At 44.1% G+C, this 72,089-nt stretch overlaps 2 protein-coding genes across 2 annotated transcripts; one reads left to right on the forward strand and one right to left on the reverse strand.

Annotated features, from left to right (window-relative positions):
• Positions 1-33,298: 33,298 nt before the first annotated feature.
• LOC109752043 (phenylalanine ammonia-lyase-like) lies at positions 33,299-35,869 on the forward strand. The gene has a single exon (XM_020310911.4). It carries the CDS (start codon positions 33,480-33,482, stop codon positions 35,601-35,603), a length of 2,124 nt encoding a protein of 707 aa, XP_020166500.1. The 5' UTR covers positions 33,299-33,479; the 3' UTR covers positions 35,604-35,869.
• A 140-nt stretch (positions 35,870-36,009) lies between these two features.
• Positions 36,010-39,875, reverse strand: LOC109752049 (uncharacterized). The gene is made up of 9 exons (XM_020310917.4): positions 39,589-39,875; positions 39,427-39,489; positions 38,440-38,517; positions 37,802-37,972; positions 37,595-37,714; positions 36,949-37,022; positions 36,807-36,859; positions 36,611-36,714; positions 36,010-36,504 (listed from the first exon to the last, which is right to left on the reverse strand). Exons 6-9 carry the CDS (start codon positions 37,005-37,007, stop codon positions 36,298-36,300), a joined length of 423 nt encoding a protein of 140 aa, XP_020166506.1. The 5' UTR covers positions 37,008-37,022; positions 37,595-37,714; positions 37,802-37,972; positions 38,440-38,517; positions 39,427-39,489; positions 39,589-39,875; the 3' UTR covers positions 36,010-36,297.
• Between the last annotated feature and the right edge of the window lie 32,214 nt (positions 39,876-72,089).

The raw sequence follows: 72,089 nt of genomic DNA on the forward strand, positions 1-72,089 counted from the left end.
ACTTGTGAGAGAAGTTTAGTCAACGGGTCTGCCACATTCAGAGCCGTATGTATTTTGCAAATTTTCTATGTCTACAATGCTCTGCACGGAGCTACTCTAGCTAATTGCTCCCAGTTTCAATATGTATCTAGATTGTGAATTAGAGTCATCCAGATCGGTATCAAAGCTTGCATCAATGTAACTCTTTACGACGAACTCTTTGTCACCTCCATAACCAAGAAATATTTCCTTATTCCACTAAGGATAATTTTGACCGCTATTCAGTGATCCACTCCTGGATCACTATTCTACCCTCTTGCCAAACTCATTGTGAGGTACACAATAGGACTGGTACACAGCATAGCATCCTTTTCATTCTCTTTCTTTTTTCTGTCGTGGTCGGGTTTTGAGTCTTTACTCAACTTCACACCTTGCAACACAGGCAAGAACTCCTTCTTTGACTGTTCCATTTTGAACTACTTCAAAAACTTGTCAAGGTATGTACTGTAACGCCCCGGACACACCCGCCGGTGGTCGTTACTCCTGGCGGGATCTAGACTGGCCTCACAGATCAATACTAGTCTTTTCTGCGCACTTTGTCCTCACTCGTGCACACCCGGGAGCAACTTCCCGGTCGGTCACCCATCCTGAAACTACTCCAAGCTGAGCACGCTTAACTTTGGAGTTCTTTCCGAATGGGCTCCCGGAAAAGAAGGAATTCCTTATTGATATGAGTAGTCTATCATCCCTAATAAGCCAGGATATCACATACACCCCTACTCAGAGGAACCGACGTCCTCGTCGGGCCACAGGAACGTTCCCTCTTGGCACATGCGTCTGTGCTTCCAGTCCGGCACGTGTGCCATGCCGTGTGCCACGACGGGTCACAAACGTCATGCACGACATGACCGCACACCTGTCCGCAAACATCCGTGTAACTGAGAGGGTCGGCTCTGATACCAACTTGTAACGCCCCGGACACACCCGCCGGTGGTCGTTACTCCTGGCGGGATCTAGACTGGCCTCACAGATCAATACTAGTCTTTTCTGCGCACTTTGTCCTCACTCGTGCACACCCGGGAGCAACTTCCCGGTCGGTCACCCATCCTGAAACTACTCCAAGCTGAGCACGCTTAACTTTGGAGTTCTTTCCGAATGGGCTCCCGGAAAAGAAGGAATTCCTTATTGATATGAGTAGTCTATCATCCCTAATAAGCCAGGATATCACATGTACTCATTGAAAAAACTTATCAAGCATCTTGTTCTATCTATATGGATCTTGATGCTCAATATTCAAGCAACTTCACCGAGGTCTTTCTTTGAAAAACTCCTTTCAAACACTCCTTTATGCTTTCGAGAAAATTCTACATTATTTTCGATCAACAATATGTCATTCACATATACTTATCAGAAATGTTGTAGTGCTCCCACTCACTTTCTTGTAAATACAGGCTTCACCACAAGTCTGTATAAAACCATATGCTTTGATCACACTATCAAAGCGTATATTCTCCGAGAGGCTTGCACCAGTCCATAGATGGATCGCTGGAGCTTGCACACCTTGTTATCACCTTTAGGATTGACAAAACCTTCTTGTTGTATCATATACAACTCTTCCTTAAGAAATCCATTAAGGAATGCAGTTTTGACATCCGTTTGCCAGATTTCATAAAATGTGGCAATTGCTAACATGATTCAGACAGACTTTAAGCATCGATACGAGTGAGAAAATCTCATCGTAGTCAACATCTTGAACTTGTCAAAAACTCTTTTCGACAAGTTGAGCTTTGTAGATAGTAACACTACTATCAGCGTCCGTCTTCCTCTTGAAGATCCATTTATGCAAGTCCACCAAAGTCCACACTTTGTTCTCATACATGGATTCTATCTCAGATTTCATGGCCTCAGGCCATTTTGCGGAATCTGGGCTCATCATCGCTTCCTCATAGTTCGTACTTTCGTCATCGTCAAGTAACATGACCTCCAGAATAGGATTACCGTACCACTCTGGTGTGGATCTTACTCCGGTTGACCTACGAGGTTCGGTAGTAACTTGATCAGAAGTTTTCATGATCATCATCATTAGCTTCCTCACTAATTGGTGTAGGAATCACTGGAACTGATTTATGTGATGAACTACTTTCCAATAAGGGAGCAGGTACAATTACCTCATCAAGTTCTACTTTCCTTCCACTCACTTCTTTCGAGAGAAACTCCTTCTCTAGAAAGGATCTACTCTTAGCAACAAAGATCTTGCCTTCGGATCTGTGATAGAAGATGTACCCAACAGTTTCTTTTTGGGTATCCTATGAAGACGCACTTCTCCGATTTGGGTTTGAGCTTACCAGGTTGAAACTTTTTCACATAAGCATCACAACCCCAAACTTTAAGAAACGACAACTTAGGTTTCTTGCTAAACCACAGTTCATACCGTGTCGTCTCAACGGATTTTTAGACGGTGCCCTATTTAACGTGAATGCAGCTGTCTCTAATGCATAACCCCAAAACGATAGTAGTAATTCGGTAAGAGACATCATAGATTGCACCATATCTAATAAAGTACGGTTATGACGTTCGGACACACCATTACGTTGTGGTGTTCCAGGTAGCGTGAGTTGCGAAACTATTCCACATTGTTTCAAATGAAGACCAAACTCGTAACTCAAATATTCGTCTCCATGATCAGATCGTAGAAACTTTATTTTCTTGTTACGATGATTTTCCACTTCACTCTGAAATTCTTTGAACTTTTCAAAATGTTTCAGACTTATGTTTCATCAAGTAGATATACCCATATCTGCTCAAATCATCTGTGAAGGTCAGAAAATAATGATGCCCGCCGCGAGCCTTAACACTCATCGGATCGCATACATCAGTATGTATTATTTCAAATAAGTCAGTTGCTCGCTCCATTGTTCCGGAGAATGGAGTCTTAGTCATCTTGCCCATGAGGCATGGTTCGCAAGCATCAAGTGATTCCAAAAGCCCATCAGCATGGAGTTTCTTCATGCGCTTTACACCAATATGACCTAAACGGCAGTGCCACAAATATGTTGCACTATCATTATCAACTTTGCATCTTTTGGCATCAATATTATGAATATGTGTATTACTACGATCGAGATTCAATAAACCATTCACCTTGGGTGTATGGCCACAAAAGGTTTTATTCATGTAAACAGAATAACAATTATTCTTTGACTTAAATGAATAACTGTATTGCAATAAACATGATCCAATCATATTATGCTCAACACAAACACCAAATAACATTTATTTTAGGTTCAACACTAATCCCGAAGGTAAAGGGAGTGTGCGACGGTGATCTTATCAACCTTGGAATCACTTCCAACACACATCGTCACCTTGCCCTCAACTAGCCTTCGTTCATTTTGTAACTCCTGTTTTGAGTTACTAATCATAGCAACTAAACTAGTATCAAATACCCAGGGGCTACTATGAACACTAGTAAAGTACACATCAATAACATGTATGTCACATATACTTTTGTTCACTTTGCCATCCTTCTTATCCGCCAAGTATTTAGGGCAGTTCCGCTTCCAGTGACCATTTCCTTCGCAGTAGAAGCACTCAGTTTCAGGCTTGGGTCTAGCTTTGGGCTTCATCATGGGAATGGAAACTTGCTTGCCATTCTTCTTTAAGTTCCCTTTCTTTCCATTGCCATTTTACTTGAAACTACATCGCGAAGAGCTCGGGAATCGTTTTTGTCATCCCTTGCATATTATAGTTCATCACGAAGTTCCAGTAACTTGGTGATAGTGACTAGAGAACTCTATCAACCACTATCTTATCTGGAAGATTAACTCCCACTTGATTCAAGTGATTGTAGTACTCAGACATTCTGAGCACATGCTCACTGGTTGAGCTATTCTCCTCCATCTTGTAGGCAAAGTACTTGTCAGAGGTCTCATACCTCTTTACTCGGGCATGAGTCTGAAATACCAATTTCAGCTCTTGGAACATCTTATATGCTCCGTGGCGTTCAAAACGTTCTTGAAGTCCCGGTTCTAAGCCGTAAAGCATGGCGCACTAAACTATCAAGTAGTTATCATACCAAGCTTTCCAAATGTTCATAACGTCTATATCTGCTCCTGCAAATAGGTCCGTCACCTAGCGGTGCATCAAGGACATAATTCTTCTGTGCAGCAATGAGGATAATCCTCAGATCATGGACCTAGTCCTCATCATTGCTACTATCATCTTTCAACGTAGTTTTTCTCTAGGAACATATCAAAAATAAATGGGGAGCTACATTGCGAGCTATTGATCTACAACATAGTTATGCAAATACTATCAGGACTAAGTTCATGATAAATTAAAGTTCAATTAATCATATTACTTAAGAACTCCCACTTAGATAGACATCCCTCTAGTCATCTAAATGATCACGTGATCCATATCAACTAAACCATGTCCGATCATCACGTGAGATGGAGTAGTTTTGAATGGTGAACATCACTATGTTGATCATATCTACTATATGATTCAGGCTCGACCTTTCGGTCTCAGTGTTCTGAGGCCATATCTGCATATGCTAGGCTCGTCAAGTTTAACCTGAGTATTCTGCATGTGCAAAACTGGCTTGCATCCGTTGTATGTGAACGTAGAGCTTATCACACCCGATCATCACATGGTGTCTCAGCACGAAGAACTGTCGCAACGGTCCATACTCAGGGAGAACACTTATACCTTGAAATTTTAGTAAGGGATCATCTCATAATGCTACCGTCGTACTAAGCAAAATAAGATGCATAAAAGATAAACATCACATGCAATCAAAATATGTGACATGATGTGGCCATCATCATCTTGTGCCTTTGATCTCCATCTCCACAGTACCGTCATGATCTCTATCGTCACCGGCATGACACCATGATCTCCATCATCTTGATCTTTATCAACGTGTCGTCACATGGTCGTCTCGCCAACTATTGCTTTTGCAACTATTGCTATCACGCAGCGATAAAGTAAAGCAATTATATGGCGCTTGCATCTTATGCAATAAAGAGACAACCATAAGGCTCCCGCCAGTTGCCGACAACTTTAAAAAAACATGATCATCTCACACAACAATTTATATCTCATCGCGTCTTGACCATATCACATCACAACATGCCCTGCAAAAACAAGTTAGACGTCCTCTACTTTGTTGTTGCAAGTTTTACGTGGCTGCTGCGGGCTTCGAGCAAGAACCGTTCTTACCTACGCATTGAAACCACAACGATTTTTCATCAAGTGTGTTTTTTAACCTTCAACAAGGACCGGGCGTAGTCACACTCGATTCAACTAAAGTTGGTGAAACAGACACCCACTAGCCACCTATGTGCGAAGCACGTCGGTAGAACCAGTCTCGCGTAAGCGTACGCGTAATGTCGGTCTGAGCCGCTTCATCCAACAATACCGCTGAGTCAAAGTATGACATGCTGGTAAACAATATGACTATTATCGCCCACAACTCTTTGTGTTCTACTCATGCATATAACATCTACGCATAGACCTGGCTCGGATGCCACTGTTGGGGAACGCAGTAATTTCAAAAAAAATCCTACGCACACGCAAGATCCATCTAGGTGATGCATAGCAACGAGCGAGGAGAGTGTGTCCACATACCCTCGTAGACCGAAAGCGGAAGTGAGTAATGCGGGTTGATGTAGTCGAACGTCTTCGCGATCCAACCGATCCAAGTACCGAACGCACGGCACCTCCGCGATCTGCACACGTTCAGCTCGGTGACGTCCCTCGTACTCTTGATCCAGCTGAGGCTGAGGGAGAGTTTCGTCAGCATGACGGCGTGATGATGGTGATGATGAAGTTCCCGACGCAGGGCTTCGCCTAAGCTCTACAACGATATGACCGAGGTGGAAATCTGTGGAGGGGGGCACCGCACACGGCTAAGACAACTGTCAACTTGTGTGTTCTAGGGTGCCCCCTGCCCCCGTATATAAAGGAGCAAGGGGGAGGCCATCCGGCCCTCATGGGGCATGTCCCAAGTAGGATTCCTACTAGGAATCCTATTCCTAGTAGGTTTCCAACAGGGGAAGAGAGGGGAAGGAAGGAGAGGGAGAGAGGGAGGAGGAAAAAGGGGGCGTCGCCCCCCCCTTCCTTGTCCTATTCGGACTCCAAGGGGGGGCCTGCCCTGGCTGCCCTCCTCTCTCTCCACTAAGGCCCATGGTGGCCCATTAATTCCCCCGGGGGGTTCCGGTAACCCCTCTGGCACTCCGATTTTACCCGAAACCACCCGGAACGCTTCCGGTGTCCGAATGACATGGTCCAATATATCAATCTTTATGTCTCGACCATTTCGAGACTCCTCGTCATGTCTGTGATCACATCCGGGACTCCGAACAACCTTCGGTACATGAAAACACATAAACTCATAATACCAATCACCATCAAACGTTAAGTGTGCGGACCCTACGGTTTCGAGAACTATGTAGACATGACCAGACTCACTTCCGGTCAATAACCAATAGCGGAACCTAGATGCCCATATTGGTTACACATATTCTATGAAGATCTTTATCAGTCAAACCGCATAACAACATACGTTGCTCCCTTTGTCATCGGTATGTTACTTGCGCGAGATTTGATCGTCGGTATCTCAATACCTAGTTCAATCTCGTTACCGTCAAGTCTCTTTACTCGTTCCGTAATGCATTATCCTGTAACTAACTCATTAGTCACATTTCTTGCAAGGCTTATAGTGATGTGCATTACCGAGAGGGCCCAGAGATACCTCTCTCAATCGGAGTGACAACTCAACAAACACCATCGGAGACACCTGTAGAGCATCTTTATAATCACCCAGTTACGTTGTGACATTTGATAGCACACTAGCTGTTCCTCCGGTATTCGGGAGTTGCATATTCTCATAGTCATTGGAACATGTATAAGTTATGAAGAAAGCAATAGCAATAAACTAAACGATCATACTGCTAAGCTAACGGATGGGTCAAGTGAATCACATCATTCTCTAATGATGTGATCCCGTTCATCAAATGACAACTCATGTCTATGGCTAGGAAACTGTAGGATCGAAAGTATGTCTAGAGGGGGGTGATTAGACTACTTGACCAAATAAAAATCTAGCCTTTTCCCAATTTTAATTCTTGGCAGATTTTAGCAACTTAGCACAAGTCAAGCAATCAACCTACACATGAAATTCTAAGAGTATAGCAGCGGAATGTAAAACAATTGCATATGAAGGTAAAGGAAGGAGTTTGGAGGGAGCAAAAGAAATGTTGACACGGAGATTTTTTATCCGTGGTTCCGATAGGTGGTGTTATCGTACATCCACGTTGATGGAGACTTCAACCCACGAAGGGTAACGGTTGCACGGGTCCACGGAGGGCTCCACCCACGAAGGGTCCATGAAGAAGCAACCTTGTCTATCCCACCATGGCCGTCGCCCACGAAGGACTTGCCTCACTAGGGTAGATCTTCACGAAGTAGGCGATCTCCTTGCCCTTACAAACTCCTTGGTTCAACTCCACAATCTTGACGGAGGCTCCCAAGTGACAACTAACCAATCTAGGAGACACCACTCTCCAAGAGGTAATAGATGGTGTGTTGATGATGAACTCCTTGCTCTTGTGCTTCAAATGATAGTCTCCCCAACACTCACCTCTCTCTCATAGGATAGGATTTGGTGGAAAGATGATTTGAGTGGAAAGCAACTTGGGAAGGGTAGAGATCAAGATTTATGTGGTTGGAATGGAATATCTTGACCTCAACACAAGTGTAGGTGGTTCTCTCTCAGAAAATGTATGTTGGAAGTGTAGGCATGTTCTGATGGCTCTCTCCACGAATGAAGAGTGGGTGGAGGGGTATATATAGCCTCCACACAAAATCTAACCCTTACACACAATTTACCAAACTCGGTGGGACTGATTCAGAGAACTCGGTCAGACCAATTTGGTTCATAATGTGACCGTTAGGGTTTTCAGTGGGACCGACATGTCAACTCGGTGGGACCGATTCCATTAGGGTTAGGGCATAACGTAATCTCGGTGAGACCGATTTTGGTAATAAGCTAACCAAAGAGTTGGTCAGGCAAACTCGGTGGGACCAATTCGCTCATCTCGGTTGGACCGAAACGTTACGAAAGGGAAACAGAGAGTTTGCATTGCAATCTCAGTGGGACCGATCGCTCATCTCGGTTTGACCGAAACGTTACGAAGGGAAACAGAGAGATTACAATCGCATCTCGGTGAGCCCGAAAAGACTAGGGTTTGTGGCAGTGGCTATGTCAAGAGAACTCGGTGGCGCCGGATAGATCAAATCGGTGGGGCCGAGTTTGACTTTTGGTTTGGGACATGTTTGGATATGAGAAAGTAGTTGAGGGCTTTGGAGCATATCACTAAGCATTTCAAGCAAGAAACTCATTAAGCAACACCTCACCCCCTCTTAATAGTATTGGCTTTTCCTCTGGACTCAATGTGATCTTGGATCACTAAATATAAAATGTAGAGTCTTGTGCTTTGAGCTTGAGCCAATCCTTTTGTCCTTAGCATTTTGAGGGGTCCACTTTCTTAACCCATGCCATGCCAGTCACTGAGCTTTCCTGAAATATTTATCTTGAAATAGCATTAGCTCAATGAGCTATATGTTGTTAGGAATTACCAAAACCACCCAGGGATAGTTGCACTTTCAATCTCCCCCTTTTTGGTAATTGATGACAACATATAGATCAAAGCTTCGACAAATGATCATAAGAATGAAAAACATCGTCGCTTTGAGAAGTATGTGATAAGCAAGAGCTCCCCCTAAATTTGTGCATTATTTAAAATTTTCTTTTGAATGCAAATGCACAATCGATTAGGATCATGGGTTACTCTTCCATGTCACATACATCTTGGTGGAGCACTCAAAATGATATAACTTAAAACCATGCACTCATCACCAAGCAAGTGAATGAGCAAGTGAATGCACTCATCCGTTGATGTAGTTGGAGCTAGTGGAGTGGCTGCTGGAGGTGGCACTGGAGCTGTAGCTACTGGTGCTGATGTTGTAGCTCTAGTATCTGTGACTGGCACTGCAGCAGACCTCTGGCTTTGGGGCACTCTAGCAAAAACATCTATAGTAGACTTGCCCTTCTTCTCCTCTGCTTCCTCCTGAAGCTGCTCAACTGATGTTTGAATCTCGGTTACCTTCAGATCAAGATCATAAAATTTGGTTTCGATGATCCTCTCCAAGATCTCCTGGTTTTGAGTCAGGGTGGCCAAGCCCTTCTCAATCCTCAGTGTCGACTGGATCAGATATGCAAGTTGATCTTGCTTGCTCTTCAAGAAAACTTGAGATGCCTCTTCAACGCTTGGCATCTTGGTAGCTTTCTTATCCTTTGCTTTGGCTCTCTTCTCCTATGCTTGAACAGATGTGGGGTCTTCCTCATTCATCACGACAGTGTTGTCTTCAAAATCAGGATGCAAAGGAAGGTGCTCCTTGTCCAACAGATATGTTCCTGTGCCCATCTTGGAGTTGATGAGCTCCTGAATGTGTGGAGCATACCCACAACTTCTCTTCTAATCAGCAGTTGTCCTCTTGATTGTTTCTACAATCAAACTCATAACCTTGAACTTCTGAGGCACATCAAACAAGTGTAGCAAATTGATAGCATGTCCTCTGATCATCTTGTGATCTCCAGACTTGGGTAGCAATGTGTGCCTAAGGATCCAGTTGATTGTGGGCAAACCAGACAACAAGAAGTGTACAGATCCAAGCTTGTGAGTCTCCAAAGCTTTATCTGGGATCTCTCTATACATGTGTGCCATAGTGTTGTGGTCTTTCTTCTTGGTGGCATACACATCCAAGTCATCTTCATGTTCTTTAGGGGCATTGATCAGCTTGGCCCATTCTTCAACTGTGGATTGGTACCTAGTACCTTCTGACCTCCAAACTATCCTCCCATCTGGGTAAAAGTGAGCAGTGGAGTAAAACTGCATGATCAGCTCATCATTCCATTTTGTGAGCTTCTGAGCCACAAATTTATCAACTTCACATGATTTGAAGCTGTCATAAACTCCTGGAAAGTGATCTTCATTCTCTTTGATGAATTCCCAGTCAACCCATCTCATGTCACATACAATGGGCTTCTTGTCAAGCAAAATAGTTTCATAAAAATCTTGCTGTTCCTTTGTGTGGAACCTGTAATCCACAGCAGTTCTCCTCCTGACAGCATATGGATTAGACTATCTCCATGGTCTCAGTCCTACATCCTTTCTGATGTGCATGTCTTCAGCCACTGGATGAGCATCATTGTGGTCTGGAATCTTGGGCTTCAACTTTCTCAAAACAAGTGAATCATCTTCTTCTTCTTCAGCTTCAGACACTGGGGCCTTGTTCTTTTCCTCAGCAGGTATACTTCTGGTGTTTCTCTTGGGCTTTGGGGCTTCTGAGTTTGAGATTTGGCAGCAGACTTGTGCTTAGATGGAGCAGCCCCTGACCTGATTGCATCTCACATAAGCTTCTGAGCTTTGGGTGCTGGTGCAGCATCCTCTTCCTCTTCCCCTTCAGAATCTCTCATCATTGAGGGCTTGCCAAGAACTCTGGCAGTAGTGGTTCTTGCCCTCTTCTTCTTCTTGTCCTCACGAGCTGCTTCTTCTTCAGATTCAATGGTGAACTTCATAGTTTCACCTGTGGCAACTTTCCTTGGCTTTGACATTGGCACTCTTCTTGCTGGAGCCTTTGTTTTCATTACAGGCTTACTTGCAGCAGTTGTGCCATATTCCTTTTTCAGCACCTTTTTGCTTGAAGTGGCCTCATCCTCAACAGCCACATAATCCTCATCCTCAGAATCTGAGGTTCTCTTCTACCTGGTCCTGGTTGCTGCCTTTGGCAAGTTGCTTGGAGTGCTCCTGCTTCCATCATCATAGTTGCTGGAGGGACTAGTGCCTTCACTCATTTGAACATGTTCCTCTGACCTATTCTGGCTGTTACTTTGATCAGACATCTTGCAGGGAAACTATCAGCAGACCCTGTGAATAGGTTGTAAATGAGGTAGAGTAGATGAGCATCACAAAGTGCAGAGGTTTTTGCAAAACAAATGACTTAAAAACTTAGTTTTAGTTCTTCACAGAAGGCATTTCGGATCTACCGATTTGTAAACTCGGTGATACCGAAGCAGCTTTTGGAACCTAAACTACTGAACCCAGTCAGACCGAGTCACAGTTCGGTGGCACCGATACTGCTAGGGTTTCACAGAGAATCGAACTCGGTCACACCAATTTGCCATTTTTGGTCAGACCGAAAACGCATGTGCAATGGCCTAAGCTAAATCGGTGAGACCGATTTCTACAACTCGGTCGGTCTGAGATGAGTTCGGCGGAGACCTAACCCTAAATTTTCAAATCAAATCTAATCTACGGGATGCTTTCGCTGGACAGGATCATTTCATATGTGGCAAGAATCATGGCAAAGCAATGTGCTACGAATCGGAGTTAAGGAATAGCACAAAGATCAAGTTCATACCCTGCTTCGGCGGTGAACTTGCTACGGCGGCAACGGCGGGGCAGATTGCCGTTGACGGCGGCAGAGACCAGCGGCGGGAGCTCGCTGGCGGCGAGAGGACGATCCGGAGACCCGAGGAGGCAGAGCAGGTCACGCGCGGGTGAAAGGTTTTGGAAAAATTTCCAAAATTTGACCCGTCAGTATATATAACCTGACCCTGTCGGTGTGACCGAGTGGAACAACTCGGTGGCACCTGATACGTCTCCAACATATCTATAATTTATGAAGTATTCATGCTATTATATTATCCATCTTGGATGTTTAATGGGCTTTACTATGCACTTTTATATTATTTTTGGGACTAACTTATTAACCCAGAGCCCAGTGCCAGTTTCTGTTTTTTTCCTTGTTTTAGTGTTTCGCAGAAAAGGAATATCAAACGGAGTCCAAATGGAATGAAACCTTCGGGACAGTTATTTTTGGAACGGAAGCAATCCAGGGGACTTGGAGTGCACGTAAGGGAAGCAACGAGGAAGGCACGAGGCAGGGGGACGCGCCCTCCACCCTCGTGGGCCCCTCGTGGCTCCCCTGACCGACTACTTTCGCCTATATATATGCATATACTTTAAAAACTTTGGGGAACAGAATAGATCAGGAGTTTCGCTGCCGCAAGCCTCTGTAGCCACCAAAACCAATCGGGACCCCGTTCCGGCACCCTGCCGGAGGGGGGATCCATCTCCGGTGGCCATCTTCATCATCCCAGTGCTCTCCATGACGAGGAGGGAGTAGTTCACCCTCGGGGCTGAGGGTATGTACCAGTAGCTATGTGTTTGAACTCTCTCTCTCTCGTGTTCTTGAGGTGATACGATCTTGATGTATCGCGAGCTTTGCTATTATAGTTGGATTTTATGATGTTTCTCCCCCTCTACTCTCTTGTAATGGATTGAGTTTTCCCTTTGAAGTTATCTTATAGGATTGAGTCTTTAAGGATTTGAGAACACTAGATGTATGTCTTGCATGTGCTTATCTGTGGTGACAATGGGATATCACGTGATCTACTTGATGTATGTTTTGGTAATCAACTTGCGGGTTCCGTGACCTCGTGAACTTATGCATAGGGGTTGGCACACGTTTTCGTCTTGACTCTCCGGTAGAAACTTTGGGGCACTCTTTGAAGTACTTTGTGTTGGTTTGAATAGATGAATCTGAGATTGTGTGATGCATAACGTATAATCATACCCACGGATACTTGAGGTGACATTGGAGTATCTAGGTGACATTAGGGTTTTGGTTGATTTGTGTCTTAAGGTGTTATTCTAGTACGAACTCTATGATAGATCGAACGGAAAGAATAGCTTCGTGTTATTCTAGTACGAACTCCTGAATAAGATCGATCTGAAAGAATAACTTTGAGGTGGTTTCATACCCTACCATAATCTCTTCGTTTGTTCTCCGCTATTAGTGACTTTGGAGTGACTCTTTGTTGCATGTTGAGGGATAGTTATATGATCCAACTATGTTATTATTGTTGAGAGAACTTGCACTAGTGAAAGTATGAACCCTAGGCCTTGTTTCCTAGCATTGCAATACCGTTTACGCTCACTTTTATCGCTTGCTACCTTGCTGTTTTTATATTTTCAGATTACAAAAACCTATATCTACCATCCATATTGCACTTGTATCACCATCTCTTCGCCGAACTAGTGCACCTATACAATTTACCATTGTATTGGGTGTGTTGGGGACACAAGAGACTCTTTGTTATTTGGTTGCAGGGTTGTTTGAGAAAGACCATCTTCATCCTACGCCTCCCACGGATTGATAAACCTTAGGTCATCCACTTGAGGGAAATTTGCTACTGTCCTACAAACCTCTGCACTTGGAGGCCCAACAAACGTCTACAAGAAGAAGGTTGTGTAGTAGACATCAAGCTCTTTTCTGGCGCCGTTGCCGGGGAGGTTAGTGCTTGAAGGTATATCTTTAGATCTTGCAATCGAATCTTTTTGTTTCTTGTTTTGTCACTAGTTTAGTTTATAAAAGAAAACTACAAAAAATGGAATTGAGTTTGTCTCATACGCTTCATCTTTTTAATATCTTTTATGAGTATGATGGAAAGGAAAATTGTGCCAAAGTGTTAGAAGAAGAATGCATTAAAATGTTTGGCACTAAATATTTGAATGATGAGCATGATTGCAATGTTGTTAGTATGAACTCCTTGAATATCGATGGTACTAATGATGATTGCACTAGTCATGATGAAAATGTTTCTTATAAGCATGCCGATTTCTATGGAGTGCATAGAGTTTGCAAATACATACCAAAAAGGGAAGATAGATTTTGTAAGAGGCATAAGTACTTAGAAACTAAATGGTTGCAAGAAAGGCTAGATGTTTGTGCTGAAAATTTAAATTTTCTTAGCCGTACTTGTGAACTTTGCAATGAACGTGGTCATTTAACTATCCGATGCAAATTGTTTCATGATCTAATCGTGTCCAAAAATTGTGATGACTTGATTTCCCTTGCACATCATAATGAACTTAGTTTGCTTATGGGTTATGAAGAAATGAAACGTATAACTAACTACCTTCCAGAATTTGCCCGTTATAAACTTCTTGATTTTGATCTAGCGGAAATTTATATGTATTGTGCGGTGAATTGCATTGAAAATCCTTATATTGCCAATTACATAAAGAAAAGAAAACAAATAGAAGATGAAGAGAATACTAATGAAATGGAAGAGACTTCCCAATATCCTCCTATTATTTCTTATGATGAATCAGGTAACGAGGAGGAGCTTTCTATTCAACCAGTCTCATCAATAAGGAGCTCAAAAAAGAGGGATAAACCCGCACATGATGTGAAGAAGAAAAAGAAAAACGGAGAAGCAAAGGTAAAAAGGTATCCCTCCCAAATGATGTTGCTCCTACTACTCATTGTGATGATGATAATTGCTATACTATTGGTGCTATCCATACTATTAATGATGAGAATGATTATGCTTATGATATGAAAAGGCCCAAGCTTGGGGAAGCTATGTTTGATGAGGATGACATATTTGAGAATATATTTGCTGAAATTAATGTTTTTCCCAAGATTGGGGATGCTATGTTTAATGAAGATGATGTTATTAGCCTCCCAAGTTTTGATATGCAAATTTATAATGATGATAGCATGCCTCCTACTTATGATGATTATATTGATGAAAGTGGCTTTGGAAGAGTGTCAACTTTAGGAAGTAATGGTCCCACTATTTTGGAGGATGTTGAATCATATAATATTTATGAAAGTGGATTTGGAGAGGTCATGACTTTATTTAGTGATGAGTCCACTATCTTGGAAGAGGTTTCAATCAATTATGATGAGAACAAAGTTGCTACTTATGATGATTATTGTGATGAAACTTATGCTATAAAAAGTAGTGATGATTATATTTATAAAACTTTTCATGATTATGATTACCATTTTTCTGAACATTACTCTTTTAATGTGGAAACAATTTATAGTATTCAAGTCTTATGATACTCCCACTATTCCGAATGAGAAGAATTTTGCTTATGTGGAGAGTAGTAAAATTTCTATGCAAGTAGATCATGAAAAGAATGCTTTAGGTGCTGGTTATATTGTTGAATTCATTCATGATGCTACTGAAAGTTATTATGAGGGAGGAATGTATGCTTGTAGGAAGTGCAATAATATCAAGTTTCCTCTCTATGTGCTTAAAATCTTGAAGTTATGCTTGTTTTACCTTCCTATGCAAGTTGATTCTTGTTCCCATAAGTTGTTTGCTCACAAAATCCCTATGCATAGGAAGTGGGTTAGACTTAAATTTGCTAGTCATATTCTTCATGATGCTCTCTTTATGTTTCAATTCTTATCTTTTATGTCAGCATCATTGAAATCATCATGCTTAGCTAGGGGCGTTAAACATTAGCGCTTGTTGGGAGGCAACCCAATTTTATTTTAGTTTCTTGCTTTTTGGTTCTGTTTAGGAATAAATAATCCATCTAGCTTCTGTTTAGATGTGGTTTTGTGTTTTAATTAGTGTTTGTGCCAAGTAGAACCTTTGGGAAGACTTGGGTGAAGTCTTTATGATCATGCTGTAAAAAAACAGAAACTTTAGCGCTCACGAGATTAGCTAAAACTTTTTACTGGAGAGTGATATTTAGTTGATTCTTTTTTCAGATGATTACTATACAAATTCCTCAGGTCCACCAATTTATTTTAGAATTTTTGGAGTTCCATAAGTATACGTTTGATACAGATTACTACAGACTGTTCTGTTTTTGACAGATTCTGTTTTTCGTGTGTTGTTTGCTTATTTTGATGAATCTATGGCTAGTAAAATAGTTTATAAACCATAGAGAAGTTGGAATACAGTAGATTTAACACCAATATAAATAAAGAATGAGTTCATTACAGTACCTTGAAGTGGTGTTTTGTTTTCTTTCGCTAACGGAGCTTACGAGTTTTCTGTTGAGTTTTGTGTTGTAAAGTTTTCAAGTTTTGGGTAAAGATTCGATGGACTATGGAATAAGGAGTGGCAAGAGCCTAAGCTTGGGGATGCCCAAGGCACCCCAAGGTAATATTCAAGGATAACCAAGAGCCTAAGCTTGGGGATGCCCCGGATGGCATCCCCTCTTTCGTCTTCGTTCATCGGTAACTTTACTTGGACCTATATTTTTATTCACCACATGATATGTGTTTTGCTTGGAGCGTCATTTTATTTTATTTAGCCTTGCTTGCTGTTTGAATAAAATACCAAGATCTGAAATTCTTAAATGAGAGAGAGTCTTCACATAGCTACATAATTATTCAACTACTCATTGATCTTCACTTATATCTTTTTGGAGTAGTTTGTCATTTACTCGTGTGCTTCACTTTATCCTATGAGTAAATGGTTGAATGAATTGAATATCATAAATCTGAAATTATATATGTTTCATATGCTTATCCCATGGGGAGTAATGACTTTGCATATAAGAAGTAGAGGTGGTAAATTTATTGAAGGTTAGCAAACATTGTATTGGTCACTTGAACAATTCATGAAAGAATATTGAAGGAAGAGAGATTTCACATATAAATATACTATCTTGGACATCTTTTGTAATTGTGAGCACTCATTAAAATATGACATGATAAAAGGTTGATGTTGGACAAGGAAGACAACGTAATGGATTATGTTTTCTTATATCCGAAATAAATTATATTGTCATGGATCGCCCAACACGTTGAGCTTGCCTTTCCCCCTCATGCTAGCCAAATTCCTTGCACCAAGTAGAGATACTACTTGTGCTTCCAAACATCCCTTAAACCAGTATTGCCATGAGAGTCCACCATACCTACCTATGGATTGAGTAAGATCCTTCAAGTAAGTTGTCATCGGTGCATGCAATAAAAATTGCTCTCTAAATATGTATGATCTTTTAGTGTGGATAAAATAAGCTTTATATGATCTTGTGATATGGAAGAAATAAGCGACGGACTGCATAATAAAGGTCCCTATCACAAGTGGAAATATAAAGTGATGTTCCCTCGCATTAAGATTTTGTGCCCTTCCCTCTGCGAAGGGCCTATCTTTTACTTTTATGCAAGAGTCATGGTGGTATTCACCTTTCCTTTTTTTCATTTTATCCTTTGGCAAGCACCTCGTGTTGGAAAGATTCTGATATATATCTCCAATTGGATGTAAGGCATCATGAACTATTATTGTTGACATTACCCTTGAGGTAAAAGGTTGGGAGGCGAATCTATAAGCCCCTATCTTTCTCTATGTCTGATTAAAACTTTGAACCCATAAATATCGCGTGAGTGTTAGCAATTGTGAAAGACTAAATGATAGTTGAGTATGTGGAGTTTGCTAAATCAAAGCTCTGACATAGACTCTTCCTGAAAATAAGATGAATTGTAATTGTTTGATGACTAATAACACGGTTTGTTAGTTTTCAAGAAAGTTTAGGATCTATACTTTAACATGTGAATAGTTTATTACTTGATCATGCAAAGTTCTATGAGTTGAGCTACTGTTATGACATATAATGATGCTAGAAAAGGTGATTGAAATTATCATTGATCAAACTTATGCACCTTCTAGCATTCACACTTCATAAATTCTTTCTTTTATCATTTACCTACTCGAGGACGAGCAGGAATTAAGCTTGGGGATGCTGGTACGTCTCCAACGTATCTATAATTTATGAAGTATTCATGCTATTATATTATCCATCTTGGATGTTTAATGGGCTTTACTATGCACTTTTATATTATTTTTGGGACTAACTTATTAACCCAGAGCCCAGTGTCAGTTTCTGTTTTTTCCCTTGTTTCAGTGTTTCGCAGAAAAGGAATATCAAATGGAGTCCAAACGGAATGAAACCTTCGGGAGAGTTATTTTTGGAACGGAAGCAATCCAGGGGACTTGGAGTGCACGTAAGGGAAGCAACGAGGAAGGCACGAGGCAGGGGGGCGCGCCCACCCCCTCGGGCGCGCCCTACACCCTCGTGGGCCCCTCGTGGCTCCCCTGACCGACTTCTTTCGCCTATATATATCCATATACCCTAAAAACTTCGGGGAATAGAATAGATCGGGAGTTCCACCGCCGCAAGCCTCTGTAACCACCAAAAACCAATCGGGACCCGTTCCGGCACCCTGCCGGAGGGGGGATCCATCTCCGGTGGCCATCTTCATCATCCCGGCGCTCTCCATGACGAGGAGGGATTAGTTCACCCTCGGGGCTGAGGGTATGTACCAGTAGCTATGTGTTTGATCTCTCTCTCTCTCTCTCGTGTTCTTGAGGTGATACGATCTTGATGTATCGCGAGCTTTGCTATTATAGTTGGATCTTATGATGTTTCTCCCCCTCTACTCTCTTGTAATGGATTGAGTTTTCCCTTTGAAGTTATCTTATCGCATTGAGTCTTTAAGGATTTGAGAACACTTTATGTATGTCTTGCATGTGCTTATCTGTGGTGACAATGGGATATCACGTGATCTACTTGATGTATGTTTTGGTGATCAACTTGCGGGTTCCGTGACCTTGTGAACTTATGCATAGGGGTTGGCACACGTTTTCGTCTTGACTCTCCGGTAGAAACTTTGGGGCACTCTTTGAAGTACTTTGTGTTGGTTTGAATAGATGAATCTGAGATTGTGTGATGCATAACGTATAATCATACCCACGGATACTTGAGGTGACATTGGAGTATCTAGGTGACATTAGGGTTTTGGTTGATTTGTGTATTAAGGTGTTATTCTAGTACGAACTCTATGATAGATCGAACGGAAAGAATAGCTTCGTGTTATTCTAGTACGAACTCCTGAATAAGATCGATCTGAAAGAATAACTTTGAGGTGGTTTCGTACCCTACCATAATCTCTTCGTTTGTTCTCCGCTATTAGTGACTTTGGAGTGACTCTTTGTTGCATGTTGAGGGATAGTTATATGATCCAACTATGTTATTATTGTTGAGAGAACTTGCACTAGTGAAAGTATGAACCCTAGGCCTTGTTTCCTAGCATTGCAATACCGTTTACGCTCACTTTTATCGCTTGCTACCTTGCTGTTTTTATATTTTCAGATTACAAAAACCTATATCTACCATCCATATTGCACTTGTATCACCATCTCTTCACCGAACTAGTGCACCTATACAATTTACCATTGTATTGGGTGTGTTGGGGACACAAGAGACTCTTTGTTATTTGGTTGCAGGGTTGTTTGAGAGAGGCCATCTTCATCCTACGCCTCCCACAGATTGATAAACCTTAGGTCATCCACTTGAGGGAAATTTGCTACTGTCTTACAAACCTCTGCACTTGGAGGCCCAACAACGTCTACAAGAAGAAGGTTGTGTAGTAGACATCAACACCGATATGCAAAACTGTGGGCAGTTACTGCAACTCGGTGTGACCGAAAAGTTCTAATCGGTTGCACCGAGATTGAAAACCTAGATCAACTTAGTGATCTCGGTATGACCGAAAGGGAGAATCGGTCAGACCGAAATGCACAAAGAGGTTTTGGAAGTTTAAGTATATGACGAATCGGGGACTCCGAGTGCTCCTCACATAGAGTGGTTCGAATCTGACTTGATCAAACTTTGTGATGTAGCATGAATAGAGTTTGAGACGAGGAAAGCATAGATAGCTAGAGGGAGTTCCTAGGCATTCTTGTCCATCCATTTGGCAAAAGAGAAAAAGCCAAACAATCAAAGCAACAAATGGATGTCCTCGAATGAGCAAAATATGCATCCAACATGCTCACACAATAAAATGACAAATGAAATATGTGACAAAGCATGCACAAACACTCTAGCATCTATCAAGCCATTTGGCGATGACTAGGTCATCTATATATGAGTATATTGACTTAGGAGTCAAATGAGAACATTTGATCATAGGTCATACTCATCGTTTAAGCACGAGTGGGGTTACCACTTTTACATAAAGCATTGTTGTGCTCACACCATTAGAGTTGCTTTAGCTCAATTGATTAGAGTAAAGCTCCCCCTAGATGTGATATCCCCCCTAAGAGGGATGAACTAACCTTGGGTTTTGTCGATGATGACTTCATGTAGGTGTTGAAGATGTGGACGCTCAATTTTAACGTAGATTATTCGGAGCAATCCTTTGGAGTGAGTTGCACTTTCAATACCTACACGGGTTAGTCCCACAAGGAACAAGCAAGGATATCCATAGACATAGAGTGATGTTCACACAAGATGATGTCCATGAAAGCATTAGGTTACCTTGTCCCTTGTCTTACCAAAAAGAGGGTTTGTGACTCCTTGAACTAGTGCAAGATATGGAAGTTGTTTGCACTTGTCATTGCCAAAATGATAAGAGTGAAGTATGTTGGCGGAGTCACCCTCAAGAACTCTCTAGTTCTTCTTCTTCGGGATCCACACCATCTTGATGGTAATCCTTGGAGTTGTAGTCGTACTTGATGAATTAGAACTTGATGTAGTCTTGGGAACCCACTTGACTAAGGCCTTAGGAGCTTCTTCAAATGCATCAATCTCCTCTTGAAGCTTGTCCTTGCCTTTTTGCTTGTGGTCTTGTGGTGGAAGATCATCTTGAGCTTGTGTTCCTTGGAAAGAAGTAGGATCATACTTCTCTTGTTGAGGAACAAACTTCATCTTGGGGTATTGATCTTCTTCCCACTCAACTCCATTGGCATTGAACTTTCGTTCAAAACCAACACCTTGATTCTTCCGGTGTCTTCCTTGCTTGCGTACAATTTCCTCAAATTTCTTACTTCCGGCAAGGCTCTTGTAAACACCTTTCTCTATAATTCCCTTCAATAAGCTATTTTATTGCTCAAGTGTAACTTGGCTAAGAGAATCATTAGTGGAATCAAGAGAACTACTAGAAGCAACAATATTGGATTTGGCATGATTGTTGTTACTACTAGAAGAACCTTTCTTGTTCTTGTTGCTAGATTTAACTTGTGGCATGTAAGTAGACAAGAGTAAACGCTTGGCAATGTAAGAAGAACTTTTCTTGCGAAGATCATCATTGATTGCTTTTAAGAACTCTTGCTCTTGCTCAAGGTTGAGCTTTTCAAAGCGTAGCTTCTCATGAGTCTTTAAAAGTTCTCGATGATCTTCCAAGGTAGTTTCATGAGCTAACTTAAGAGTGTTTAGTTCTTTAGTTAGACGCTCAATCTCCTTATTATCATCATCATTTGTTTTATCTTGATTAGCATGATCATTAGCAAGTTCACCATAGTTTTCATAACTAGAGTTGTCAACAAGTAAATCATCATCTCCTAGCAAATCATCTTCATCACTATTGAAATCAACATACTCGGGGTGTGTTACCTTTGGACCTTTGGCCATGAAGCATCTCCCAATTCCTTCATTTGGTGAGTCAAATATGTCGTAGGAGTTGGTTGACACAAGTGCTAGACCGGTAACACCTTCATCTTGAGTATATTCGGAGTCGGAGCGATAACTTCTTTCGGAGTGATGGTCGGAGTCGGAGCCGGATACCCATTCACCAACATGAGCTTGATGTCTTCGTTTTGTGTAGCTCCTTGATGACTTGTCCTTCCTCTCCAAATCCTTGCTTCTCTGAGAGGGTCTTCGTTCATAACGATCATCTCTACTCCTTCTCTCTCTTGGCGGTGATTCTTCTCTCCTACTCCTTCTTTTGGGAGAATCTTCTCTTCTTTTGTAGGGAGCCATACACTCATTGGAATAGTGTCCGGGTCTTCCACAATTGTAGCAATTACGCTCACGACTAGAAGATATTTTGTCATTGTAGGACCTTGACTTGGAGCTTCTTTCCTTGCTTCTACTCTTGTAGAACTTGTTGAAGTTCTTCACCATTAGGCTCAATTCTTCATTGAAGGTTTGTTTCTCACTTGATGATGTGGGAGCATCACATGAGGCTTTGTAAGCACCACTTGACTTGTTGTGAAGCTCTTCCTTATCCTTGAGTGACATCTCATGAGCAACAATTCTTCCAATGACTTCCGTTGGCTTGAGATCTTTGTAGTTGGGCATTATTTGGATCAATGTGCACACGGTATCATATTTTCCATCCAAGGCTCTTAGGATCTTCTTGATGATGAATCTATCGGTCATCTCTTCACTTCCTAAGCCGGCAATCTCATTTGTGATGAGAGCAAGCATAGAGTACATTTCAGCGACACCTTCACCATCCTTCATTTTGAACTTGTCAAGTTGACTTTGAAGCACATCCAATTTGGATTCCTTGACAGAGTCGGTACCTTCGTGCATATCAATCAAAGTATCCCAAATTTCCTTTGCATTCTCAAGACGGCTGATTTTGTTGAATTCTTCGGGGCACAATCCGTTGAAGAGAATATCACAAGCTTGAGCATTGTATTGCAGCATCTTCAACTCTTTCGCGGTAGCTTCACGGTTCGGTTCTCTCCCATCAAAGAATTCACCTTGCAAGCCAATACACACAATAACCCAAACGGCGGGGTTATGTCCAAGAATATGCATTTTCATCTTATGCTTCCAACTAACAAAATTAGTACCATCAAAGTAAGGACCTCTATGGTGGTAATTTCCCTCGCTAGAAGCCATACTCTCCTAGGTTGTGAAACCAAGGCTATGACCACCAAAAGCTATGGAAATCAAAGCAAATGGAGACCAAAGCTCTGATACCACTTGTAGGATCGAAAGTATGTCTAGAGGGGGGGTGATTAGACTACTTGACCAAATAAAAATCTAGACTTTTCCCAATTTTAATTCTTGGCAGATTTTAGCAACTTAGCACAAGTCAAGCAATCAACCTACACATGCAATTCTAAGACTATAGAAGCGGAATGTAAAACAATTGCATATGAAGGTAAAGGGAGGAGTTTGGAGGGATCAAACGCAATGTTGACATGGAGATTTTTTATCCGTGGTTCCGATAGGTGGTGCTATCGTACATCCACATTGATGGAGACTTCAACCCACGAAGGGTAACGGTTGCGCGAGTCCACAAAGGGCTCCACCCACGAGGGGTCCACGAAGAAGCAACCTTGTCTATCCCACCATGGCCGTCGCCCACGAAGGACTTGCCTCACTAGGGTAGATCTTCACGAAGTAGGCGATCTCCTTGCCCTTACAAACTCCTTGGTTCAACTCCACAATCTTGACGGGGGCTCCCAAGTGACACCTAACCAATCTAGGAGACACCACTCTCCAAGAGGTAATAGATGGTGTGTTGATGATGAACTCCTTGCTCTTGTGCTTCAAATGATAGTCTCCCCAACACTCAACTCTCTCTCGTAGGATAGGATTTGGTGGAAAGATGATTTGAGTGGAAAGCAACTTGGGAAGGCTAGAGATCAAGATTTATGTGGTTGGAATGGAATATCTTGACCTCAACACAAGTGTAGGTGGTTCTCTCTCAGAAAATGTATGTTGGAAGTGTAGGCATGTTCTGATGGCTCTCTCCACGAATGAAGAGTGGGTGGAGGGGTATATATAGCCTCCACACAAAATCTAACCGTTACACACAATTTACCAAACTCGGTGGGACCGATTCAGAGAACTCGGTCAGACCGATTTGGTTCATAATGTGACCGTTAGGGTTTTCAGTGGGACCGACATGTCAACTCGGTGGGACCGATTCCATTAGGGTTAGGGCATAACGTAATCTTGGTGAGACCGATTACACAAACTCGGTGAGACCGATTTTGGTAATAAGCTAACCAAAGAGTTGGTCAGGCAAACTCGGTGGGACCGATTCGCTCATCTCGGTTGGACCGAAACATTACGAAAGGGAACAGAGAGTTTGCATTGCAATCTCGGTGGGACCGATCGCTCATCTCGGTTTGACCGAAACGTTACGAAGGGAAACAGAGAGATTACAATCGCATCTCGGTGAGACCGAGATCCCTATCGGTGAGACCGAAAAGACTAGGGTTTGTGGCAGTGGCTATGTCAAGAGAACTCGGTGGCGCCGGATAGATCAAATCGGTGGGGTCAAGTTTGACTTTTGGTTTGGGACATGTTTGGATATGAGAAAGTAGTTGAGGGCTTTGGAGCATATCACTAAGCATTTCAAGCAAGAAACTCATTAAGCAACACCTCACCCCCTCTTAATAGTATTGGCTTTTCCTATGGACTCAATGTGATCTTGGATCACTAAAAATAAAATGTAGAGTCTTGTGCTTTGAGCTTGAGCCAATCCTTTTGTCCTTAGCATTTTGAGGGGTCCACTTTCTTAACCCATGCCATGCCAGTCCTTGAGCTTTCCTGGAATATTTATCTCGAAATAGCATTAGCTCAACGAGCTATATGTTGTTAGGAATTACCAAAACCACCCAGGGATAGTTGACTTTCAGAAACTTAACCATCTTTGATTAACGAGCTAGTTAAGTAGAGGCATACTAGTGACACTCTCTTTGTCTATGTATTCACACATGTACTAAGTTTCCGGTTAATACAATTCTAGCATGAATAACAGACATTTATCATGATATAAGGAAATATAAATAACAACTTTATTATTGCCTCTAGGGCATATTTCCTTCAATCGTGTCGAACGTGTGCTGAACACGGAGGTGCCGTACGTTCGGTACTTGGATCGGTTGGATCGTGAAGACGTTCGACTACATCAACCGTGTTACTAAACGCTTCCGCTTTCGGTCTACGAGGGTACATGGACACACTCTCCCCGCTCGTTGCTATGCATCCCCTAGATAGATCTTGCGTGATCGTAGGTAAATTTTTTGAAATACTGCGTTCCCCAACACACAAAGCACCTCTTCCCATGGCAAGATAAATCAATCTAGTTGACCAAACCAAACCAATAAATCGGAGAAGAAATACAAAGCAATAACAATCATGCATAAAAGAGTTCAGGAAAGACTCAAATAATATTCGTGGATAGAACTGATCATAAACTCACAATTCATTGGATCCCAACAAACATAGTGCAAAAAAGTGTTACATCAAATAGATCTCCAAGAACATTGAGGAGAACATTGTATTGAGGATCGATCAGAGAGAAGAAGCCATCTAGCTACTAACTACGGACCCGTAGATCTGTGGTAAACTACTCGCGCATCATCAGAGGGGCAACAAGGATGATGAAGAACCCCTCCGTGAACGTTGCCCCCTCCGATAGAGTGCCGGAAAAGGCCTCTAGATTAGATCTCGTGGTTCTGGAACTTGCGGCGGCGGAAAAAGTATTTCCTCGACTCCCTAGGGTTTTTTGATTTTAGAGTATTTATAGAGGTGGAGGTAGGTCAAGGAGGTTCCTATGGGCCCCACTACCCACCAAGGCGCGCCAGAGGCCCCTGGCGCGCCCTGGTGCCTAATGGGCCCCATGGGTATCCTCTTGTGGCCTCCAGAAGCTTCCAGGGTCTCTTTCTGCCAGAAAAAAATCTCCAACAAGTTTCATGGCATTTGGACTTTGTTTGGTATTGATATTCTGCAAAGTAGAAAAACAAGCAAAAAAACAGCAACTGGCACTGGGCACTATGTAAAAAGGTTAGTCCAAAAAAATGATATGAAGTTGCTAGTAAATGTATATAAAACACCCAAGATTGATAATATAACAGCATGGAACAATCAAAAATTATAGATACATTGGAGACGTATCAGGAACCTCAGTGCGGATGACGCCCATAAGCATGTGAGCAAGTTCTTCCTTCTTTGCTATACTATCTCTGAAAACATCGATCAGTTGTTGTTGCGCAAGAATGCGCACCTCTGATTCCTCCACAATCTCCATCATTGCTTCAGCTAGTAATTGGTTCACAAACATACATTTTCCGTTGGATTCGAGGCAGAGGAAACTGAACAGATTCAGATGGCAATTTTGGCAGGTTTGAATCATTGATAGTGGAGAGTGTCTCGACCACTGCATCATAACATAAATTAGGAGGGGAACTGAACAGATTAATCAAGAGTTATTGCCATATGACCTCCACTAGATTTATTATAGAGAAACAATGGGGTTTCCATATTACCTGCACTAGATTTATTGGAGAGAAACAATGAGGTTGCCTTGCCGTTTTTAGAGTTTGTCTTATTATCTTCAGCAACTTGAAACAAATTAACACACTAGCATTACTATCATTGGCCAGGTAAGATAATATGAAAGCAACATTGACACAATGAACGTTTGGGCAACCACAGATCACACCAGCCTACACCAAATTAACACAATATGACACTGCTATCATCAGCCAAGTAAGGTAATAGGAAAGCAACATTGACACAATGAATGATTGGGCAACCAGACCACAACACTACATTTTAGTAATGTGCAAGATATGAGATAGTTGTGACGCCCAGATATTTAGGCTACAGTAAACCTCTGCTAATGATGCCACGTCACCTAGGTTACTGTTGATAAACTAGCGTTAGTTTAAAACAATTCAAATTCAAATTTAAAATAAAAACAAACAAAAAAAGTTTTCAAACACTAAAAACTAAAATGTTCACAATATTGCAAAAATTACCAAAGCTGTTATAAAAATAAAACCAACAATTTAGAAACTCCAGAAATGCCCCTAGAAATTAAAACAGTAGACCAACGGCACATCACTTGGCCTTTTCGATTTATAAAATAATTAAACCTTTTCGAAAGACCTTCAGCTTTTTGTGGCATTGCTATATAATGCAATGATGTTCATGTGACAAGCTACATGATTTACAAAAGTCCTTTGGTGGTTAAGCAATTAACAAACCAGAGCAAAAATAAAATAAAAACTGTAGAAAAGGAAAAAAAGAAATAAAAGAACCCCCCCTCCCCCGACTAGGCCTTGGCCTAGTTGGCCGAAGGAGCCAGTAGGCCCAGCCGACTCACTCCCGCACCCCCTGGCCTACTAGGCCTCCTCCACCCCCCGAAACCCTAACCCCCCACCCCCACTCGCTCCACTACACGCCCCCACTCTCCCTCTCCCCCGATCCAATCGGGATCAGGCTCGTCGCCGCCTGCCGTTGCCCAGGGAACCCCATCGCCAGCCGGCGCCGGCCCCGCCCCTCCCGGACTCCTCTGCATCCCTCCTCTCCCTCGTGCGGCATCGCCTGAAGCCGCGGCTCGCCTAGTCACCGACCCGTCGCCGTCGCGCGCCATCGCCCTGCGCCCGTCCTTCGCCGCCCCGTCGTCGCCGGTGCTCCCCGTAGCCCGCCTCTTCGTCCACCTCCCCGCTAGGATACATCGCCCCTCGCCGCTGCCCGAAGGCCTCCCCATCGCCGGACCACCCGCCGTCGCTGCTCGTCGCCGCAGCCCGGAGCTCCTCCGCCTCGTCCGTCGCCCCGTCCTCGACTCCCCTTCGACGGCTCCACCGAGCCCATTGCCTTCCCCCTGGAGCTCCCCTGTGAGGAACCCCCCTCCTATCCTCCTTCCCCTCCTCCCGTACGGCCACCGTCTGCCACTCCCTCACGTCGCGCGCGCGTGCGCCGACGCGCACCACGGTGCCTCGCGCGCCTCCCCCTGCTCTGGCCACCGAGGCCTGCGCCTGTCGTGGCCTTGCTCCGCGCCCGCCGCGGACCTCTGGCCGCGAACGGCGTCCTCCGCCACCCCCAGCTGCTCTGCCTTCCTCGCTTCACCCCCTGGCGCTGGCGCCGTCGCCCCGCCGGTGCCCGCTGCGCCCTGCCCCGCGGCTGGATCGGGCGAGCGCCCTGTCAGACGGGCTGCGCCCAGCGCCCGCTTCAGCCGCCTAGCGCCCGCCCCGTTAAGGCCTTGGGCCTATGACATATGGGCCCCACGCCCCAGAACAAAAAAAGGAACTAAAAATAATAATAATGATTAAAATTAATTAATCAATCAATTAACTAACCCTGGTTAATTAACCTAATTAGTTAATTAAAACACTAATCTGTCACTGACTAATGGGGCCCATGCCCAGAAATAAAACAAAAGATAAGAGATTAATTAAATAATAATTGTTACATTAATTAATTAGTTACTAAGTTAATTAGTTAACTTTATTAACTTGCTTAATAACCTAATCAACCAGTTTAGTTAGTCAATTATTGTTTAGTAAGACATGTATCAATGACACATGGGTCCCACTGGTCCCATTGACCAGTCAAACCGCTGACTGGGATAACCCAGTCAATGACCTGCGGGTCCCATGGGCCCTTTTGACCAGTCAACGGTCCAGTCAAACTCTGATTGGACATTTGACCAGGGCCCCACCTGTCAGCCTCACTACCACCTCTTTGGGTACACTTCTGTGTACCCATAGCATTTATTATTTAAATGAATTTCGAATTAAATTAAATCCAGGGAATCTAGAAAATGTTTAAATCTTTATAAATTAATATAAAATAATCCGTAGCTCGGATGAAAATACTTTGTACATGAAAGTTGCTCAGAACGACGAGACGAATCCGAATACGCAGCCCGTTCGTCAGCCACGCGTCCCTAGCCTAGTGAACCTACAACATTTCACCTCCGGTTCATCTGTCCGAAAATGCGAAATACCGGGGATACTTTCCCGGATGTTTCCCCCTTTCGCCAGTATCACCTACTACCGTGTTAGGTCACCTCTAGCACCGCGCATTGCCATGTTACGCTTTGTGATACTTTGATTGCTCTGTTATTTATTGTGTTCCCCCTCCGATATTTCTTTCCGGTAGACCCCGAGACTGCCGGCGACCCCCAGTTCGACTACGGTGTTGACGACACGTCCTTCTTGCCAGAGCAACCAGGCAAGCCCCCCCCCCCCCCTTGATCACCAGATATCGCCTATTCTTCTCTATACTGCTTGCATTAGAGTAGTGTAGCATGTTACTGCTTTCCGTTAACCCTATCCTGATGCATAGCCTGTCATTGTTGCTACAGTTGTTACCCTTACCTGCTATCCTACTGCTTAGTATAGGATGCTAGTGTTCCATCAGTGGCCCTACACTCTTGTCCGTCTGCCATGCTATACTACTGGGCCGTGATCACTTCGGGAGGTGATCACGGGTATATACTATATACTTTATATACATGACACATGTGGTGACTAAAGTCGGGTCGGCTCGTTGAGTACCCGCAAGTGATTCTGATGAGGGGGCTGAAAGGACAGGTGGCTCCATCCCGGTAGAGGTGGGCCTGGGCTCCTGACGGCCCCCGACTGTTACTTTATGGCGGAGCGACAAGGCAGGTTGAGACCACCTAGGAGAGAGGTGGGCCTGGCCCTGGTCGGCATTCGCGGATACTTAACACGCTTAACGAGATCTTGGTATTTGATCTGAGTCTGGCCATTTGGTCTATACGCACTAATCAACTACGCGGGAACAGTTATGGGCACTCGACGTCGTAGTATCAGCCGAAGCTCTTCTTGACGTCAGCGACGGAGCGGCGCGCGCCGGATTGGACTGGAACGCCTGCTAGGCTAGGTCTGCTTCCGGCCGCGTACGCAACGTGTAGGTGTGCAATGGGCGATGGGCCCAGACCCCTGCGTGCATAGGATTTAGACCGGCGTGTTGACCTCTCTGTTGAGCCTAGGTGGGGCTGCGACGTGTTGATCTTCCGCGGCCAGGCATGACCCAGAAAAGTGTGTCCGGCCAAATGGGATCGAGCGTGTTGGGTTATGTGGTGCACCCCTGCAGGGAAGTTTATCTATTCGAATAGCCGTGTCCCTCGGTAAAAGGACGACCCGGAGTTGTACCTTGACCTTATGACAACTAGAATCGGATACTTAATAAAATACACCCTTCCAAGTGCCAGATACAACCCGGTGATCGCTCTCTAACAGGGCGACCAGGAGGGGATCGCCGGGTAGGATTATGCTATGCGATGCTACTTGGAGGACTTCAATCTACTCTCTTCTACATGCTGCAAGATGGAGGCTGCCAGAAGCGTAGTCTTCGACATGACTAGCTATCCCCCTCTTATTCTGGCATTCTGCAGTTCAGTCCACTGATATGGCCCTTTACACATATACCCATGCATATGTATTGTAGCTCCTTGCTTGCGAGTACTTTGGATGAGTACTCACGGTTGCTTCTCTCCCTCTTTTCCCCCTTTCCTTTCTACCTGGTTGTCGCAACCAGATGCTGGAGTCCAGGAGCCAGACGCCACCGTCGACGATGACTCCTACGACACTGGAGGTGCCTACTACTACGTGCAGCCCGCTGACGACGACCAGGAGTAGTTAGGAGGATCCCAGGCAGGAGGCCTGCGCCTCTTTCGATCTGTATCCCAGTTTGTGCTAGCCTTCTTAAGGCAAACTTGTTTAACTTATGTCTGTACTCAGATATTGTTGCTTCCGCTGACTCGTCTATGATCGAGCACTTGTATTCGAGCCCTCGAGGCCCCTGGCTTGTATTATGATGCTTGTATGACTTATTTATGTTTTAGAGTTGTGTTGTGATATCTTCCCGTGAGTCCCTGATCTTGATCGTACACATTTGCGTGCATGATTAGTGTACGGTCAAATCGGGGGCGTCACAATAGTACAATCATGCAGCTCAATATGCAAAACTATCAGGTAGTTTTCCTTTCAAAAATCTACATTAGCGCCTTTAATCATACATTTTGCTAGAAGTAAATTTAGATCAGATAATTGGTGTAGGGTACTGAAGGTTGGATTCACGCCGATGCTACTTAACAAAATACACGCTGATGTAAAAATATAGTGATATATACAACAGGTAATTACATCAACATTGGAGCACAAAGCATTCCCGCAAGATACTTTCCTCGAACATGATCCCAGTTTAGAACGTCTTCTATCCTTTAAACGTATTTTCTACAAGACAGATGCGTAAGAAACATGTAGAAAATATGATTTGAATGCTATAAAATTTCATGATGTGTGGATACGCACACGCTTCTTAGAAAGGAGTTGACATATTTTTGCTGGACTGGAGCGGACTAGTTCTTTGGCCACTGCAATCTGATTATTACCTAGAGGAGTTGGGTTTCTCTGTGCTGGAGCAGTATCTATGAGCACTGGAGTTGGTTTACTATCTCGTGGAGTTTGTATCTTTTGCAAAGACCTTATTTGTAGCCCTTCAGATTATAACATAGTCATCTTCCCCTTGCAAGCCTTATATAGTAGAATGGTGCTTTAATTATGAAACATGCTACAACAGAGAGATGGAATTGGTACTGAAGAATAGAAAGTCAAGACATATTGACATGTATTCCCTCCATATGGAAATAAATGGATGTGTCTATGCGTATTTCAGTTCTAGATACATTCATTTTTATCCATTTATGTGACATGTAATCCGGACGGAGTGATTATGATGTAAGAGGTAGGGATACGATAGGACAACAGAGTAAAAGAAACACTAGTTGAATGTAAAACTATATGATAGCTGGAATAGATACAGAAAAACAGGAAGGTAACATATGCATGTATGATGGGGAAACTAAGATGGTATTGCAGCAGACCAATAGAACAACACTTCAATGTAAAAAAAATGGTATGGTAGACGGATGGAGTACATACTGATGAATAACAATGTATGAGATATTCAGAAGGATGATGTCCAAACTAAGCAAATGGCATTGTGTCAGAGTAGAATGACAATACTTGAATTTGAAAACATGTTATCATGAATGGAATAGGTACTAAAAATAGGAAAACATGACATATTTACATGTATGATCAGCAGGCTAAGCACATGGCATTGCAACTGAGTAGATGCACTGCAGGGCATTATATGCATGATGCTACCCATATCACGGACCAAGTTAGAGTAAGGACCTTATGAAGTGAACAGGAATCATCATCTTTTTGTAACTCTTCTGAAGAACTACATTTAATTGCTCCATCATATTAGATATCATTAGCGTCGAGTTTGTTGGCCGTTACATTGCTCTGTGAGGTTTTTCTAGTGGATTTGTTCCGATATTCAATATCAGTGTGTGCAATAATATCTGACATGCATGGAAGACAACTAGTAGTGAGATTATGTAATGAGTGCATGTAGGAGACTTAAATAATATGACTGGACTTAACTAGCATCAACAGGTCTCAAAAACTAAAGAGAGAGCACAAATGATAGCTACAGAATATGTATTGTTTGTACTCGATATTAACTAGATGGCACACAAAAATATTAAAGAACAACAACATAGGTGATACTAGAAGGGGTATAATCACCAGCATGTGGGATAGCATTGGCTGATGGATGATAACTATGGAACAATGTTAACTCCTGAACAAGTCAATTATCTGAAGTAAGACTCTTAAGCGATCAACATGAATGTGAAGTGACATGTGATAATCTATTTTCCATGCTTAGATGAATAATGAAGCCATAAATGTTAGACACAAGTAAAAACTGGAGTGGATAGCTGTAGAATAATTTTTGCATGTATATTTGTTCATAACTTTATAACTCTATTCAAAAATGTACCATAGAAGAATTGTTCTATGGTTTCGGGGTTCAAAAAAACATGAATTTATACCTCTATTCCACAGTCTATCCAATTGTCTATGTTGCTCTTATGTTTAGCGCTAAATATGTTTAGTGTACAATTAATACCATACCCATCATCAACTTTAGTGGTAACCACATAATTATATCCTACTTAATACTATCCACGTATAATGAATATATTTCCTAATATTAACGTGGAATGCAATTAATATGTTTTGTAATATTCCCCGCAATAAAAATATGTTTTGTAATATAATGTGATAATTATATTCTACCTAATATCATTTTGCAGTCAGCATCTTTCGTGCAATGAAATTAATATCTTTTCTGATATAACGTGTATTACATGTACACGATTACTGGTTATAGAAGGTTCATAGCGCTCATGTGTAAACTAGCCACCCAGACAAAGCACTTCTAATACCGCAACACACAAACATAGTACATACATATACACGACCCTTAATTTTGAACGCTGAAGCATGTTGGCACGCATTAGTGAGAATCCTTGGGACCTAACCTGGACAGATTATTAAGAAAACTTTTTTCGTGGAACAAGTGAAACTCGTCCAAATCTCCTGTGTGAACCTTGCCGTCTTCAAGTCATGGTCAAAACTCAAATGCCATGTTGTACGTACATGCATTTGTAAAGAAACAGTCTCACCTAATCATACAAGAATTGGATTTGGACACACCTAATAACTGAAAAAAAGTCAAAACAGGGCCGCCGAATGGTTAACTAGCGACTGGAAAATGGCAGCCGGAAACCATCACCATCAGCTAGCAACCGCGTGCAGGGGCGTCGACTCGTGCGTTCCCCTAATATACTACTGTAGTATCCCATTGTCGCAGCAGCTGCCTTTGTTCGTCTTCTTCCTAGTCCACGCGCACGAGGCCACCAACCCCACCTTCGTGCTCACCCGCGGCCAAGTCCAGCGGTCAACACTAACATCCCGGTCACAGTCCACACCAATCCCCAGTTCCCCACCCACCCTGGTTGCTCTACCTATTTAATCCCTTCCCTCTCCTCCATTTCCATCCAAGAAGAGCATCCCTCACCTCTCCCACTCCATCCAGCTCTTCTCTCTCACGGCCACTCCACAGAATCTCCACAAAGAAAATTCAGCTGCTACAGTAGAGATCGCCAGCCTCTAGTCTCTGCTCGAGCTCTTCTCTCCCACAACTGCTACATCGAGACTTCAAGATCCATTGTAGATCAAACCAATGGCGGCCAACGGCAACGACGGTTTGTGCGTGGCCGAGCCGCGGAGTGCCGACCCGCTCAACTGGGGGAAAGCCGCGGAGGCGCTGTCGGGGAGCCACCTGGACGCCGTCAAGCGGATGGTGGAGGAGTACCGCAGGCCGGTGGTGGTTATGGAGGGCGCAAGCTTGACCATCGCCCAGGTCGCGGCGGTGGCCGCCGCCGACGGGGCCAGGGTGGAGCTCGACGAGTCCGCCCGCGGCCGCGTCAAGGAGAGCAGCGACTGGGTCATGACCAGCATGGCCAACGGCACCGACAGCTACGGCGTCACCACCGGCTTCGGCGCCACCTCCCATCGGAGGACCAAGGAGGGGGGCGCGCTGCAGAGGGAGCTCATCCGGTTCCTTAACGCCGGGGCGTTCGGCACCGGCAGCGACGGCCACGTGCTGCCCGCGGCCACCACGCGCGCGGCGATGCTTGTCCGCGTCAACACCCTGCTCCAAGGCTACTCCGGCATCCGCTTCGAGATCCTCGAGACCATCGCCACGCTGCTCAATGCCAACGTGACACCGTGCCTGCCGCTCCGGGGCACCATCACCGCTTCCGGCGACCTCGTCCCGCTCTCCTACATCGCGGGACTTGTCACCGGCCGCCCGAATGCCGTGGCCGTGGCTCCTGATGGCACCAAGGTTAATGCCGCCGAGGCATTTAAGATTGCGGGCATCCAGCACGGCTTCTTCGAGCTGCAACCCAAGGAAGGCCTTGCTATGGTTAATGGCACGGCGGTGGGCTCCGGGCTCGCGTCCATAGTTCTCTTTGAAGCGAATGTTCTTGGTGTGCTTGCCGAAGTTTTGTCGGCGGTGTTCTGCGAAGTGATGAACGGCAAGCCAGAGTACACTGACCACCTGACACACAAGTTGAAGCACCATCCTGGACAGATCGAGGCCGCGGCCATCATGGAGCACATCCTGGAGGGCAGCTCCTACATGATGCTCGCGAAGAAGCTTGGTGAGCTCGACCCATTGATGAAGCCAAAGCAAGACAGATATGCTCTCCGCACATCGCCGCAATGGCTTGGGCCACAAATTGAGGTCATCCGTGCAGCGACGAAGTCAATCGAGCGCGAGATCAACTCTGTCAATGACAACCCACTCATTGACGTATCTCGTGGAAAGGCAATCCACGGTGGAAACTTCCAGGGCACGCCCATCGGTGTGTCCATGGACAACACGAGGCTTGCCATTGCTGCGATTGGCAAGCTCATGTTTGCCCAGTTCTCGGAGCTAGTAAACGACTTCTACAACAATGGCTTGCCCTCCAACCTCTCTGGTGGCCGCAACCCAAGTCTTGACTATGGCTTCAAGGGTGCCGAGATCGCAATGGCGTCATACTGCTCGGAGCTCCAATTCTTGGGCAACCCTGTGACCAACCATGTCCAGAGTGCGGAACAGCACAACCAAGATGTTAACTCCCTCGGATTAATCTCAGCCCGTAAGACTGCCGAGGCCATCGACATTCTGAAGCTCATGTCCTCTACATTTTTGGTTGCGCTGTGCCAAGCCATCGACCTGCGCCACCTCGAGGAAAATGTCAAGAATGCCGTCAAGAATTGTGTCACAAGAGTGGCTAGGAAGACCCTGATCACAAATGACATGGGTGGCCTCCACAACGCACGTTTCTGTGAGAAGGACCTGCTCCAAACAATTGACCGCGAGGCGGTGTTTGCATACGCAGATGACCCTTGCAGCGCCAACTATCCTCTCATGAAGAAGATGCGAGCAGTGCTAGTGGAGCACGCCTTGGCCAACGGTGAGGCTGAGCGCAACGTGGAAACCTCGGTGTTTGCCAAGGTTGCCAAATTCGAGCAGGAGCTCTGTGCGACACTACCTCAGGAGGTTGAGGCTGCTAGAGGTGCAGTGGAGAATGGCACCGCTGCAGAACCAAACCGCATCGTTGACTGCCGGTCATACCCTCTATACCGGTTCGTTCGCAAGGAGTTGGGAACGGTGTACTTGACCGGAGAGAAGACACGGTCCCCCGGGGAGGAGGTGGACAAGGTGTTTGTTGCTATGAACCAGGGTAAGCACATCGACGCGCTGCTGGAATGCCTCAAGGAGTGGAACGGCGAGCCCCTGCCTCTCTGCTAATCAGGGAGATGAAGAGAAGATGCTGTGCTTCAGAATTCTGAAGGCTCCCGTTGTTCTAAACTGATAATACTACTGTTGTTTGATTTCGTTCTTTCTTTGTTTTTTCCCTCTTCTAAAACGTTGATGCATGCAACGTTCTTCCGGAGCTAGAGGCCATTGCCAAAGATTGCACTCTGCAATACTTGTAGCGCAGCAACTAGAGCTTCTGCCAATGTAAGCGAAAGGGCACAAATTTTCATGTCAAATGTTGATGTTCTACTACTGAATCAGCATGTTCAGACTTACTGTATGTCATACAAGCACATTCTCCTCGTTCAGACTTACTCATGTCAAATGTTGATAATTTTCACGTCGCACTGCAATATAGAGAGAAACAGCACCAGGTTGTGATTATCATACAAGCACATTCTCGAGCAACTTCGACTATCATACATGTTTGATAGAGATAGAAATAGTTACAGAGGAAAAACAATAGGCATGAGAGGTATATATACATGATTTCAGCACATCAGAACTAGTCACAGAAACTAATCAGACCAATGTTTTTCTATCCTTATATGTCATCAGAAGAAGAATGTACAAGTATAAGCTCACCCGCTTCAGTGTATGCCAAATTATCTACCACCTAGAGCTCAGCACCGCCCGCATTCATGGGCAGTCACCCAGACTCAACATTAACCTAGCAATGGGAGACTTATATTGGGTAGATGATGTCGTAGTGGTTGACCGTGAACAGCACGTGCACACGCGCAGCGTCAGCTCCAGGACTAACGTACACATCATCAGGCGCTTCCTCATTGAGTTGCACAAGCACGAGGGACACCTGAAGCGCAGCCGCCAAGGCCCACATCTGAACACGGCCCGCCACCACGCGGCGTGGAGTAACGTGCTGTAAGCACCACTGTTTAGAGCAGCGAGTCAGGAAATATCAGGGTCATGTATCCAAGAATGGATGGATCAGAAATTCAGCACGACATTGATGAAAAGGTAGAGATGCTGATACTCACATTTGCCACACAGTCATTTTCTCCAAGTCCAGGTATATCCTCTGTATAGTCCGCCCTGTGCAAGCACAACCAGGTAGCTGCTACTAATCTGAGGAAAGCAAAAACTGGCCACCACAATGTGTCAGAAACATGAATTGGGATGAACCGGGAAAGATAGGTTGATGACTGAAGGATAAGTTGAGAAGTGTTTTCTCACTGTCTTCTGTTTGATCGTAAGTGCTGAAGAACTCGAGAAGTTTCCGCTTGTACCTGACAAAGAAGCAGGTTAAGTCAGTGAGATGGAAGCATTCGGCCACAACACTTGGCTGGAATTGCAGAAAACCAAACATATCAAAAACCTGTCAGTTAATAGGGGGATCAATCTGCGTTTTTTCTTCCATCTCTTTACTTTCTTCATCAACTCCTTAAATGCCTGAAACAATCCGTGAGTTAATAAATCGCATTTGGTAACCATTCCATACAGCTCTGTAAGGTTACAAAAGTGCTTGCAACCTATTAATATTCGATAACAAGACATTAACACATAATTAGGATAACTCGCCTGAACAACTTCAGTTAATAACGATCTACTATACAATAGTTAAAGAGTACAAATACTTAGTAACAGAATGGTGAGATATCTACATCATAAGAAGCAGCAGGTCTGAAGCATTTCAGTGTTCAATGAAGCATAGAATTATACTCTTGCGGTTTACATTGTCACACTAGTATCCCTTACAATAAACTTAAGGTGTATTTTTGTTAAGTTGGGTCCTAAGTTGTAACATAACAATAAGCTTCAGACTTGAGCTTGCGTCAACAGGGCGTAAACTGCAATGTCATGCCATTACTGCTAAGCAATTGTGCATCCCCTTCAAATGATTGATGGTTAGACAACTGAATCCATTTTGACATGGAGAGTAACTTGAAGAGAATTGTATTTGTCCCTTACAAATATGTGTATTCAAGGAAAAAACACAAATGTGGAAAAAGGCAGGAACTTACATCGTGGCTCCTAGAAAATTCAGAGGCCCATCCAAGACATGCAGATTCCTCAGCCAACTCTTGGATAGCTGCAAGGAGGCGGCGTTCCTCATTTCTGCCTTTCCTATCAAGAACTTGCTCCTGTCGTACATTGGCATAAACAAAGAGAGTTAGATCAGGGAACATGCATCCTGTAGTATACTAAGGGACAAGGAGAAGGACAATTACAAGGTAGGAAAATATGAAGCTCCTGTAGAAACACTCCCCATCTTCTTCCACTGGCCTAAATTCTGAATAGCGGTCACCAAGGCCGATTGCATTCACAGCATATATTCTGTCGCGATAAAGTGCAAGTATCTGTCCAACATAATGATTTAAGGCTTGCCCATAGGGAATTGCCTGCACCGCACAATCAGATAAGAGAATTCAGTTTATGCTGATTAGAACAAGGAAATAACAGATCTAAAGCCTGATAGAAACTTTGTTTTGCAACAACAGATCTAAAATATGATCCAAATTTTGTTTTGCTCCCACTTTTCTGGCTTGTATGTTCTCTGGAAATGGTTGGAACTGCTAATAAATGTAAGAGACCCTTCATTGACACTGATTGGTTGTTGTTGAGTTAAAAATAGAAAAATATGTGTAGTGTTCCATACACTCAATGGTATAAAGTCTACTGGTTCCATCACATTGCAAGGGTAATATACTATTAAGCATTCAGACAAGAAAGTAAGAACATTTTCCATGAAATCAGTTACTTGTACAGTAACCATGAATGCCCACAGTTCCATCTGACCTGGGATTTTGATCCCGACATTTCATGGGTTTCCACTTTGAAAATAACCAAAGACTAAAAGGAGTCAAACCTGTTGAGTCACGTGAGGTCTCTCCAAGCTTCCGACTTGAGGTCTCTCCGAGCTTCCGATTCCTTTTCTACAAAAAACCTTTTCCACAAGAGATGGGTTAAGATCCATATATAACTTGCCAAACTTAGAAGTAATTGTACAGATTAAACATCACAATCAGGATTTTAGAATACGAAACAGGGGAATAAGAGATAGAGTTTTTGAAGAATCTAATAGCAGTATCGCACAACTGATGCTGCAAAATCCGAAACATCTTACTTCAGCAACTGTTTACAAGAATCATGCTGTGAAGCTTCCAAGCCGGTTTCAAGTACCAAACAACCAAACATCACATCTTTTAGACCAAATTTCGGAGTAAATGGTCAGTGAGTTTAATTATTTATTTTGTGGGCTGTGGTCAGTGATTTTGCATGTGAATGACCAATGGTCTACGGAAATCATGTCCAGGTATGCAGCCCTGAATAAACAAATGCATTAACTATGCCTATAAAACCATCCATTCACATTAAAACCTCTTACCTTTGTCTTTAGGACTTCTAGCTAAAATTTCACAGGAGCACTGATCAAGATATGCACGCCTAAAACAAAAACATGTTCCCAATGCTTCCCCCGCTGTAAACTACGATGAATATGCTACCACACTTGATACAAGAATGAATTGGTACAGGCACGAGCACCCAAATCTTAAACATATTCGAGTTTTTGACTAATCACAGAGAGGTTGTTCACTTGTCTCCATATTCCAAGATCGCAAGAAGAGCACGGAGTAATAGTCAGGATCCGCCTAATCTGCGCGCAACATAAAGCCAGATTGGCCCCAACATTCGCCCAAAAGTTTCATCCCTTTTACCCTAAATCCTTACCAACATTCCACACGAACTCTGAGACCACAAATTGCACATCGCGAACACAAGAATTGGCACAAGAAAGCACAAAGAAGAGCAAAGAATCACAGAGTAATCAAGAAGCACAAGATTCAGGCTATACCTTGTCCTTGCCGGAGCTGATTATCTTTCTCAAGATCGTCTTCTTGGCCTTCGGCAATCCAGCCTACTCGGCAGAAACCAAGAAACGCTTAGACGAACTCGAATAACTCGAAAGGGAACACAGCAGGTCGCTACATCTCAAGCGCAAGAGACGCGCCATTACCTGCTCCCCGGCGCGCGCAGCAGCGGAGCTCGATCCCCCGGCTTCGAAGATTTGGCTCCCGGTCTGCACATCGACGGGCCGAGCAGAGGGAGGTGGTGGCGAGGAGATGGATTCGCCGGCTCTGCGGCTTCCGCCCCCGGCCTGGTCATCGACGGGCGGAGGAGGGTGAGGTGGTGGCGACGAGACACCGGAGCCCGCCTGCGCTGCCCCAAAGCTCGGCGCCCCAGCGGGGGAGGCGGCGCTGGCGTCGTCGCGTTGCCCGTGCACACGGGCCGGTTCTTGCTTGCCATCGTCCCGGTCTTTTCCTGAACCGGATGCCATCGCGGCGGGAAAAACTTTGCGGGTGGAGCGGAAAGGACTTGCTTGGCAATTCTGCTAATGCGGGGGCGTTGGAGGAAGTTCACGAAAGGGCCTGGTTAGTTATTTGGGGAAAGGACGAGCGGTTATTTATAAAGGTGGACGGGGACGTGATCATGTGAGAGGAAGTTCGCGAACTTTTTTCCTTTATTGTCTGGATTTTCCCCTCAAAAAATTGTCTGGATTTTCCATAAATTTTAAAACATACACTAACCTAAAATTATACTAGTACCTTTCAATTTATAAACTATGCAGTTTAGAACATTAGTATTGCTTTAGATCTACAGGTTGTATGTGACGTATGTGGAAAACACACATGTCAAGCAAATTAATAGTAGGCAAATTCTTTTTTGATACATTTTTTGCGCTAATTCTTGGTCATCTTTTTTTTCTAAATCTTAGCCACCTAAAAAGTTGTACTCCCTCTGTCTCACGATATAAGACGAAGGGATCGGTAGTTATTAAGCATGAATTACTAGTTAGAAAGTGCGCGATTTAAAAAGGTCAAGTAGTATACGAAAGTGCTAACTTTATTGTCTATTTGCATTGGTTGATATGGTCGTGGAGCAAGAGGGGGCAAGGATGAGCTATGATCCAAGGTTTTTTCTGGCAAATCCCACTCTTTATTAGTTGATAATGTTTACAGGGATACATAGCTCATCAGGAGAAACAACCGTCAAGCAAATACAAAGCATTACGAGCTAGGCGATGAGCTTCTTTGTTCTACGATGCAAAAAAAAGCTTCTTTGTTCTAAGCCCAGTTCTCATGCACAAATTCATCTCATGAAAGTCATTCATCCTTTATTTGATATCCAATCCAATGTGTCCATATTCATTTGTCGATGAACTCTTCAAGTTTCTCACAACTGATATCCGTCGTTGGCGATCGTTATTCATGTAAAAGCAGGTCGCTCGTTAAGATTAACTAGGACGGTGCTTGTGCGTTGCTACGGGCAACATTGCAATTTCATCGATGAATCAGTGAAGAATTACTTGATATCATAGTTGAATATTCATGCATTACAACAAATATATATTACTGTGATGACCAAAGGCATAAGAAAGACAAAAATCAAGCATAACCATCTATTATCCCCAACAATTGCAAAAAAAAAAGAGATATGCTTGCAACTTAGAAATTAAAGAAACTGTCAATATGATTTTGGACTTAGTTCTTGAACACATACATGATTTGACTTTTCATTGCATGTATGCTAAATATAATGTTGTAAACCTTACTACCTCATGGGATCAACATATTCGGAGACATATCAGACAACTTCTGGTGATATGAAATTTAGACAGCCCTAAATGACATACAACTATGTAATGTTGGCATTGTTCTACTAGTTCTAGATCATTCTTAACTGCAACCTGTCTTTGACTAATTTCTCAACTGGGACGTGGGACGGAGGGGCCGGTTTTTCGTCAAGTGGGACGAGTCAGTTTCAGATTTTGGTGGGTGAGTGCTGAGGCGAAACTAAACCGATGTGACAAGATTACCAACTTCCCTTTATAGTAGAGACGCCTCACGACAAGTCATTGCCTCAAACGACTTCGGATTGACCACTCCTTGAAAGAGTATCGATGAAGCACCAAGGAATACTCCTATGCTATCCCTTGCGAAGACCACTGTTGATCCAGCCATTGTGTTCTTAGATATTGCGGCATCATCATTTATTTTTGTTGCCCGATCACGGTGGATTGGAATCTAGTAAGGGTGCAGAACAACATCTATAGCTGGGCCTATCAAACGCCCGGGCAGGCTGTCCGGTCACTGCCTGATCAAAAACCGACTCAACTGGAGCTCTCAAACCGCGGACAAACGTCTGGGCTGACCGGCATGTTTGGTTCTACCGCAGGGTGCGTCGACTGCAAAATAAAATTTTCCTACGCGCAGAACAACCAGGAACATGCTACGGGAATGGATCACAGATCGTTACCACTAGACGCGCAGTGCCGTGCAGCGGAAGAAGAGTTGGGGCAGCGCGTCCGCGTGGTTTGTCTCCTCCTTGTCCGATCTCCCTCGAACAACCGGTCGTCGGATCCCACGTACAAGTTTGCCGGAGCGGCGCAGGTGCACCGCCTTTAATGGTATCCGCGCGTGCAGGAGGAACGTCGTGCGGCGGACTGCTAGGTCCGATCACACAACCGGCGGCGAGTGGAGGTGTCTATTCACAACACATGCAACCCTAGTAACAGCGCCGAAGCGATCAACCGAATGAGTGGGCCGCACCTCCACTTTATATAGGCGTCCGTCGCGGGCTCAACACTTGGGCCTCGCACGGACCCTAAAGCCCAAAATCTGTTCGCCCGGGATCCGAGTCCGAGTAGGATCACATCTGACTCGTGGAGTCCGATCCGGCCTCACAGGTTCCTTCCCTTAAGCGCGCGACCCCTTAGGTTCAAGTCGGCTTGGTCGCAGGTCGGATCACCTCCGACCTGCTCGGCTGGTAGCAGCCTCTAGCAAGGCGTGCCTGATGTCTACTACGCAACCTTTTTCTTGTAGACGTTGTTGGGCCTCCAAGTGCAGATGTTTGTAGGACAGTAGCAAATTTCCCTCAAGTGGATGACCTAAGGTTTACCAATTCATGGGAGGTGTAGGATGAAGGTGGTCTCTCTCAAACAACCCTGCAACCAAATAACAAAGAGTCTCTTGTGTCCCCAACACACCCAATACAAAGGTAAATTGTATAGGTGCACTAGTTCGGCGAAGAGATGGTGATACAAGTGCAATATGGATGGTAGATATAGGTTTTTGTAATATGAAAATATAAAAACAGCAAGGTAGCAAGTGATAAAAGTGAGCGTAAACGGTATTGCAATGCTAGGAAACAAGGCCTAGGGTTCATACTTTCACTAGTGCAAGTTCTCTCAACAATAATAACATAATTGGATCATATAACTATCCCTCAACATGCAACAAAGAGTCACTCCAAAGTCACTAATAGCGGAGAACAAACGAAGATATTATTGTAGGGTACGAAACCACCTCAAAGTTATTCTTTCTGATCGATCTGTTCAAGAGTCCGTAGTAAAATAACACGAAGCTATTCTTTCCGTTCGATCTATCATAGAGTTCGTACTAGAATAACACCTTAAGACACAAATTAACCAAAACCCTAATGTCACCTAGATACTCCAATGTCACCTCAAGTATCCGTGGGTATGATTATACGATATGCATCACACAATCTCAGATTCATCTATTCAACCAACACACAGAACCTCAAAGAGTGCCCCAAAGTTTCTACCGGAGAGTCAAGACGAAAACGTGTGCCAACCCCTATGCATAAGTTCACGAGGTCACGGAACCCGCAAGTTGATCACCAAAACATACATCAAGTAGATCACGTGATATCCCATTGTCACCACAGATAAGCACATGCAAGACATACATAAAGTGTTCTCAAATCCTTAAAGACTCAATCCGATAAGATAACTTCAAAGAGAAAACTCAATCCATTACAAGAGAGTAGAGGGGGAGAAACATCATAAGATCCAACTATAATAGCAAAGCTCGCGATACATCAAGATCGTATCACCTCAAGAACACGAGAGAGAGAGAGAGATCAAACACATAGCTACTGGTACATACCCTCAGCCCCGAGGGTGTACTCCCTCCTCATCATGGAGAGCGCCGGGATGATGAAGATGGCCACCGGTGAGGGATCCCCCCTCCGGCAGGGTGCCGGAACAGGGTCCCGATTGGTTTTTGGTGGCTACAGAGGCTTGCGGCGGCGGAACTCCCGATCTATTCTGCTCCCCAATGTTTTTAGGGTATATGGATATATATAGGCGAAAGAAGTCGATCAGGGGAGCCACGAGGGGCCCACGAGGGTGGGGGGCGCGCCCAGGGGCAGGCGCGCCTCCCTGCCTCGTGGCCACCTCGAAGCTTCCCTGACTTCAACTCCAAGTCTCCTGGATCACGTTCGTTCCAAAAATCACGCTCCCGAAGGTTTCATTCCGTTTGGACTCCGTTTGATATTCCTTTTCTGCGAAACACTGAAATAAGGAAAAAAAACAGAAACTGGCACTGGGCTCTGGGTTAATAGGTTAGTCCCAAAAATAATATAAAAGTGCATAGTAAAGCGCATTAAACATCCAAGATGGATAATATAATAGCATGAATACTTCATAAATTATAGATACGTTGGAGACGTATCAGCATCCCCAAGCTTAATTCATGCTCGTCCTCGAGTAGGTAAATGATAAAAGAAATAATTTATGAAGTGTGAATGCTAGTAGGTGCATAAGTTTGATCAATGATAATTTCAATCACCTTTTCTAGCATCATTATATGTCATAACAGTAGCTCAACTCATAGAACTTTTCATGATCAAGTAACAAGCTATTCACATATTAAAGTATAGATCATAAACTTTCTTGAAAACTAACAAACCGTGTTATTAGTCATCAAACAATTACAATTCATCTTATTTTCAGGAAGAGTCTATGTCAGAGCTTTGATTTAGCAAATCCCACATACTCAACTATCATATAGTCTTCCATGATTGCTACCACTCAAAGCATATTTTTAGAACAAATAGCATCCATCGAACATAGAGAAAGATAGGGGCTTAATGTTTCGCCTCCCAACTTATTTATCATATAGATGATTGTCAACAATAATAATTCATGATCAAATATATTTGAATGACCATATATGCTTAGATCTTTCCATCACATGATGCTTGCCAACTAAAGAGTAGATTGAAATGAGAAGGAATACTACTAACGCTTGCATAAAAGTAAAAGATAGGCCCTTCGCAGAGGGAAGCAGGGATTTATAGAGGTGCCAGAGCTCGAAGCAAAAACAGAGATGAAAATAATTTTGAGAGGTATGCTTTCATTGTCAACATAACGACTAAGAGTTCCCAATATCTTCCATACTAGATACATTATAGGCGGTTCCCACGCAGAAAGGTAAAGTTTTTACTCCCCCTCCACCAACATTCACACTCCACGGCTTGTCCGAAACAACGGGTGCCGTCCAACTATCAACATTCCTGGGGGAGTTTTGTTTAAATTATTTGCGAATTTGTTTTTGATCTTTTGATCATAGGACTGGGCATCCCAGTTACCAGCCATTTTCTCGTGAATGATGAGCGGAGTCCACTCATCGTGAGAATAACCCACCTAGCATGGAAGATACTGACGGCCCCTAGTCGCTACATGAGCGATTCGGGCATACAAAACAGATTATTATTTGAAGGTTTAGAGTTTGTCACATGCAAATTTACTTGGAACGGCAGGTAAATGCCGCATATAGGTAGATATGGTGGACACTCATGGAATAAACTTGGTTCAAGGAATTTGGATGCACAAGCAGTATTCCCACTTAGTACAGATATTTTGGCTAGCAAAGGATTCTAAATAGCAAGCACCACATGTTAGAGGATCCATAACAATATAACTTCTATACAAATATACCCAAGCATAGCTCATTATGTTGTCTTCCTTGTCCAACTTCAACTAATTTGCTCAGGTTTGAAAATAATTAATGGGGATCACAATCATAGAAGATGTCCAAGATAGTATATTTATATGTGAAATCTCTCTTCCTTCAATATTCTTTCATGAATTGTTCAAGTGACCAATACAATGTTTACTAACCTTCAAGAAATTTACCACCTCTACTTCTTATATGTAAAGTCATTACTCCCCATGGGATAAGCATATGAAACATGTATAATTTCAGATTTATGATATTCAATTCATTCAACCATTTACTCATAGGATATAAGTGAAGCACACGAGTAAATGACAAACTACTCCAAAAAGATATAAGTGAAGATCAATGAGTAGTTAAATAATTATTTAGCTATGTGAAGACTCTCCCATTTAATAATTTCAGATCTTAGTATTTTATTAAAACAGCAAGCAAAGCTAAAGAAAATGACATTCTAAGAATGGCAAACATCACGTGAAGAAGCAAAAACTTAGGATCAACCGAAACTAACCGACAGTTGTTGAAGAAGAAAGGTGGGATGCCAACCGGGGCATCCCCAAGCTTAGACGCTTGAGACTTCTTGAAATATTATCTTGGGATGCCTTGGGCATCCCCAAGCTTGAGCTTTTGTGTCTCCTTAATTCCTCTTATATCACGGTCTCCCTAACTCTCAAAAGCTTCATCCACACAAAACGCAACAAGGACTCGTGAGATAAGTTAGTATAAACCAATGCAAAAACCTTATCATACTCTACTGTAGCAAATCACTAAAATTATTATTCAACATTGCATACTAAATGCCTCTGCATATTTAATAGTCCTATCCTCAAATAGAATCATTAAACAAGCAACCATATGCAAACAATGCAAACATAACAGCAATCTGCCTAAACAAGACAGTCTGTAAAGAATGCAGCAAGATCCATACTTCCCTAGCTCCAAAAATTATGAAATAAAATTCCCACTGTAGTAAATTTATCAGAGATTATTATGCAAAAGGTTTCAACATTTTATCACATTCTGACTTTTCTAGGGAATTTTTGTAACAGCGGTAAACTTTCTGTTTTCAAACAGCAACATGTAGACTTGTAAAATAGGCATAGTAAAGGCTATCAATGCCACTTTTATTGAAATAAAAGATGCAAAACATTGTTATAAATAACAGCAAGCAAAACCTAACAAAATAAATTGATGCTCCAAGAAAAACACATATCATGTGGTGAATAAAAATATAGCTCCAAGTAAAGTTACCAATGAACGAAGGCGAAAGAGGGGATGCCTTCCGGGGCATCCCCAAGCTTAGGATCTTGGTTGTCCTTGAATATTACCTTGGGGTGCCTTGGGCATCCCCAAGCTTAGGCTCTTGCCACTCCTTATTCCATAGTCCATCGAATCTTTACCCAAAACTTGAAAACTTCACAACACAAAACTCAACAGAAAATCTCATGAGCTCTGTTAGCGAAAGAAAACAAACCACCACTTAAAAGTACTGTAATGAACTCATTCTTTATTTGTATAGGTGTTAAATCTACTGTATTCCAACTTCTCTATGGTTTATAAACTATTTTACTAGCCATAGATTCATCAAAATAAGCAAACAACACACGGAAAACAGAATCTGTCTAAAACAGAACAGTCTGTAGTAATCTGTATCAAACGTATACTTCTGGAACTCAGAAAAATCTACCAAAATAGGACGACCTAGAAATTTTTTATTGATCTACTGCAATTGGAATCAGTATTTTATCACTTTCTGGTGATTTTTAACAATTCTGGGACTGAGCGCAAAGTTTCTGTTTTTACAGCAAGATCAAATTAACTATCACCGTAGGTTATCCCATAGGTCTTACTTGGCACAAACACTAATTAAAACATAAAACCACATCTAACCAGAGGATAGATGATTTATTTATTACTAAACAGGAACAAAAAGCAAGGAACAAAATTTAAAATTGGGTTGCCTCCCAACAAGCGCTTACGTTTAACGTCCCTAGCTAGGCATGATGATTTCAATGATGCTCACATAAAAGATAAGAATTGAAACATAAAGAGAGCATCATGAAGAATATGACTAGCACATTTAAGTCTAACCCACTTCCTATGCATAGGGATTTTGTGAGCAAACAACTTATGGGAATAATAATCAACTAGCATAGGAAGGCAAAACAAGCATAACTTCAAAACCTTAAGCACATAGAGAGGAAACTTGATATTATTGCAATTCCTAGAAGCATATATTACTCCCTCATAATAATTTTCAGTAGCGTCATGAATGAATTCAACAATATAACCAGCACCTAAAGCATTCTTTTCATGACATACTTGCATAGAAAATTTACTACTCTCCACATAAGCAAAATTCTTCTCATTCGGAATGGTGAGAGTATCATAAGAGACTCGAATACGATAAATTGTTTCCACATTAAATGAGTAATGTTCAGAAAAAGGGTAATCATAATCATGACAAGTTTTATAAATATAATCATCACTACTCTTTATAGTATAAGTTTCATCACAATAATCATCATAAGTAGCAACTTTGTTCTCATCATAATCAATTGAAACCTCTTCCGAAATAGTGGATTCATCACTAAATAAAGTCATGACCTCTCCAAATACACTTTCATAATTATAACAATAAGATTCAACATCCTCCAAAATAGTGGGATCACTACTTCCTAAAGTTGACACTCTTCCAAACCCACTTTCATCAATATAATCATCATAAGTAGGAGGCATGCTATCATCATTACAAATTTGCATATCAAAACTTGGGAGACTAAAAATATCATCTTCATTAAACGTAGCATCCCCAAGCTTGGGACAAACATTAATTGCAGCAAATATATTCTCAAAAACATCATCTTCTTCAAACATAGCATCCCCAAGCTTGGGCCTTTTCATATCATAAGCATAATCACTCTCATCATTAATAGTATGGATAGCACCAATAGTATAGCAATTATCATCATCACGATGAGTAATAGGAGCAACATCATTTGGGGGGCGGGGGATACCTTTCTACCATTGCTTCTCCGTCTTTTGTTTTTCTTCTTCACATCATGTGTGGGTTCAATCCTCTTTTTGGAGCTCCTTATTGATGAGATTGGTTGGATAGAAGGCTCCTCCTCGTTACCTGATTCATCATAAGAAATAATAGGAGGATATTAGGAAGCCTCTTCCCTTTCATTAGTATTCTCTTCATCCTCTATTTGTTTTCTTGTCTTTATATAATTGGAAATATAAGGATTTTCAATGCAATTCACCGCACAATACATATAAATTTCTTCTAGATCAATATTGAGGAATTTCTCGAGGTTATATTCTGGAATGAACTTAGTTTGACGTTTCAATTCTTCGTAACCCAAAAGCAGACTAAGTTCATTATGATGTGCAAGGGAAATCAAGTCATCACAATTTTTGGACACGATTCGATCATGAAACAATTTGCATTTGATATTTAAATGACCATGTTTATTGCAAAGTTCACAAGTATGGCTAAGATATTTTAAATTTTCAGCACTAACATTTAGCCTCTCTTGCAACCATTTAGTTTCTAAGTACTTGTGCCTCTTACAAAATCTATCTTCCCTTTTTGGTATGTATTTGCAAACTCTATGCACTCCACAAAAATCGACATGCTTATAAGAGATATTTTCATCATGACTAGTGCAATCATCATTAGTACCATGGACATTGAAGGAGTTCATACTAACAACATTGCAATCATGCTCATCATTCAAAGATTTAGTGCCAAACATTTTAATGCATTCTTCTTCTAACACTTTGGCACAATTTTCCTTTCCATCAAACTCACGAAAGATATTAAAAATATGAAGCGTATGAGGCAAACTCAATTCCATTTTTTGTAGTTTTCTTTTATAGACTAAACTAGTGATAGAACAAGAAACTAAAAGATTCGATTGCAAGATCTAAAGATATACCTTCAAGCACTAACCTCCCCGGCAATGGCGCCAGAAAAGAGCCTGATGTCTACTACGCAACCTTCTTCTTGTAGACGTTGTTGGGCCTCCAAGTGCAGAGGTTTGTAGGACAGTAGCAAATTTCCCTCAAGTGGATGACCTAAGGTTTACCAATTCATGGGAGGTGTAGGATGAAGGTGGTCTCTCTCAAACAACCCTGCAACCAAATAACAAAGAGTCTCTTGTGTCCCCAACACACCCAATACAATGGTAAATTGTATAGGTGCACTAGTTCGGCGAAGAGATGGTGATACAAGTGCAATATGGATGGTAGATATAGGTTTTTGTAATATGAAAATATAAAAACAGCAAGGTATCAAGTGATAAAAGTGAGCGTAAACGGTATTGCAATGCTAGGAAACAAGGCCTAGGGTTCATACTTTCACTAGTGCAAGTTCTCTCAACAATAATAACATAATTGGATCATATAACTATCCCTCAACATGCAACAAAGAGTCACTCCAAAGTCACTAATAGCGGAGAACAAACGAAGATATTATTGTAGGGTACGAAACCACCTCAAAGTTATTCTTTCTGATCGATCTGTTCAAGAGTCCGTAGTAAAATAACACGAAGCTATTCTTTCCGTTCGATCTATCATAGAGTTCGTACTAGAATAACACCTTAAGACACAAATTAACCAAAACCCTAATGTCACCTAGATACTCCAATGTCACCTCAAGTATCCGTGGGTATGATTATACGATATGCATCACACAATCTCAGATTCATCTATTCAACCAACACACAGAACCTCAAAGAGTGCCCCAAAGTTTCTACCGGAGAGTCAAGACGAAAACGTGTGCCAACCCCTATGCATAAGTTCACGAGGTCACGGAACCCGCAAGTTGATCACCAAAACATACATCAAGTAGATCACGTGATATCCCATTGTCACCACAGATAAGCACATGCAAGACATACATAAAGTGTTCTCAAATCCTTAAAGACTCAATCCGATAAGATAACTTCAAAGGGAAAACTCAATCCATTACAAGAGAGTAGAGGGGGAGAAACATCATAAGATCCAACTATAATAGCAAAGCTCGCGATACATCAAGATCGTATCACCTCAAGAACACGAGAGAGAGAGAGAGATCAAACACATAGCTACTGGTACATACCCTCAGCCCCGAGGGTGAACTACTCCCTCCTCGTCATGGAGAGCGCCGGGATGATGAAGATGGCCACCGGTGAGGGATCCCCCCTCCGGCAGGGTGCCGGAACAGGGTCCCGATTGGTTTTTGGTGGCTACAGAGGCTTGCGGCAGCGGAACTCCCGATCTATTCTGCTCCCCGATGTTTTTAGGGTACATGGATATATAGGCGAAAGAAGTCGGTCAGGGGAGCCACGAGGGGCCCACGAGGGTGGGGGGCGCGCCCAGGGGGGCAGGCGCGCCTCCCTGCCTCGTGGCCACCTCGAAGCTTCCCTGACTTCAACTCCAAGTCTCCTGGATCACGTTCATTCCAAAAATCATGCTCCTGAAGGTTTCATTCCGTTTGGACTCCGTTTGATATTCCTTTTCTGCGAAACACTGAAATAAGGGACAAAACAGAAACTGGCACTGGGCTATGGGTTAATAGGTTAGTCCCAAAAATAATATAGAAGTGCATAGTAAAGCCCATTAAACATCCAAGATGGATAATATAATAGCATGAATACTTCATAAATTATAGATACGTTGGAGACGTATCAGTGCCGACCACCAAGTAGACAATGAAGCTGGTTAGGCGAACCTGTAAAACATGTCACACTTCTGTTCCCTTTGCCACACGATATATGATGTCGGGCTCAAGGCGAGATTGTCATCCTTGTGCTAGCCCGACCTCTTTCTCGTTCCAGTGATGCCGACCACAAACCGGATTATCTCATAATCCTAATCGCATGGCCATGCTTATCTTGGTCGGATCACACGAGGGGCCCAGAGTATATCTCTCCTGATCGGAGGGGCGAATCCCATCTTGCTACACCATGTCTCGCAGCATGGGTCTGGACAAGCCTGAAACCTACCTTTGTAACTACCCAGTTACGGAGTAGCGTTTGGTTGGCCCAAAGCAGGTCTGTCACCATCCCGAGTACATGCGCCAGCTCAGGTCTTAGGACATAGAATGTATGTTGTACTAGAGACTCACAAATGACCTATCGCTGCGTCTCATAGTTGGGTCTGTCCGAGTCGGACCTTATCTCGACTCGGATCCGACTACGTCGAATCTGACTAGACCTTTCCAAGTCCATATTTTCCGGTTAGCATCAAATGCTCCATGGCTAGTGAGACCGAGCCATCGACTGTGTCATATGCTAGTCTAGTCGGGTGCGCGTCCACACAACCCTTTCGACTAGGGATCTTTTAGGACAGTCATCATACAATGCATAGTCCCACAAACAAGTCACGTACTTGCTGATACACATCATTGATAATGTCTAAGGACTATCTTTATTCATAAACACATAGGAAATATCATCATACATGATTGCCTCTAGGGCATATCTTCAATAGTCTCCCACTTGCACTAGAGTCAATCAAATAGACATCGAATGCCCATAGCTCTAACGTGCCCCTCATGCTTGGGTTGTGGAAGCGGCTTAGTCAACGGATCTGCAACATTTGAATCCATGTGAATTTTGCATAACTCTACATCACCATTCTTTACGATCTTTCGTATCAGGTGATATTTCCGATCTATGTGTTTGACCTTGTGGTGATTCTTCGGCTCCTTGGCTTGTGCGATGGCACCAGAATTATCACAATAAAGGTCCAACAGTTTTACCGATGCTGGGAAAATACCAAGATCATCCAGAAAATGCCGGATCCAAACACCTTCCTTTGGAGCTTCACAAGCCGCAATGTATTCGGCTTCTGTGGTAGAATCGGCCACCGTATCTTGCTTGGAACTCATCCAGCTCACTGGTCCTCCGTTCATGACGTACACGAATCCGGAATGTGATCGACAATCATCTCTGTCGGTTTGGAAACTAGCATCGGCGTAACCCCTTACGACGAGCTCTTCCTCACCTCCATAAACTAGGAAAATCTCTTTAGTCCTTTTCAGGTACTTCAAAATAGTCTTTACCGCTGCCCAGTGACTCTCACCTGGGTTGGCCTGGTATCTGCTTGTTAGGCTTATTGCAAAAGCAACATCAGGCCTTGTACATATCATGGCATACATGATGGATCCGATTGCCGAGGTGTGACGCCCTCGATTCAATCGTACACTAATCATACATGCAAATGTGTACGATCAAGATCAAGGACTCACGGGAAGATATCACAACACAACTCTAGACACAAATTAAAATAATACAAGCTTTATATTACAAGCCATGGGCCTCGAGGGCTCGAATACATAAGCTCGAAAACACAAGAGTCAGCGAAAGCAACAATATCTGAGTACAGACATAGGTTAGACAAGATTGCCTTAAGAAGGCTAGCACAAAAGCAACATCGATCGAAAAGGCAAGGCCTCCTGCCTGGGAGCCTCCTAACTACTCCTAGTCGTCGGCGGCCTCCACGTAGTAGTAAGCACCCTCATGGTAGTAGTAGTCGTCGGTGGTGTCGTCTGGCTCCTGGGCTCCGACATCTGGTTGCGTCAACCAAAAAGAAGAAGAAAGGGGGAAAAGGAGGAGCAAAGAAACCGTGAGTAATTATCCAAAGTACTCGCAAGCAAGGATCTACACTACATATGCATCGGTATCAATGAAAAGGGTTGTATCTGTGGACTGGACTGCAGAATGCCAGAAGAGAAGGGGAAAGCCTAGCCTATCGAAGACTAACATCTTCTGGAAACCACCATCTTGCAGCAACAGGAGGGAGTAGAGTAGCATAAAGTAAAGTAGTAGAAGTGTTATCAACCTCGGCCAGAGATCCTTTCTCGACTCCCTGTGAGAAAGCAATCCCAGAGCCATACTATCCATTTCTCATATCCATGTCTCATCTCAAGTATCCAGTTCTAGTTGTATCGATCGGGATACAACTCCAAGTGTCCGTTACCGTAGGACAGGCTATCGATAGATGTTTTTTTCCCTATAGGGGTGCACCAACTTACCCACCACGCTCGATTAACTCCGGCCGGACACACTTTCCTGGGTCATGCCCGGCCTCGGCCAAACAATACGCCGCAACCCGACCTAGGCTTAATAGAAAGGTCAACATGCCAGACTAAACCTATGCCCCCAGGGGTCATGGGCCATCGCCCTGGGAACTCCTGCACGTTGCGAACGCGGCCGGTGAGCAGACCTAGCTACCTCCTTAAAAAAGGCAGGTGCTTACCAGTCCAACCCGGCGCACGCCGCTCAGTCGCTGACGTCTATTAAGCTTCGGCTGATGCATACGACGCAGAACGCCCATACTATGCCCATGTGATGGTTAGTGCTATCAGGCCAGAGGCCCCTCGGATCAAATATCCAAATCGTAGTGGATTAGGAACGTGCGGTAACAAGCAGAGACTCACGAAAGATGTGACCCCATTGTCCCGTCTCGAGGACTTGCGGCAAGGGCTAGGAATGCCCGACCACGCCTCGTAATTATCTCGCGGGCACCCTCCAGGTCAACCCGTCTCCACATCACTCGCGGGTGCCCTCCAGGTCAACCCGTCTCCACATCACTCGCGGGTACCTCTCAGGGTCAACCCGCCTTTCCAAGCAACAGTTGTAAAGTCCAAGTATCCGTGTGTCCAAACATCAAGGGGAAAACCCGAGGAATCACCCCCGATGAATTCCACTCGATGTAATCATCAAGGTGAACGTAAGAGGAACCACCCCCGAGGTTCACACTTGAGGGGTTGCCCGACAGAGTCGTATCGGAAGTGGTTAAGGCGGAATCACCCACGATGACCACGACCGAATAGCTACACTACAGGGTTAACATCAGAAGTGCTGTAGAGGTCTCACCCTCGGCACTCGATAGTAACCCAGTAGTGTCGAGCAACTAAGGGGAAAGTGATGTGCGGTGCCGGGGCCTGGTCTTCGATCCCGTTGATCGGGTCTTCAATGATGAAGCAGGGGCAACAAGGACAAGGTGGGGGTCACTGATGGATCACTAACAAACCTATACTAAGCAGTTTAGGATAAGCAGGTAGGTAACAATAAGTAGGTTACAAAAGCAGGCTATGCATCAGAATAGGAGCAAACAATAACAGTAGCAAAATCTAATGCAAGCATGAGAGAATGGAATGGGCGATATCGGGATGATCAAAGGGGGGGCTTGCCTAGTTGCTCAGACGAGAAGGAGAGGTCGTCGGTGACGTAGTCGATTACAGGGGCATCAGCATCGTCACGGAGTCTACCGAAGAGGAGAGGGGGGAGAAACAATAAATACATAGTAAGCAAGTGCATAACAGGACAACAGGCAGAGCTAGATGTGTTCTAACGCGGTGCCACACGATACCGGCGAAGGGGGAAGTCAACCGGGAATGTTTTCCCGGTTCCGGACCTGTGTCAGACAGATGACCGAAGGGGGAAAGTTTCATGTTCAGATAGTTAGAGGCATCTGACATGTAAATGGGCCGCGTATTCGGGTTCGTCTCGTCATTCTAAGCAACTTTCATGTAGAAAGTTTTTCGATCCGAGCTACGGTTTAATTTCTATGTTTTTCCGAAGTTTTAAAGATATTCTGCAATTTAAATTAATTCGAAAATAATGAGTAAATGCTAGATGCACCCAGCACAGGGTACACAAAAGGGCACCCAGTGGCTGACAGGTGGACCAGGGGGTCCCGGTTGACCAGTCAATGTTTGACTGGTCAACACGGGGTGGTGCCCCCTGTCATAGGCCCATTTGATTAACTAGTTAGATAGTTAGATTAAGCAAGTAATTAGTTTAAGTAAACCTAATTAACTAAGTTAATTAATTAATTAATTAATATTTTTATAAACATTTTTTTAAAAACCTTTTATTTTAAGAAAAAGAGGCTGGTGGGGCCTACTGGGCAGTGTCCCATAGGCCATAGCGGGCGCGGGCTAATGGGCGCGCAGGTGCGGCGCCCGTGTGCTCGGGCGCCCAGGAGGGCGGGCGCCGGCGGATGCAGGTGGCGGCGTGGGGAACGGCGGCAGGAACGCAACGTGCGTCGGCCGACAGCAGGGGGTGGTGGCCGGCGCGGTGAGGCTAGGGGCGGGGCGAGCGGGCTGCGGCGTCGCAGCAGCGCAGGCGAGGCGGCGCGCGAGGGGGAGGCGGCAAGGGCGGACTCGGCGGGTTAGCGCGGTGAGCGGCGGTGCGACACATGCGGTGCAGCAGAGGACGATGGGGGGCGAAGCTGGGCGAGGGCGCAGCCGGGCGGAGCCGTCGCGGCCGGGCACGGCGCAGGCGGCAGCAGCGGCATCGGCGCGACAACAAGCAGTGGTCGGCGGTCGCAGCATCAGTAGCGGTAGCAGCATGCAGCAGCAGCGACAGAGCCGACAACGGGCGCAGGAGGAGGCGGGGCGCGGTCGAGCGCGCGCGAGGCGCAACCATGCGCAGGCGGGCGCGGCCAGGGTGCTCCGGCGGGCGCGCGCGGAAAGCTCCGGCGCCCTTGGGCAACAACAACCATGACGGCAGGCGGCATTAACAGTAGCAGCAGCACTCGTAGGAGAGCAGAGCAGCGGGAGCAAGCGGGAGAGGGCGCCGCAGGCGTGCGAGCGCGGGCAAGGGCAACGGCAGCCGCAGGTAGCAGCAGCGGGCAACGCGGGCGCAGCAGAAGCAAAACGCACACGTACGCGGGAGGTCGGGGCTCGTGGGGAACGGTGCTAGGGGACAATATTAAAGGCGGGAACATAGGGGCAAATACGCCTTGCTCACATCGGTGACGAGGAGCATCTCGGGGCAGCCTGAGGTGGTCGAGGCGCGGCGAACCGATGACGACGCCGTGCAGCTGCCGAAGAAGAGGACGAAGACGAAGGGGGTGGTGTAGAACGCTCCAGCTCGAACGGGTGGTCTTAGTCGAAGCATTCAAGCGCGGCGGAGCTCCAGGAAAAGTTTCAGCCGGCCAGGACAGCGGTGGCCGCGTGGACGGAGGTTGCTATGGCGGCGACGACGTCGATTTTGTGCGTGAGAGGGCGGAGCGGCGCGGGGAGGGAAAAAAAAGAGAGCTAGGGTTCGCCATCGAGGTCGGGTGCGGTCTTGTAGACATCGAGGAGCTCTGGATGGCCTGCACGTGGCCGATCCACGGCGTGGACGGGCGCACGGTGGCCACCGAGCCTCCTGTGAACAGGAGGTGGGAGAAAAGGTGGAGGTGGGCTAGGCCTGCACTGTGGACTAAGGTCCAGCTGCACTATGGCCTTCTCCTTTTATACTTTCTAACTTATGTTTTACTTTTTCTTCAATGTTTTGCATTTAAAAAATTCATACCAAATAAATTTAGTTGACTATGAAAACTTGTCACATAAATATTAGTTATTATTTTGGAGAGGCCTACAACGTTTCAAGTCAAATGGAACTACATAAACATTTGTTTATTCCGAAACGGTTATTTTTGTTGCTGTCGGACCACTTTATATTTTATTAGGGATTAATTGGAGAGTCAAAAGATGTTGGTTACATCACAGCAATGATCAGGGGAAATTATAGAATAGTGGGAACATTTTTGTTTTATTGTTTTATAAAATTATAATTTGACTTGGCATTAGAATTTGGATTTGAGTTTGGTTTGAAGCAAAGTGAGGATTAGCAAAAATTATGATGACATAGCATCATTAGGCATGAGATTCCTGTAGCATGACACCGGGGTGTTACACGAGGCATACGGAATCCTACTCATCCTGCTTCGCTCATCAGATGTCGAAGGACTTTGAGTCTCGCTTAGCCTTATACCATGTGAGAGTGGCAAGAACCCTTTCTTCGCCTCACTCATGTTGAACCGCTTCAACACTTTATCTATGTACGTGCTCTGGCTTAAGCCGAGCAGCCTCCTCGATCTATCTCTATAGATCTTAATGCCTAAAATATACACTGCCTCACCAAGGTCTTTCATCGAAAACTTGCCATTCAATGACTCCTTGACCGAGTTCAGCATCGAAACATCGTTCCCGATCAACAATATGTCATCCACATATAAGATCAAAAACACTATCGAGCTCCCACTTAACTTCTTGTATAAACAAGCATCCTCTTCGCTTTTGATGAAACCAAGACCAGTGACGACCTCATCAAAACGAATATTCCAGCTCCGAGATGCTTGCCTCAACCCATAAATGGATCTCTTGAGCTTGCATACCTTACTAGCGCTAGTCGGATCGACAAAACCCTCGGGTTGTATCATATACACGTCCTCGGTTAAATTTCTGTGAAGGAAAGCCGTCTTGACATCCATCTGCCATATCTCGTAATCGAAATATGCAGCTATAGCTAGTACGATCCTCACTGACTTCACCATCGCTACCGACGAGTAAGTCTCGTTGTAGTCAATTCCTTGAACTTGTCCATAACCCTTAGCGACAAGCCGAGCTTTGTGGATCTGAACATTTCCATCCACATCGGTTTTCTTCTTAAAGACCCATTTGCAACCAATGGCTGTTACGCCAGGCGGCGGATCAACCAAGTCCCAGACTTGATTCTCATCCATGGACTTTAACTCGGATCTCATGGCCTCCAGCCATGCCTCGGAATCTGGGCTCACCATCGCTTCCGCATATGTGGCCGGCTCGTCGCTTTCTAGCAACAATACATCACGCACTCTGCGCAATCTTTCCGACCTTCGTGGTTCCGGTGCCGCTTCCACTACGGATTCCCTGACTGACTCCGGTATGATCTCATCACCAGCCGAGCCGTCCCCGAGTGGTCCTCGAATTTCTTTGAGTCGGACCGTCCTCCTGACTGAGAAACTCTTTCTCAAGGAAAACCCCGTTCCGAGCAACAAACACTTTGTTCTCTTCCCGGTTGTAGAAGCTATATCCCAAGGTTTCCCTCGGATATCCCACGAATATGCATTTATCCGACTTGGGTGTAAGCTTGTCTGACATAAGTCGCTTGACAAGTGCTTCACCACCCAAAATCTTTAGAAAAGACAAACTGGGAGTCTTCCCTGTCCACATCTCATGTGGTGTCTTGTCTACGGATTTTGATGGTACCCTGTTAAGTGTGAAAGCTGCAGTTTCTTGAGCGTATCCCCAGAATGACAAGGGTAAATCTGATTTGCTCATCATAGACCAGACCATGTCCAACAAGGTCCTATTCCTCTGTTCCGACACGCCGTTTCTCTGTGGCGTACCTGGAGGTGTGAGCTGAGGTACTATACCTCGGCTTTTCAGATGATCATCAAACTCCTGGTTCATGTACTCACCTCCACGATCAGATCATAGAAGCTTTATAGTCTTGCCGAGCTAATTCCCAACCTCATTCTGAAACTCTTTGAACTTTTCGAAAGTTTCCGACTTGTGCCTCATCAAATAGATATATCCATATCTACTCAAGTCGTCGGTAAAAGTCACGAAGTACTGATAGCCACCTCTGGCAGTTGTGCTCATTGGACCACACACATCACTGTGTATAAGCTCCAACAGCTCGGACGCCCTCTCGCAACTCTTTATGAAAGGAGACTTAGTCATCTTGCCGAGCAAGCATGATTCACATGTCTCGAACGACCCGAAGTCGGACAAAGTTAGGAGCCCATCATCATGGAGCTTCTTCATGCGTTTTAGACTAATGTGTCCAAGCCGGCAATGCCAGAAGTATGTCGGATTTATCCCATTAGGCTTATGCCTCTCGACATTCACGTTATAGACCGATTCCAGTTCTAGATTCAATATGAATAGCCCATCAACAATGGGTGCATAGCCGTGGAACATACCATTCAAATAAAGCGAACAACCATTGTCCTTTAAATTGAATTCATAACCCTGACTCATCAAACATGAGGCAGAAATAATGTTCCGACTAAGTGCAGGAATGTAATAACAATTATTCAATTCCAAAATAAATCCAGTAGGAAGCTGGAGCTGCATCGTGCCGACCTTCAACGCAGCAACTCTTGCTTTGTTGCCGACCCAGATGTCAATCTCCCCTTGTGCCACATGCCTAGTTCTTACCAGCCCCTGCATCGAGTTGCAAATATGAACAATCGATCCGGTATCAAATACCCAAGAGCTACTAGGTATGTCAGCAAGGTAAATGTCTATAACATATGCAACAAGTGTACCTTTGCCTGAAGCAGCATTCCCGGCCTTCTTGCCATGCTCTGCAAGCCACTTGCTACAGTTCCTCTTCCAGTGACCAGTTTCCTTGCAGTGATAGCAAATGGTCTTTGAGTCCGGTCCCGACTTCACCGCAGCGGCAGAGGTTACCATCTCCGTGCCCTTTGCCTTAGCCTTCTTCTTGGACCAACTCTTCTTGAACTTAGCCGATTTCTGCACCATCAACACTTGATGCGTGCCTTTCTTAATATCCTGCTCTGCCACTTTGAGCATCCCATGCAATTCAGTGAGCTTCTTATCCATGCCATGCATATGATAGTTCGAGATGAATGTCCCATAGCTGGGCGGAAGAGAACCCAGAACTGCATCTGTAGCTAGCTCATCCAAGACTTGCACATATCCGATCATCTTGATCACATGTGGGCTCAGTGGATCACCTTCCTTTAGCTTGAAATCCATCAAGGATCGCCAGACGTTGAACCTTTCGGTCCTAGCCTATGTCTGAAACATGCTCTTGAGACTATCGATCATATCGTAAGCCTCAACATTTTCGAAATGTTGTTGCAAATCGGGCTCCATACAAGACAGCATCAGACAACTGATCTCCGTTGATTCATCAACGAGTTTCTGGTAGGCATTCTTAGTTGTGGCATTAGCATTATCGGCAGGTTCCTTTGGAAGTGGATCCTCTAGAACATGTTCCTTTTTATCGTGCTTGAGAACAATTCTCAGATTTCTATACCAGGTGGTAAAGTTTGTTCCATTCAGTTTATCCTTTTCCAGAATTGATTTCAATGCAAAGTTGGGTTGAGCAGGTGGTGCCATTGATCTACAACAGAAAATATGCAATCACTAAGCAATGTGTTTATGTAGAGTAATTCAAGCCTAAACAGAAATACTCCCACTGAAGTTAGCATCCCTCCGCAAACTCTCAGTGATTCAGAATCCAACTAGCACATGCGACTAGTGAGCTTTAGCATCACTGCTAGACAACATGCCTATCCGGTAAGCAACTCCTTGCTAATCGTATCTCCATACGACTCCTGTCGGTCGGGAAGGTATATCATACCCCGGCTCCCAACCTTCTTTGCCACAAGGCCCAAAACCGTTTTGATAGCATTGTCAAGTTAACCTGATGTAGTGCATGTCCGTGTCCGACACGAACCCTTCAGTTCAAGGACACCTAGCAGCACCCCAATTTTATGAGCCCACTACTAGACGTACTTGATGTGCGAAGGTGCAACATCGGGGATGGCAATGTGCTTGATATTCATGAGGGATCTTTCTGCCATTTTAACATGCATAGAAACAAAGAAGCATAACAATCACAAATAAACATATATTGTGAAATAGTATGGATCCTTCTTGGACGTTCTTCCAGGTCGGCTCCGACTCCGATGACCATCTAGGAACTCCATCTTATTTGTCACGCCGGGACGCTATTATACATCATAATGATAGCACTTTGGTTCCTGCCGGCTGACAAACATGACGCGCAGGCCATGTATAAATTACACACATGCATCACATACACATGAGCCATACTATTCACATCAAACCTGCAAACAAAGTTATGCCACTACAAAAAAATACACTTCCGTGATGATACGTGTTTATCACAGTAGGTCACGTTCTCTGTCATGCATGTACATCCATGAAAAATTTATGATAGAATCAAGATAGTCATACCTGTGCTGTCGTAGAAGTGTTCCATGACATTACCAAAATTATCATCACGGAAGTGTCCACTTCCATGACGATAAATCGCGCGTCACAGAAGTGCTTTCGTCAAGGGTGACCGACACGTGGCATCCATCGTAACGGAACGCTGTTAAGCTATCGGGTCCGGTTTTGGATCCGATAACCCGTTAACAGCCCCGACCAATGGGGATTTTCCACGTGTAAAATCATCATTGGCTGGAGGAAACACGTGTCGGCTCACCGTTGGGACAGATGTCATTCACTCATTGGACCCAAAGCGCCTATGATACGTCGACACGTGGCACGGCCCAACAGAGGCCCATTCCTGTGAAGAGGTCGGCCCGTTTGACTTGGTCAAAAGGTGGCGGGCCGGCCTATCGCAAGCCTGTTAACGGCCTGTTCGCATATAGCCCATTTACAGCCCGCTAACCCAGGGCCCGTTTACGGCCTATCCGAATTAGGCCCAGTAGCGTCATCTGGGCCGTCCAATATAATTCCAGCCCGTTTTAACTTCCAGCCCATGTATGGCCCATGATGTCTTTTGGCCCATATGAGGCCCTTAGTAACCCTCGGCCCATTAACGGCCCGTGGTAAAACTGGCCCGTAATGAACAATGTATCACTTTATACCCATTAACGACCCATTATTCCGTTGGGCCGTTTCCAGCCCATGTTATCTTTCGGCCTTCTTAGGGCCCATTTATTCTTGGGCTCATTTCCAGCATTCGTTTACTTTCGGCCCGTTACTGTCATTTTCTGCTTGTGGGCCAAATACAGCCCGTGGTTACAGTCGGCCCGTTTGTGGCCCGTTAATATGTTGGGCCGTTTTCATAGCGTCATCAAATACGGCCGATTAACGACGACCCGTTATGGTCGGCCCATGAACGGACGATTTCAACTCTAGCCCATTTACGACCATAATGTGGTATGTTATTGGCCCATGTTTGGCCAACCGATCATACGGCCCGTAGAAGGCCCATTGATGATACGGCTCGTAGAAGGCCCATTGTGTCTACGCCCCGTAGAAGGCCCATTGTTTCTACGGCCCGTAGGAGGCCCATGTTAACTACAGTAAATATGTAGCCCATTGTTAATGTGGCCTAGTTTTAAAAAATAGGTTATTGCAGCCACTAGCAAACCGCGAAAAAAGAACTGCACTGACTACAAGAAAACAAATAAACAAGACAATAAGGAAATAAATAAGCAAGCAACTTACGCTAGGCTATCACGGCTATTACACATATTACATCCACTGGGCATCAAAGTTTGCCACAAGTGCAAATATAGGGAACAAAGCAGCATATAAACGCCGCAGCAAAATGATGTCTACTACGCAACCTTCTTCTTGTAGACGTTGTTGGGCCTCCAAGTGCAGAGGTTTGTAGGACAGTAGCAAATTTCCCTCAAGTGGATAACCTAAGGTTTATCAATCCGTGGGAGGCGTAGGATGAAGATGGTCTCTCTCTCTCAAGCAACCCTGCAACCAAATAACAAAGAGTCTCTTGTGTCCCCAACACACCCAATACAATGGTAAATTGTATAGGTGCACTAGTTCGGCAAAGAGATGGTGATACAAGTGCAATATGGATGGTAGATATAGGTTTTTGTAAACTGAAAATATAAAAACAGCAAGGTAACAAGTGGTAAAAGTGAGCGTAAACGGTATTGCAATGCTAGGAAACAAGGCCTAGGGTTCATACTTTCACTAGTGCAAGTTCTCTCAACAATAATAACATAATTGGATCATATAACTATCCCTCAACATGCAACAAAGAGTCACTTCAAAGTCACTAATAGAGGAGAACAAACGAAGAGATTATGGTAGGGTACGAAACCTCAAAGTTATTCTTTCAGATCGATCTATTCAAGAGTTCGTACTAGAATAACACCTTAAGACACAAATCAACCAAAACCCTAATGTCACCTAGATACTCCAATGTCACCTCAAGTATCTGTGGGTATGATTATACGATATGCATCACACAATCTCAGATTCATCTATTCAACCAACACATAGAACCTCAAAGAGTGCCCCAAAGTTTCTACGGGAGAATCAAGACGAAAACGTGTGCCAACCCCTATGCATAGGTTCATGGGAGGAACTCGCAAGTTGATCACCAAAACATACATCAAGTGGATCAATAGAATACCCCATTGTCACCACGGGTATCCCACGCAAGACATACATCAAGTGTTCTAAAATCATTAAAAGACTCAATCCGATAAGATAACTTCGAAAGGGAAACTCAATCCATTACAAGAGAGTAGAGGGGGGAGAAACATCATAAGATCCAACTATAATAGCAAAGCTCGCGATACATCAAGATCGTATCACCTCAAGAACACGAGATCAAACACATAGCTACTGGTACATACCCTCAGCCCCGAGGGTGAACTACTCCCTCCTCGTCATGGAGAGCGTCGGGATGATGAAGATGGCCACCGGTGAGGGATCCCCCCTCCGGCAGGGTGCCGGAACAGGGTCCCGATTGGTTTTTGGTGGCTACAGAGGCTTGCGGCGGCGGAACTCCCGATCTATTATGTTCCCCGATGGTTTTAGGGTATATTGGTATATATAGGAGGAAGAAATATGTCAGGGGAGCCACAAGGGGCCCACAAGGGTGAAGGGCGCGCCCAGGGGGTCGGCGCGCCCCCTGCCTCGTGCCTTCCTCGTTGATCCCCTGACGTGCACTCCAAGTCTCCCGGGTTGCTTTCTTTCCGAAAATAACTCTCCAGAAGGTTTCATTCCGTTTGGACTCCGTTTGATATTCCTTTTCTTCGAAACACTGAAACAAGGTAAAAAACAGAAACTGACACTGGGCTCTGGGTCAATAGGTTAGTCCCAAAAGTAATATAAAAGTGCATAGTAAAGCCCATAAAACATCCAAGATGGATAATATAATAGCATGAATACTTCATAAATTATAGATACGTTGGAGACGTATCAGCATCACCAAGCTTAATTCCTGCTCGTCCTCGAGTAGGTAAATGATAAAAGAAAGAATTTATGAAGTGTGAATGCTAGCAGGTGCACAAGTTTGATCAATGATAATTTCAATCACCTTTTCTAGCATCATTATATGTCATAACAGTAGCTCATATCAAAAAACTTTGCATGATCAAGTAACAAACTATTCACATGTTAAAGTATAGAACATAAAATTTCTTGAAAACTAACGAACCGTGTTATTAGTCATCAAACAATTACAATTCATCTTATTTTCAGGAAGAGTCTATGTCAAAGCGTTGATTCAGCAAACTTCACATACTCAACTATCATTTAGTTTTCCATGATTGCTACCACTCAAAGCATATTTTTAGAACAAATAGTATTCATCGAACACACAGAAAGATAGGGGCTTAATGTTTCGCCTCCCAACCTTTTACCTCAGGGGTAATGTCAACAGTAATAATTCATGCTCAAATATATTTGAATGGCCATATATGCCTAGATCTTTCCATCACATGATGCTTGCCAACTAAAGAGTAGGTTGGAATGAGAAGGAATACTACTGACTCTTGCATAAATGTAAAAGATAGGCCCTTCGCAGAGGGAAGCAGGGATTTGCAGAGGTGCCAGAGCTCGAAGCAAAAACAGAGATGAAAATAATTTTGAGAGGTATGCTTTCATTGTCAACATAACGACCAAGAGTTCCCAATATCTTCCATACTACATACATTATAGGCGGTTCCCAAACAGAAAGGTAAAGATTTTTACTCCCCTCCACCAACAATCATCAATCCATGGCTTGCCCGAAACAACGGGTGCCTCCAACTAACATCAATCCTAGGGGAGTTTTGTTTGCAATTATTTTTGATTTGATTTCGATCTTTTGATCATGGGACTGGGCATCCCAGTTACCAGCCATTTTCTCGTGAATGATGAGCGAAGTCCACTCATCGTGAGAATAACCCACCTAGCATGGAAGATACTGCTAGCCCCTAGTCGCTACATGAGCGATTCGGGCATACAAAACAGATTATTATTTGAAGGTTTAGAGTTTGGCACATGCAAATTTACTTGGAACGGCAGGTAAATACCGCATATAGGTAGATATGTTGGACACTCATGGAAGAAACTTGGTTCAAGGAGTTTGGATGCACAAGCAGTTTTCCCGCTTAGTACAGATATTTTGGCTAGCAAAGGATTCTAAATAGCAAGCACCACATGTTAGAGGATCCATAACAATATAAATTCTATACAAATATACTCAAGCATAACTCATTATGTTGTCTTCCTTGTCCAACTTCAACTAATTTGCTCAGGTTTGAAAATAATTAATGGGGCTCACAATCATAGAAGATGTCCAAGATAGTATATTTATATGTGAAATCTCTCTTCCCTCAATATTCTTTCATGAATTGTTCAAGTGACCAATACGATGTTTGCTAACCTTCAATAAATTTACCACTCCTACTTATATGTGAAGGCATTACTCCCCATGGGAAAGGCATATGAATCATATATAATTTCAGATTTATGACATTCAAATCATTCAACCATTTACTCATAAGATATAAGTGAAGATCAGTCAGTAGTTAAATAATTATGTAGCTATGTGAAGACTCTCTCTCATTTAAGAATTTCAGATCTTGGTATTTTATTCAAACAGCAAGCAAGGCTAAAGAAAATAAAATGACGCTCCAAGCAAAACACATATCATGTGGTGAATAAAAATATAGCTCCAAGTAAAGTTACCGATGAACGAAGACGAAAGAGGGGATGCCATCCGGGGAATCCCCAAGCTTAGGCTCTTGGTTATCCTTGAATATTACCTTGGGGTGCCTTGGGCATCCCCAATCTTAGTCTCTTGCCACTCCTTATTCCGTAGTCCATCGAATCTTTACCCAAAACTTGAAAACTTCACAACACAAAACTTAACGGAAAATCTCGTGAGCTCCGTTAGTGAAAGAAAACAAAACACCACTTCAAGGTACTGTAATGAATTCATTTTTTATTTATATTGGTGTTAAACCTACTGTATTGCAACTTCTCTATGGTTTATAAACTATTTTACTAGCCATAGATTCATCAAAATAAGCAAACAACACAATGAAAACAGAATCGGTCAAAAACAGAACAGTCTGTAGTAATATGTATCAAAAGTATACTTATGGAACTCCAAAAATTCTAAAATAAACTGGTGGACCTGAGGAATTTGTCCAGTAATCATCTGCAAAAAGAATTAACTAAATATCACTCTCCAGTAAAAAGTTGAAGCAAATCTTGTGAGCGCTAAAGTTTCTGTTTTTTTACAGCATGATCATAAAGACTTCACCCAAGTCTTCCCAAAGGTTCTACTTGGCACAAACACTAATTAAAACATAAAACCACATATAACCAGAGGCTAGATGAAATATTTATTACTAAACAGAACCAAAAAGCAAGAAACTAAAATAAAATTGGGTTGCCTCCCAACAAGCGCTAACGTTTAACGCCCCTAGCTAGGCATGATGATTTCAATGATGCTCACATAAGAGATAAGAATTGAAACATAAAGAGAGCATCATGAAGAATATGACTAGCACATTTAAGTCTAACCCACTTCCTATGCATAGGGATTTTGTGAGAAAACAACTTATGGGAACAATAATCAACTAGCATAGGAAGGCAAAACAAGCATAACTTCAAAACTTTAAGCACATAGAGAGGAAACTTGATATTATTGCAATTCCTACAAGCATAAATTCCTCCCTCATAATAATTTTCAGTAGCATCATGAATGAATTAAACAATATAACCAGCACCTAAAGCATTCTTTTCATGATCTACTTGCATAGAAATTTTACTACTCTCCACATAAGCAAAATTCTTCTCATTCGGAATAGTGGGAGTATCATAAGAGACTTGAATACTATAAATTGTTTCCACATTAAAAGAGTAATGTTCAGAAAAAGGGTAATCATGATCATGACAAGTTTTATAAATATAATCATCACTACTCTTTATAGCATAAGTTTCATCACAATAATCATCATAAGTAGCAACTTTGTTCTCATCATAATCAATTTAAAACTCTTCCGAAATAGTGGATTCATCACTAAATAAAGTCATGACCTCTCCAAATCCATTTCATATTTATCATAATAAGATTGAACATCCTCCAAAATAGTGGGATCATTACTTCCTAAAGTTGACACTCTTCCAAACCCACTTTCATCAATATAATCATCATAAGTAGGAGGCATGCTATCATCATTATAAATTTGCATATCAAAACTTGGGACACTAAAAATATCATCTTCATTAAATGTAGCATCCCCAAGCTTGGGACAAACATTAATTGCAGAAAATATATTCTCAAAAACATCATCTTCATCAAACATAGCATCCCCAAGCTTGGGCCTTTTCATATCATAAGCATAATCACTCTCATTGAGGGAGTCCTGGATTAGGGGGTCCTCGGACAGCCGGACTATATCCTTTAGCCGGACTGTCGGACTATGAAGATACAACATTAAAGACTTCGTCCCGTGTCCGGATGGGACTCTCCTTGGCGTGGAAGGCAAGCTTGGCAATACGGATATGTAGATCTCCTCCCTTGTAACCGACTCTGTGTAACCCTAGCCCCCTCCGGTGTCTATATAAACCGGAGGGTTTAGTCCGTAGGACAACAACAATCATACCATTGGCTAGCTTTTAGGGTTTAGCCTCTACGATCTCGTGGTAGATCAACTCTTGTAATACTCATATCATCAAGATCAATCAAGCAGGAAGTAGGGTATTACCTCCATCGAAAGGGCCGGAACCTGGGTAAACATCGTGTCCCCCGCCTCCTGTTACCATCCGCCTTAGACGCACAGTTCGGGACCCCCTACCCGAGATCCGCCGGTTTTGACACCGACATTGGTGCTTTCATTGAGAGTTCCACTGTGCCGTCATCATAAGGAGGGATGGCTCGTCTCGTTGTCAAGGACAACGTCACCTCTGGGGGAGCCCTGGCTGTAGGCCAAACTCTCCGACTAGGCGGCTTCGTCATGACCGCCCGTTCGGCCGCTGCACCGACGATGACTTCTCAGGTCATCAAAAACAGTCTCCACGTCGGCTCGGAATTCGCCGAGCAGATGGATCCGATGGAGCTCTCTTCTTTGAATGAGCTCTTGGATCGCATCGCCTCCTTGGGAGTCGCTATGGACTATGATCGGATCGGGCTTACACCCGACCAAAGGGAGATTAACTCTCCGTCGATCACCCATCAGATAGCGGTGGTGGAGGAGCAACACAGCGATTCTTCCTCTATCTTGAGGACAAGCTATGTCCGGATTCCCGAGCTCTCTAAGCCGGATACCCGTCTACGGGAGGACATGGCCCAAGCTCTGAACCTAGAATCAGACAGCGGGACAGACCTATTGGGCAACAAACCGGAGCCCGAACTTTCAAGATCGGAAACTCCGCCGCTCCCGGGTCTCAGATCGGGTCAGGGTTCGGACCTAAATCTACCCACCCACCCAGATATAAGTGATCTTTCCCACATTAGACAAGAGCCCCAAGAAACAGTACATCACTATTGGGCCAGATTCCTCCTTGTAATGAGCAAGGTCAGGGACTGTCGTGAGGAAGACGCAATTTCATTCTTTGCAAAAATTGCACGGACAAGGGAATCCTCAACGCCATAAGTCGCCGTGACATAGCACACTTCGCTGACTTGGCGGCCATAGTATAGAAGTACTGTGCGATGGAAAGCGCCTGGAAAACCCAAACAAAATTCTGGGATCCTCCGGCTCTCACTAAAACCCCCGTCCGAATTAAAAGGGTGTACTCTCATAAATCACCTGATCCAATTACAAAGAAACAAAAGCCCACTATAGGGCGTGGAACCGTATTGGAGGGATGGCTCAACGGGCCATGCAAAATTCACAGTACAACGTATACCATACCAACACATAGCCTTAGTGCATGTTGGGTACTCCGGCAGGTGGCCAAGAGCGGTGAGGATATCCTCATCAACAATACCGCAGAGCACCATCCCGTGGAGAAAAACAATACAGTATTGACAGTCTTCGAGACCTTCGCCTCAAATAATAGGCGTAAGCGAGCACTCCGCAGCCTTGCCGAAGTCTGCCACGTAGCAGCAACAAATCCATGGAGCGACACGGCTATCACCTTCAATGCCAGTGACGAACCTAAATTCCGAACAGCCCGAGCACCAGCCGCCTTGGTCCTTAGTCCAATTGTGGACGGCTTCCGGCTTACTAAAGTGCTCATGGACGGCGGCAGCGGACTAAACCTCATCTATGAGGAGACCCTTCGAAAAATGGAAATAGACAGAAGCCGCATTGAGCAAAGCAGCACGGCCTTCAGAGGAATCATACCTAGTCGGGAGGCACGATGTGCTGGAAAAATCACACTAGATGTGGTATTTGGCACGTGGGAGAATTATAGGTCCGAAGAAATCACATTCCAAGTGGCCCCATTCAATAGCGGATACCACGCCCTTCTAGGGCGGGAGGCATTCACGATCTTCCAAGCTATACCCCATTACGGGTACATGAAGCTCAAAATGCCCGGACCCAATGGAATCATCACTCTAGCTAGTGATCCGGACATAGCACTCCGCGCCGAAAATAAAACAGCCGCACTGGCCCTCGAGGCGTTATCCGAAGCCCTCGCGGCCGAGGAATTAACTGCGCTGCGCTCCACAGTGGACAGGGACGACGTGATACTCGATAAAAGATCCAAGTCCACCTCTTTTAAATCAGCGGATGAAATAGTCAAATTCCAAGTCCATCCAACGGACCCTACAAAAACAGCATCCATCGGGGCACAGTTAAACCCCACAGTAGAGGCCGCATTACGGGAGTTCTTGTGCAAGAATTGGGACATCTTCGCGTGGCATCCTTCAGACATGCCAGGAATCCCACGCAGGCTGGCCGAGCATAGCCTTAACATCCTAAAGGGATTCAAGCCGGTCAAGCAAACTCTTCGGCGCTTCTCTGAACCTAAGCGACAAGCCATGGGAGAGGAGCTAGCCAAGTTATTGGAGGCCGGATTCATTCGAGAAATAAAACATCCGGACTGGCTAGCAAACCTGGTGATGGTACCAAAGAAGGACAAATCCTGGCGCCTATGGTCGACTTCAAGGACCTTAATAAGGCTTGCCCAAAGGATCCCTTCCCCCTCCCTCACATCGATCAAATTATCGACGCCACTGCAGGACACGACTCGTTGTGTTTCCTCGACGCATACTCCGGATACCATCAAATTAAGATGGCGGAGTCCGATCAAGCCGCAACGGCATTTATCACTCCATACGGCCCCTTCTGTTTTAACACCATGCCTTTAGGGCTCAAAAATGCCGGTGCAACCTATCAACGCATGATTCAGACATGCTTGGAGACACAGATTGGCAAAACGGTGGAGGCATACGTAGACGATGTGGTCATTAAAACCAGACACGTCGAATCCTTAATAGACGACTTAAGGCTCACGTTTGACAATCTCCGAACATACGACATCAAGCTCAATCCGGAAAAATGCGTCTTCGGCGTGCCCGCCGGAAAGCTCTTAGGATTCATCGTCTCTAATAGAGGAATTGAAGCAAACCCGACTAAAATCCGAGCTCTGTCACAGTTGGCTATCCCAACAGATCTCAAGCAAATCCAGAAGCTAACTGGATGCGTGGCTGCCTAAAGCTGCTTTATCTCCCGATTAGGAGAAAAGGCACTACCCCTTTATCGCCTTCTGCGACGCACCGAACACTTCGAGTGGACGGATGCGGCCACGGCCGGATTAGAAGAAATAAAATCCGTTTCGGCCGCGAACCCAATCTTGGCCACACCTAACATCGGCGAACCAATGCTGCTATATATAGCGGCAACACACCAAGTTGTAAGCGCAGTGCTCGTCGTCGAACGAGAGATGGACGGACATAAGTTCCCGCTTCAAAAGCCGGTATACTATGTATCCACTGTCCTCACTCCATGCAAATCACGGTGCCCACATTATCAAAAGATAGCATATGCGGTCTTCATGGCATCTCGGAAACTATGACACTACTTTCAAGAGTGTTCAATTACGGTGGCCTCTGAAGTGACACTCAACGACATAATAAACAACCGCGAGGCCACAGGTCGGATTGCTAAATGGGCTATTGAGCTCCTCCCATTCAACATAATATACAAACCACGGCGAGCCATTAAGTCACAAATACTGGCCGATTTCATCGCCGAATGGACAGAAGCCGAACTCCTAAAGAGTACGGCGCGTACTCCAATTGGATTATGCACTTTGACGGCTCTAAAATGCTGGCTGGTCTGGGGGCTGGCATCGTCCTGACGTTCCCCACCGGAGATACAGTCCAATACGTACTCCAAATACTATACACAGACTCCAACAATGCGGCAGAATATGAGGCCCTGTTGCATGGTCTCCGGATGGCAGTCTCCATGGGCATTCAACGCCTGGAGGTGCGTGGGGACTCGAACCTCGCAATATCTCCAATAAATGGAGACTTTGACGCCAAGGATCCAAAAATGGCGGCTTATCGCAACGTCGTCCTCAAAATGTCAGCTCGATTCAAGGGGCTTGAATTCCACCACGTGGCTCAGGAAAACAATCAGGCTGCGGATGTCCTCGCCCGCATCGGCGCTAAGCGCGACCCCGTCCCACCTAATATCTTCTTGGAAAGGCTGTTTAAGCCATCCGTGGTATGGGAAGGGGAGACCGGTAATAATAGTCCGGACCCGGCCACAACAACAGATACCGAACACTCTGACATAATTGGGGGCTCTGCCACCGAAATAACACCTTCCGCCCACGTAATAATGGTTGTCATCTCCCCGTGGACAGAACCAGTCCTGGCCTACCTAACTAGGCAGGAACTACCCAAAGATCCAAATGAGGCGCGCTGCATTGTGCGGCGGTCTAAAGCCTATAAGGTCCATGAGGGAGAGCTTTATAAGAAAAGTGCTA

This window comes from Aegilops tauschii, chromosome 2, assembly GCF_002575655.3.
Source record: "Aegilops tauschii subsp. strangulata cultivar AL8/78 chromosome 2, Aet v6.0, whole genome shotgun sequence".
Taxonomy (NCBI): domain Eukaryota; kingdom Viridiplantae; phylum Streptophyta; class Magnoliopsida; order Poales; family Poaceae; genus Aegilops; species Aegilops tauschii.

Coding starts and splice junctions, on each gene's coding strand:
- LOC109752049 (XM_020310917.4), bottom strand. CDS start 37,007: ATGAAGAAAGTAAAGAGATGGAAGAAAAAACGCAGATTGATCCCCCTA. Junction 36,715..36,806: donor TTACGATCAAACAGAAGACA/GTGAGAAAACAC, acceptor TGTGGTGGCCAG/TTTTTGCTTTCCTCAGATTA. Junction 36,505..36,610: donor AAAATGACTGTGTGGCAAAT/GTGAGTATCAGC, acceptor TGCTCTAAACAG/TGGTGCTTACAGCACGTTAC.
- LOC109752043 (XM_020310911.4), top strand. CDS start 33,480: ATGGCGGCCAACGGCAACGACGGTTTGTGCGTGGCCGAGCCGCGGAGT.